The sequence below is a fragment of the Myotis yumanensis genome, unplaced genomic scaffold (genome assembly GCF_028538775.1).
Source record: "Myotis yumanensis isolate MYYU_CA2020_CCGP unplaced genomic scaffold, mMyoYum1.0.hap1 SCAF_99, whole genome shotgun sequence".
NCBI lineage: Eukaryota > Metazoa > Chordata > Mammalia > Chiroptera > Vespertilionidae > Myotis > Myotis yumanensis.
This window is the reverse complement of record NW_027223850.1, coordinates 45,874-115,000: the sequence shown is the minus strand read 5'-3', so window position 1 is coordinate 115,000 and position 69,127 is coordinate 45,874. Positions and strand designations below refer to the sequence as shown.

At 50.8% G+C, this 69,127-nt stretch overlaps 1 protein-coding gene, 1 non-coding gene and 4 pseudogenes across 2 annotated transcripts; 3 read left to right on the top strand and 3 right to left on the bottom strand.

Moving 5' to 3' along the window:
• Positions 1-6,506: 6,506 nt before the first annotated feature.
• LOC139001104 (THO complex subunit 4 pseudogene) lies at positions 6,507-7,633 on the bottom strand (annotated as a pseudogene).
• Positions 7,634-14,421: 6,788 nt separating this feature from the next.
• On the bottom strand, positions 14,422-17,192 carry LOC139001103 (mRNA export factor GLE1 pseudogene; annotated as a pseudogene).
• A 3,178-nt stretch (positions 17,193-20,370) lies between these two features.
• LOC139001101 (tetra-peptide repeat homeobox-like protein) lies at positions 20,371-21,113 on the top strand. Its single transcript, XM_070402908.1, has 2 exons — positions 20,371-20,798; positions 20,987-21,113. The coding sequence occupies exons 1-2, from the start codon at positions 20,371-20,373 to the stop codon at positions 21,111-21,113; spliced, it is 555 nt and encodes a 184-aa protein (XP_070259009.1).
• Positions 21,114-23,106: 1,993 nt separating this feature from the next.
• LOC139001100 (THO complex subunit 2-like) lies at positions 23,107-42,435 on the top strand (annotated as a pseudogene).
• Positions 34,322-34,474, bottom strand: LOC139001106 (5.8S ribosomal RNA). The gene has a single exon (XR_011469848.1). It is a non-coding gene; the product is annotated as a 5.8S ribosomal RNA (ribosomal RNA).
• A 10,483-nt stretch (positions 42,436-52,918) lies between the features above and the next one.
• Positions 52,919-54,997, top strand: LOC139001105 (mRNA export factor GLE1 pseudogene; annotated as a pseudogene).
• The last annotated feature ends 14,130 nt before the right edge of the window (positions 54,998-69,127 follow it).

Sequence of the window (69,127 nt, the reverse complement as noted above, 5' to 3'; positions counted from 1 at the left end):
AACCCTACCCTAACCCTAACCCTAACCCTAACCCTAGCCCTAGCCCTAGCCCTAACCCCTAACCCTAACCCACCCACACCTGCACCATTCTCCGACATGAGGGGAAAGAGGCCCACTGAGCTTAGCCTTGAAGTTGAGGGCTGGGGCCTGGGTGGTGCTTCCACAGGTGCAGATCTTGGTGGTAGTAGCAGAAATTCAAATGACAACTTTGATGGCCGAGGTGGAGATGGTTTCCATGTGAATAGCAGTTGAAAATGGTTCAGTAGGTCCTGAGAGATGGTCCCTCACACTTCTGAAGGGAGGGTTCATGGCCTCCGTTGCCCTTAGCCAATCAAAGAGAGTCGGGTTCAGATACTGGAATCCAGAGTGGTGAAGGCAGGTGCTGCTGGCGTCTATTGCTGTAACACAACTGGTCCCGGAGAAGCTGGCAGGAGCCTCGGGGAGAGTTCTCATTTCTTTGTGAAGGGCAGGGAGCCCTGGAATGGTTTCGCCCTGAGGAGGGGCCGTGCCTTGGAAAAGTTCGCAGCTCTGGCGATGTTCGGTGAGCTCTTGCTGGCCCTTGAAAATCCAGGGGAGAGGGTGTAAATCGAGCACCAGACCCTACTGATATCTGCAGCAGGTCTCCAAGGTGAACAGCCTCTGGCGTGTTGGAACATTGAAAGGAAGTTGCCACCCAGATCCATAACTTCGGGATAAGGATTGGCCCTAAGGGCTGGGTTGGTTAGCTGGGTTGTGAAGCGGGGCTGGATGAGTCGTCACCCCACCCCCACCCCCAGGCCTGGCCCTCCCCCGAGACTCTCCCCTCCAGCGCCCTGACCTCCGGCTTTTTTTCCCCACGTAGCTCTTTTTTCTCCATCTTCTTCTGGTTAGGGAGGGTGACTGGGTGGTTCGGGGCTGGGGGAGGGCAGCCAGGCCCCTGGAGGTGTCGGGCCCAAGGGAAGGTCCCACAGGGGGCCCGCGGCCCAGACAACCAGGGTACCAGCGGCAGCGGCGACTCCGGACTCGAGCAAGGCCCTTCCCGTGGATAGCCCCAGCTGCAGCAGCAGGTGGTGCAACCACCCTCAGGTAGCCCGGCAGGGGGGCATGTAGAGCCCAGTTTTCCAGCCACAGCCATCCGAGCTGGTCTTTCCCCGAGGGTCCGCCCCCGGGTCCGCAGTTCCCCACGGTGCCTCACTTCGGCTGGGGCGAAGCAGCTGATTTTAGAACTGGTGCAGACAGGGGAATCCAAATGTTTAATTAAAAAAAAGGCATCGTGAAGGCCTGCAGTGGGTGTTGATACGATGTGATTTCTGCCCAGTCCTCTGAATGTCAAAGTGAAGAAATTCAATGAAGCGTGGGTAAACAGCGGGAGTACCTATGACTCTCTTAAAGTAGCCAAATGCCTCCTCATCTAATTAGTGACACGCATGCATGAATGACTGAGATTCCCACTGTCCCTACCTACTATCCAGGGAAACCACAACCAAGGGAATGGGCTTGGCGGAATCAGTGGGGAAAGAAGACCCTGTTGAGCTTGAATCTACTCTGGCATGGTGAACAGACATGAGAGGTGTAGAATAAGTGGGAGGTCCCTAGTGCCCCTTCCCTGAGAGCCGGGATGGACCAGACGGCACAACTCAGACTTAGTCTCTGGCTGTCAATTAGAGTGACGTGCAGCGTGACTACTTTTTTATTTAATTATTTTATTTAATTATTTTAATTTATCATTTTATTTCATTTTATTTTATTTATTTAATTTATTTTATTTTATTGTAGTTATATTTTATTTTATTTATTTTCTTATTCTATTTATTTTATTTTATTTATTTACTTTATTTATTTTATTTATTTATTTTATTTACTTTGTTCATTTTATTTTATTTATTTTATTTTATTTCATTTCATTTCATTTTATTTCATTTTATTTTTTTTTATTTTATTTTATTATGGCATCTCAACTCTCAGGGAGTTCCTCTCTGTTCTTGTAACCCACCTCTTTGGTGGCAGGGGGACATGGCGACTCTAGGAGATGAATAGGATGCCGTCCTTCAGATGTGCCCTATGACGTCTGTTTTTCAAAGCCATTGAAGCAAATGAGGTTAGTTGTACTGTAGGGTGATCAGAATCTCAGCTGAGCATCAGATATGATCCACAGGACTGAGCCATCCTGCAAAAAGCCACAGTGAATCTCCTAGAGGCGGGTCACACAGCAGAAACTCGGTGCCCAACATTGTGCTCCTTGTGTGTGTGTGAGTGTGTGTGTGTGTGTGTGTGTGTGTGTGTGTGTATCTGCAGTCACTCAGGCAAACTGGTGGATTTCCATTGTGGCATGGCATCTGTGAGCACCACTCTTCTCCCCCGCCCCATCCCCCCTCCTGCACCACACACACTCACACACAAACACACACACACACACACACACAAACACACACACACACACACACACACCTACCTTCTCCCAGACAACGCCCAGAACTGGAACTTCCCCCAGCCCTGGGGTCTACAAACACCTGGGAGATCAAGACACCTGGCTCTGCCTTCTCCAGAGGAGGCTGAGGAAGGACATGGGGATGGGGGGGGGGGGGGAGGCTTGCATTGGCGCTCCAGCACCAGTAGATGGCGCCACTGGCCCGCTGAAGCAATTCCGGGGCTTGGGTAGGGCTTGGGAGATGGGGCAGATGCCCAAGAAGACCACAGAGCTCCATCTCCAGGCCTTGCGGGGAGGCATCGAGATTTTCTGGGTTGAAGAGGGGACAATACCTATTTAGACAGGCTCCTGTGGGCCCAGGACAATCCACAAGGAAAAAAGCCACAGTAAATCTCCTAGGCGTGCGTCACTCAGCAGATATCTTGTTAGCGGGCCTTGTGTTCCCGTGTGCATGTCGGGGGGAGGGGGACTAGGTGCGAAGGTGTGATTGGTAGATTCCCGGGCAAAAGAGCCTTTCCGTGGCTCCGTCCCCGCCTGCCAGTGCCAAACAATCTCCGCCAGGCGCTCGCTGGAAGGAGCAAAACTGCTCCCAAGTAGCTCTCATCTCCTTCCCTCTTGCCCATTCCATTGTCAGGGGTCGGGAAGGAGGGGTCGGGGTGGCGCCAAGACAGGGGCGGGGGGCTGAGGGACGGGGAGGACTGCTCCCAGTGGGCCCAGGCGAAGTCGTGCAGTTGGGCCTGGGGGGCTTTTCCAGGCGCCACTCTGCGGAGTGAAGCGAGCGAAGGGGTCGGCGCCGAGGTCGGCCACCCATCCCACCCATCTGGAAACACGGTCCAAAAAGTCTAACACGTGCGGGAGTCCGGGGCTCGCACGAAAGCTGCCATGGCGCAATGAAGGTTAAGGCCAGCCAGGGCCGAGGTGGGATCCCGAGGCTTCTCCAGTCCACCGAGGGCACACCACCCGCCAGTCTCGCCCGCCTTGCCGGGGAGGTGGAGCATAAGTGCACTTGTTAGAACCCGAAAGATGGTGAACTATGTCTGGGCAGGGTGAAGCCACAGGAAACTCTGGTGGAGGTCCATAGCGATCCTGATGGACAAATCAGTCGTCCGACCTGGGTATAGGGGTGAAAGACTAATCGAACCAACTAGTAGCTGGCTCCATCCGAATTTCCCTCAGGATAGCTGGTGCTCTTTTATTTTACTCTATTTACTCTATTATTTACTCTATTTACTCTCTTCTATTCTATTCAATTCTATTCTATTTTATTTTATTTTACTATGGCATCTGGACTCTCAGGGAGTTCCTCTCTGTTTTTGTATCCCACCTCTTTGGTGGCAGAGGGACATGGCGACTCTAGGAGATGAATAGGATGCCATCTTTCAGATGTGCCCTATGACATCTGTTTTTCAAAGCCATTGAAGCCAATGAGGTCAGTTGTACTATAGGGGTGATCAGAATCTCAGCTGAGCATCAGATATGATCCACAGGACTGAGCCACCCTGTAAAAAGCCACAGTGAATCTCCTTGAGGCGGGTCACTTGGCAGAAATCTCAGTGCCCAACATTGGGCTGTGTGTGTGTGTGTGTGTGTATCTACGGTCACTCAGGTGAACTGGTGAATTTCCATTCTGGGATGGCATCTGTGAGCACCCCCCTTCTTCCCCGCCCCATCTCACCTCCTGCACCACAAACACACACACACACACACACACACACACACACACACACACACACACACCTGCCTTCTCGCAGACAACACCCAGGGCTGGAACTTCCCCCAGCCCTGGGTCTACAGACACCTGGGAGATCCAGACACCTGGCTCTGCCTTCTCCAGAGGAGGCTGAGGAAGGACGTGGCGGTGGGATGTGGAGAGTAGGCTTGCATTGGCGCTCTATGTGCAGTAGAAGGCGCCACAGGCCTGATGAAGTGTTTCCAGAGTTTAGGGAGGGCTTGGGAGATGGGGTAGGTGCCCAAGAAGGCCACAGAGCTCCATCTCCAGACCTTGGGAAGAGGCGTCGTGATTTTCTGGGTTGAAAGGGAGACAATGCATATTTAGATAGGCTCAGGTGGGCCCAGGACAATCCACAAGGAAAAAAGCCACAGTAAATCTCCTAGGCGTGCGTCACTCAGCAGATATCTTGTTAGCGGATCTTGTGCTCCCATGTGTGTGGGGGGTGGTAGGGACTAGGTGTGTGGGTGTGAGTGTTCATTTGGGATTGTGTGTGTGTGCCCGCGGAGACAGGCGCCAAGAGGTGTCCAGTGCTGTAAGGCGACGACCAAGAAGAAGCCCGCCGAGGCCCCAGGGAGAGTTCTTTTTTTTTTTTTTTTTTTTGTGAAGGGCAGGGTGCAAAGTAATGGGTTCGCCCCGAGAGAGGGTCCCATGCCTTGGAAAGCATCGCGGTTCCGGCGACATCCAGTGAGCGCCCGCTGGCCCTTGGACAAAAATCCCAGGGAGAGTGTGTAAATCTCGCGCTGGACCATACCCATATCCTCCGGCGGTGGAGTGGGGTGGGGAGCTGTGGGATGGGGGATAGGGGCGGAGCCAGGTGGGGGCGGCGAGGCCTTAATGGCACAGCATTCCCCCAGGAAAGGGGGGAGGTCTCCCGCGGGGCCCTAGGACAAGGACACTGGGGTGGGGGGGTTGAGGATAGTGGGAGGAGTGGGTGGGTGGCTGAGGGCGGGGGGGAGAGTGGCCCAGATGGCCAAAGAGCCCGTCCCACCTTCTGCTGGTTGAGATGCACCAATGCAAGCCACCCTCCTGCAGCCAGAGCCAAGTGCCTCAACTTGACCAGACCAGGGAAGGACAATCAGGGACCACGCTGTCTGCAAGAAGGCAGGGGCTGAAGGGTGCACATGGATGCCGACGGACCATTCAGATCAAGAAGTGTCAGCGGGTGACTCCGGATTTACACACACAGACCAGCACACCCACAACCACACACCTCCCCCCCTATACAACCACACACACACACACACACACACACACACAAACACCAACAACAACACAAAGGTATTAATTCACCTTTGTGTAGTAAAGAGTATACTTGTACAAATGTTTTGGACTTGCATTTTGTGCTATCCAAACGGGGAAGTTAAAATGCCGGATTTGGGGCGGCGGGGAGAGGATAAAAGAGAGGGATTGACCTTTGCCATTTCAAAATGGCGGCTGCCGCCCTAGCTGGTTGGGCTCAGTGGACAGAGCATCGGCCTGTGGAATAAAGGGTCCCAGGTTTGATTCCGGTCAAGGGCATATACCTTGGTTGTGGGCACATCCCCAGTAGGAGGTGTGTGGGAGGCAGCTGATTGAGGTTTCTCTATCTTTGAGGTTTCTAAATCTCTATCCCTCTCCCTTCCACTCTGTTAAAAAATCAATGAAATATATTTTAAAAACAAAATGGCGGCTGCCAAGTGACTGGAGCCAAAATGGCGGGAAGTATGCCAGGGTCACCCACATCACGGGACAGTGCATGAACACTAAGTTAGAGATCCACCTCGTGCGCGCTGCTTCCACCTGCCAGATGGGAGATCTTCCACAACTTCAAAGAGCTCTCCCGTGTGGTCCAGGAGATTGACAAGCAAGTGATGCGGGAGCAGCAGCAGCACCAAGAACATGGGACTGAGGAAAGCCAGGGCCATGGCTGGCAGATATTGGGTTGACTGGGGCAGGGGCCTGGGCCAAAGGGCTAAAATGCAAAGCCATACACATTTTATTCACATCCACCTCAGCCTCTGCCTCCCATGACCTCCAAGGGCTGCTAGGTTCGGTGTGTTTGCATCTCCGGTCTCCCCCTCCCCCCTCCCTCACACCACACCCCCTCCCTTCCAATGCAAATGGGACCGAGGTTTGCAAGATTTCATTGGCGAGAGATAGAATCAATTGCAATGAATGAGAGAAATGAGCACAGAAAAAAGAAAAAACCAAACCAAACCAAACAAAACAAAACAAATAAACAAACAAACAAAAAAACAAGAAATAGCATAAAGTAAAATAAACCCCCCTAGCACACTTTACGGGTCCCAGGGCAGAGGAGCCTGCCCAATAGGCAGTGCACTGGTCAAGCACCCCAGGCATCGATTGCAGCCACATTCAGGAGAACCTTTACTTGAGATTCGCCATCGCGTTGTAAGTGTCCAGTAGGGCGTCCAACTCGGCAGTGTCCCTCATTGCGCTGTCAGCTTCCAGCTGGGAGTCCAACTCCTTGGTGTCCCTCATGGAGCTGTAAGTGTCCTTCTGGGCGTACAACGTTTTGGTGTCCCTCATTGCATTGTAAGCGCCCAGAGGGGCGTTCATGCTTTTGGTTGCCCTCATCGAGTTGTTAGTGCCCTTTTCGGCGTCCAACTGCTTGGGGCCCCTCATCGCTTTGTAATTGTCCAAATGGGCGTCCAACTGCTCAGTGCCCCTTATCGAGTTTTCAGCGTCCTTCTGGGTGTCCCACTTTTTGGTGCCCCTCATCGAGTTGTAAGCGTCCAGCTGGGTGTCCAACTCCTCCGCCGAGATCTGTCGCTTTGAATGGCGGCCAGTGCTCCTGCCTGTACGCAGGTTGCCTCCATGGGCACGGCCCTGAGTGCCACCGCCAAAGCCTCCAGATCCTCGGTTTGTAGTCACCCAGCCTCTGTTGACACTCTATACTGGCCTGGGCTGCTTGTCTATCTTTGAGGTGAGGATCTGGATGTGGAGGGGACGGCCATCCAAAGGGATGCCGTTGTACTGTTTCCAGGCTTCCAGGATGTATGCCTTCCACTCAACGTGCATGTGTGCTGTTCCCAGGCTGCGGCCAGAGCGGTCGTAATGGACAGCGGCCTTCTTCAGAGGCCCGAACTCCGCAAACAGCTGCTGGATGTCTGCGTCGGACACTCCAAAGTTCAGGTTGGACAACAGCAGCTTCCCCCAGGTCATCAGGCCGGCGCCCCTGCCAAAGGCCCTGCGGAAGCGGTCATGTTGCCCCTCGTCAGGAAGCTGTCTCGGCCTGCTGTAGGGCGCCGGCCGGTTCCTGCCTCAGCCAAGGGCCGCCCTGTTCCGGAACGGCTTGCCGCCCCAGCTCTATGGAATGGCGGCCTGCGCTCCGCCACCGCGGCCTCCCTGGGAGCCAGCCCGGCCTAGGTCCCAGCCTCGGTCCCTACCCGCCCCCCGCAGCTGCGGCCCTGGCCATGGCAGTCCCGCTGGCTCCGGTCCAGCCTAATGATGTCGTCTAGTGACATGTGGATTTTGTCGGCCATGGCAGGCCTGGAATCAGCCTCAGATTGAGCCTGTGTGGAGGCACGCCGGTCCTTCACTTCAAGGGCGGCTCCGGAGCTGTTCATGTGTGGGCACCAGATGTTGGGGTCCAGGTCCAGGGGTTCCCAAGGGTGTGGATGAGTCGGTGAAGAAGAAATGACACCGAGACAGCGTTCAGTGGATCAGCAGCCCAGCCAGGCTCTAGCCAGGTGCTGTAGCGGCTTCTATGTCCCGGGACCGGGTCTTGGCGAGACCTCGCTCCTGAAAGCTCCCTTGGAGAACGAGGATGACGACCACAACCACAAGCCGAGGGCTGAGAAGTTCTGCAAAGAAGGCCCTGCTTTCTTTTATAGTCCCAGAGCAGGTGGGAGGCGCCAAATCAGCCGCCGGCTCGACCAATCAGCCGCCCCCAGGACTGATGTCACAGGTTGGGCCTCAAGTTTAGGGTAGGAAGCTTGCATTGGCGATCCAGGACCAGTATAGGGCGCCACTGGCTCGCCCAAATGATTCACAGGGCTTGGGGAGGACTTGGAGGACTGGGCGGGTGCCCAAGGAGTCCCGCAGGGCTCCGTCTCCACAAGTTGCGGGATGGCATCGCCATTTTTTCTCGGTTGAAGATGGGACAATACATATTTAGACAGGCTCAGGACGTCTAAATACATATTTAGGTGGGCCCAGGATGGGCCAAAAGGAAACAAATCCACGGAAAATCCCCTAGGCGTGCCTCACTCGGCAAATATCTTGTTAGCGGACCTTGTGCTCCCGTGTGTGTAGCAGGGGAAAGCAGGGCGGGGGGGGGGGGGTGGGGAGGCGGGTGGGATAGGTGTGTGGGTGTGGGTTTAGGAGTGTTTGTGCGCTTGAGCGCGTGCATCTGTGCTTGTACATCCGCAGTCACGCACGGACACTCCTTGCTTTGAACAGTCCGTCGCCATCCATGAACACCCTTCAGCCCCTGCCTTCTCAAAGACAACGTCCCCTGCATGTCCTTCCTGCCTCGGGTCTAGCCAAAAATGGGGAAGAACAGTCACCTCTCTGTGCTTTCCCCACAGGAGGTTGCAGGAAGGGGGCTGGCATTGATGCTTCTTGACCAGCAGAGGGCGGGATGGGCACTTCGGCCCCTGCCCCAGTCCACCCAAATTCTGTAATCCACAGCCAAAGATTACATCCTGGCCTGTCCATCTGATCGACACCCGCGCAAACCCACCCCCTCACCCCAACCCCCCAAGACTCCCCCCACCCCGCTCGTTCTCTGGATGGATGGTCAGGCCCCTGCCCAGAGACCAAGTCTAAGCCTGGACATCTGGGCTTGCCAAAGCCTCAGAAATTTGAAATGCTGGATCAACCTTTTTTCTGAGGAGAGTTTTTGTTGTTTAATCCTAGGGAACGAGTTATTTTGTCTCTTTGTTTGTTTGTTTGTTTGTTTTTCCTACACGTTTTTGGTTGATTATGGCCAAGGTGAAAACAGCAACCGGTAAAATAAATCCCCAAAATGACTCGGTACAAAACAGGTCTTTTTGAGAGTTCTTTAATAAAATAGAAGTTAATGAAAAATCCCTATAGGAGTTTTATATCCTATTTCAAAACAGAAGTAACAACTCCATCATTGGCCACAGCTCTCTGGCCATCCTCGCACACACTGACTTGCTGGTGCTTTAGCTGGTGTCCATCATCGCATTGTAATCGTCCAGCAGGGCGTCCATCTCCTCAGCGTCCATCTGGCCGTCCAAGTCCTCGGTGTCCCTCAATGCGTTGTAAGTGTCCAGGAGGGCGTCCAACTCCGCGGTGTCCCTCAGGGAGCTGTAAGCGTCCTTCTGGGCGTCCAACTTTTTGGTGTCCCCCATCGCATTGTAAGCGCACAGATGGGAGTTCACCTTTTTGGTGTCTCCCATCGAGTTGTAAGCGCCCTTTTGGGTGTCCAACTGCTTGGGTCCCCTCTTCCCTTTGTAATTGTCCAGCTGGGTGTCCAAATGCTCAGTGGCCCACATCGGGTTGTAAGCGTCCTTCTGGGCGTCCAACATGTTGGTACACCTCATCGAGTTGTAATCGTCCACATGGGGGTCCAAATCCTCTGCCAAGATCTGTCGCTTTGAATGGCGGTAAGTGTGCCTGCCTGTATGCCGGTTGCATCCACGGGCGCGGCCCTGAGGGCAGCTGCCAAAGGCTCCAGATCCTCGGCGTCTGGGCGGGAGTGCCTGCCTGCTTTTTTGCGCACTGGTGCATAAAGGTGTGGTGGGGTGGTGGTGGGGCGGGCGAGGCCCTCGGTGAGGCGCCATCATTGATTAGTCCTTTGACCCAGCAGCTTCCCCCGCCTGTCCTAGGGCCTGGCAGACATAGGTGGCCAGACAGCTGTGGCCCTGCCCTCAAGAGGACTCGGTAGTGTGCTGTTCCCCAGGGGGCTTTTATGAGAATCCATGTGAGAAACAATGACCTGCGTGATGGAATGCCAAGGGAAACCACACTGAGATCTTCTTGCTAGATTCAACTCGCCATCTGAACTGCCTCTTCCCATGTCAGGGTGGCTTCTCCCCTAACTGGACATGATTTCGCCTTACTGGTAGCACATTGGTCTCCACGACAGTTAACGGCCTTGACATCCACAAGGGATAACCCAACCGATTCCTTGGTTTGTAAATTGGGACTGGAGGCCCCCTGCTCCATGATGTCTAAAAGAAAAACAGGGTGTGTAAAGAACCAAAAAAAAAAAAAGAAGTGTTTAGAACTCTGTCTCCTGGCCCCACTTAGCAGAGACAGAGAATGATGTCCCACCAAGGTTTTTCCGTGAGAGCCCTTGATATGTCCGAATGAAATTTCCTGAGCAGGGTCGTGTCATGCAGAGGCACCTAGCACCTGAGGCAGAAGATCTTGGCTGTGTCTTTAGCAGATCGTGTTGAAGAAAACATAGACGAAGAGAGATGCCGTGTTTCCAATCAGCCATTGGGGAAAGGCTGTGTGAACCTGAATGTATGTGTTCAAAACTGCATAAGGAAAACTAACACACCAACACTTTGATTCTTTAGCAACAGATTATATTGTTCAAATATGGGCAAGCATTGCTGACCTGAAAGATGAATGTCTTACAAAATTCTACATTCAAAGTTGCCAGATCACCCTAGCTTGCCGCAATGGATGTCACAGTTCTATAAACAACTTTCATTTCTACAGACATTTCATTGCTTTCTCATCTGTGTGTTCAAGGACTCTTTATAAGTGTTCACACAGGCAGATGCACACACACACACACACACACACACACACAACAAACATGCCCTCATATTTTCTAATATAAAAACAACTAAGTAGTTTTGTTTCCATTTGGGATTGCTGTATCCTTGGTGTGGGATATTTTAGGTTGAGTAAGAAGTAAGTGATCAGCGAATGCCTGGCCTTTCATACACAGTGGTTTGTTCTCTGTGAATGGTCACGTACATGACCAGTGTTGCTTGATGAATGAAAAGTACACCTGATTTACCCTGCATCATTTCACTCGAGTGAATAATGTGTAAACAGTGTTGGTCTTTCACAATTCCCTCTCCTTTGTTGAGCTCCATCATGTTTTCTCGGTGAAGGACCATGACTGGAGGATTTTCCACATAGGTGACATGCCTAGGCTCTTCTCCCGTGTAGGGACTCTGGTGTCTGATGAGATTCGCATGTTTACTGAGTGCATTCCCACACTGACCCCATTCACATGTACTGTCTCTGGTGTGTGTTATGTGGGAATGTGTCATCAGCTCAGACTTTTGACGGAAAGCCTTCCCACGCATGGGACATACATGTGGTTTCTGCTCCGTGTGCATTCTCCGGTGCTGGTTCAGGCCAGAGCTTTGAATAATGACATTCATAGCACTGCTTGCCCAGATGGACTCAATCATGCTTTTCTGTGCTAGGATATTTGATTGAGAGCTCTGTCACATAGGGGACATTCATGTGGTTACTCTCCTGTGTGGATGGCCTCATGCTGTCTAAAGAAAGTACTCTGACGGAAGGCTTTCCCACACTCACCGCACTCATAAGGCTTCTCTCTGTTGTGCATTTCATTGTGGTTTCTAAGCCCAGATTGTTGCAGAAACCCTTTCCCTCGTAGGTGACATTCACATGGTTTCTCTCTAGGGTGCGTCATGTTCTGCCCTCTGAGGTTGAAAACATTCCTGAGGGGAATGCCACAGTCACACTGTGGTGTGCATGTCATTGTGTCTACTAAGGCATTCCTCTAGTCCACGTGATTTTCCGCACTGTTGGCTGACATCTGGTTTCTTTCTTATGAGAACTGAGGAATGTGGAGACACGGCTGATCTATGAGTAAATTCATCACTTCTATCAGCCCTTGGCACCCTTCTTCTAGAAGCTGTAGAGAGCTCTCATTCTCACGGCATGGTGGGGGCAGGGGTAGGGTTCTGGACATGTTCTGAAGTCGTCCAGGTCAAGGAGGGCTCCTCGGATGGGGGTGGGGTGGGCATGGACTGAGGGATTCTGAGAGGGGCACTGAGGCTGCCGAAGGACCACAAGGGATGGGCACCTTTGGAAGGTGAATCCCTAAGAGTTTTTAGTGCCCCTTAGGGTGGGGATGACCTTGACTGTGAGAGGGGGGTTAGGCAGGGACCTAGAGGTGGAGCCCAAACTACAGTCATTTCCGCCACCCACCCACACCCACACCCCACCGTCTCCCGGCCCATTCCCTTCGAGGAATGAATGCCAGGCACAGCCACGTTCAGCAGAACCTTTCTTTTCGGTCCCTTGGGTGAAAAAAAACCTCCAAAAAAAAAAACATCAAAAACCTATTTAGAAAACACTTTGTTCCAGACTTTCAACAAGCTGACGCTTCCGCAAGTCAAGATGGCCCGGCCCAGACTTGGTCCCTGGGCGTGGTCCTGACCATCACTCCTGAGGGGGAGGGGGAGTTGTGGTGGGAGGGGAGGGATGGGATGGGGGGGTTAACCAGATATCCCAGCCAAGACTTCTTTTTTGGCTGTGGATTACAGAGATTGGGTTGACTGAGGCCGGAACTCTCTGCTGGTCAAGAAGCGCCAATGCAAGCACCACTCCTGAAGCCTCCTCTGGGGAGGGCAGAGCCAGGTGAATGGACTTCCCCAGGTCTGGCTAGACAAGAGGGGGGAAGGACAAACAGGGGCCCTGTCTGCGAGAAGGCAGGGGCTGAAGGGTACTCATGGATGCCGATGGACCATTCAAATGAACAAGTCCGTGCCTGACTGTGGATGTACACACAAACACACACACACACACACACACACACACACACACACGGGAGACCAAGTTCCAATATCCCCAGGCTGCTAAGTCCTCGCCGCCCACCCTCCCCCATACCCGCCAACCCCCGACCCTCGACCCTCGGATGGGCTAGAAGGAAGGAGTGGAGAGCGACTTGGGAGCGGTTTTGCTCCTTGGAGCAGGCGCGGGGGGCGAAGATTGTTTGCTGCTGGCAGGCAGGGGCAGAGCCATGGACAGGCTTTTCCAAGGGTTCTTGAGCTGCTGGAGGAAATCTGGATTCCAGGACTTGCTCCCGCCTGGCAGCTTCCCGGCCAGCTGGGCGACTTCCAGCTCCGGCTGGCCCTGCTGCCTCTTCTGAAGGGTGCTCCAGATGGCGCCGCGGGCCACATGGTCCCTTTAATAGCGCGCCTGGGCAGCTCCCTGTAGCCTTGGTGGAGGCTTCATGCTGGCGACAGCAGAGTTGGTGCACCAGCCCTGCCCCTGGGGGCGGGGTTACGGAGGCTGCTGGGGCCTGCAAAGCACTAAAGTTGCTTTGTTTGGGATATTTAAAAATCAAGTTTTATTGTTTTTTGGCACCATCGTAAATAATTCATAGAGCGGGTCACTTCAACAGTACCAGGGAACCTCCTCAAAACACCCCGTTCCCCACACATGACATTCAAGGAGGAAGAGACCATCGCCGCTGTCTCTGCAGTACAAAAGGTAGTAAATCTTTCAAATCTCCACTCTTATCTGAAAAGCCAGGCTTTGGATTTCTGTAGTGGGTTAATCAGGTAAATTTGTCATCATCCATTAGTCAGAACAAGCCATAACAACAACAACAACAACAATAATGCAGTTCTCAATTCCTAACATCTCTGTTTCACCCCGCCATTGCTTGTGGATGCTCAGCTCATGCATACTGTAGCCAGCTCCATCTCGGTCCATCTTCATTCAAACTGAAAACCAGACACACACAGAAGTCACCTGCCCTGGCTCATGCATCCAGTGTCACCCAGGCACTGGATTCCAATCGAGAGGGCAAACAGTGCTTCTTGGTTCAATACAACACATGGCAGGGCCTAATCCTAGACACTAGGCTGTCCGAAATGCCATTTAGGACAAAGTCCATCCCTACATCAGGCATTGCCTCTGAATTTCTAATGACTTCACAAGCCAAGAAAGCCAAAGCAGCCACAGCTCAGAGTCATATGTGAGGATTCGGGCCTCAACTACTACAGGATTCTTGGAAGTGGTGGGCTCACTTCAGCTCAGAGCAACACGCTTAGATATTACCTACTTTCTGAAAGATTCGAGACAGAAAGGTCATAGAAACAGTGGCACCAAGTGCTAAACACCTCAAAACGTCTGCAAAAGTGAGAAGGCCGAATCCATTCCTTCTGTCCTGTGGATCCCTTAAGGAGTCATCAGTGGTCCATGAAAACCTTTCCTAGCCACAAGGCATAAATAGATATATAAAAATACATATTGGTAGGTTTCTAAATCTGACAGTGCTCTCTCAAACACTTCTCTGCTCAGTGGCTTTATTACTGTGCCTCTGCAACAAAATGGTGCTGGTGGGTGACCAGTGATGTCAGGAATGCCAGAAGGAGGAAGTCAGAAAGCGCTTGGGGACAGGAACCTCCTTGCGCTGCAAACATTCCTCCAAGAATCGCTTAAGGCATCTGAAGGATTCCAACTGTACCGAGCTTGTAATGGCTTCAATCCTGGGGCAGTAGTCCTCTTTGATGAGAAGCATCATCTTCCAGAACTGGGCCTGATACTGCTTCATGAGGGCATTCCCACACACCTCTAAGAAGTCCAAGAGGAGGGTGGCCGTCACATCCGGCAGGGGCTCTATGTTTAGTATCTGTGCCAACCAGCGCCAGCCATGGTTTAAGCCATGAGGGTGAACCTCTTGTCGAGTTCCATATGGCCACTGGAGCCGTATGATGGCAGCATAGAGACGCATCATCCCAGACGTGCGTTTCAGAAAGCGGTCCTGCTGCTCCACCTTGGAATCCTTTACTTGGTAGCCAAGCATTCTTTGATAGTCTTCCAAAGCCATTCCCTCCCTGAAAGCCGGGTAGAGAGGGATAGAGTACGGACAATTCTTGTGCAGCTAAGCCAAGATGAGGTCCTCCACCCTCGGGTGCAGCTCCCAGATCCCCGACGCTATGGCGGCGATGGGGAAAGCAGCTTCATGATGAGAGGCCACCTCCTCCTCTCCTTGTTTCACAAACTTCTCTGCCAGTTTGTACTGGACAAAGTCCAGACCCTGTGGATTCAGTGTGATGGACACAGAGCGCCCACCTGATTGAACAGGTTTCCCAGAGAGCAGGTTGTGGATCTTGTCAAAGATCTCCTTCAGCTTGAAGCCTGTGATGGTGGAGATCTGGCTCACTGGGATAGTGGCTGCCTTCTGGAGGTCCATTTTTATCTTTTTGACCTGGCTGTCTTTGCTGCCGGTCAGTCCCTCAAAGGCCAGCACACACTGACGGGAGGCCTCCTGCAGCTGCTGGTGCCACTGCATTGTACTGTCTTGGACCTTCACCTGGAGGCCTTCACTCCGTGTCCCTCCCGGACCCTGGCTGGGAGCGGGGCACTCGTTGTGGACCTCTGGCCTTTCCTGCACCTGTGCCTCTTGCCGCTTCACCCGGGCCTCCTCTTCATCCTGCCTCCTCCTCTTGTCTTCACACGCCCTGGCGTCCGTCAGGAGGTCCAGAATTTCTTGCAGCGCGCTCTCGGCCATGGCTTGGTCCTCTGCCATGGGAACGCCGTTCTCCGAAGTGGTCCAAATGATCTCCGAGATGAGGCCACACAGCTGGTTGCCTCAGCTCCGCAAGGCCAGCAGTTCCACCTTCGGGTCTCTGTGCTGGCCGACGTAGTCCAGCTGCTGGTTGAGGTGCAGTAGCTCCTCCTGCAGGGCATAGAGGCTCCGCAGGTGGAGCTGGCCTTCCTCCCTCTGCAGCCGTTGCTGCTCTGCCTCCCACAGCTTCAGGTTGAGAATCTCAGCTCTGTGGCGATCCTCAGCTTTCAGCTTTTCTTGCTGCCCCCGTGCTTCTCTGGAGCTCTTGTCCAGCACTTCCCTCAAGTCCTGGAATTCTTTGCGATGCATCCGTTCCTTGCGTTCATCAAAATGCTTCAGCTGTTCAGATACCATCTCAGAGAGTGCTTGCACCTTCCTCTCCTGCTCCTCCTGCTCCTCCTGCCATGGCCTCAGGCCCTCTGTTCCTTGCATTCTGTGCACTAGATCATACATTCGTATGCAGCCTTCCACCTCGATATCCCTGGAGGACTGAAGTAACATGGGTTCCGTGTGCTGGGACTCACGTGTGCCCTTGGTCCCACCTGGTGTTGCTGGTGTTCTTGGGGATGCTGTTGAAAAGGCAAGGCTTCTTATGGGAAGTTAGTCCAGGCCTGAAGTGGAGCTAGAGGATGTCGAAGACTCTGAGGCAGACAGGTTCTCTTGTGTGTGGGGTAGGACATGATCTACCACCCATCCGGCGTAAGAAGATAGCTGGGGAGTGGACGCACGTTCTTCTAAAACATCTTCGCCCCGCAGGAGCCAATGGCAGCGGTAGCAGAGGCGACCTTTGCCGGAGCTGCGCAGCGCCTACAGGGTCTCCCAGCGGCGGCGGAGGTCTCAGACGGCATGGCCAGTGCTGCAGCTGCTCTTCCAAGGTGCCGAGGGTGGAAAAAACAAACCCCTCATATCAGCAGCCCCGGAAGCGGAAGAGAGCGCTCATTCACTCTAAAGTTGCTTCCTAATTGCTCTAGCCAAGTTCTGGCCAGGATCTCCAGCCAAGTTCTGTCTCGGATCTCCAGCCAAGTTCTGGTTTGGATCTCCAGCCAAGTTCTGGTTAGGTTCCCCAGCCAGGTTCTATGTCTCTTTGCCTTGGGACGTCTGTATTTATACCAGGTGATTTGAATCCTGTCGGTTTCTATTCCAAAGGTTAGAGCTGGTTGGGCGGTGGCAGGCGGGGGCGGAGCCACGGACAGGCTCTTCCACCGGGAATCCACCAATCACACTGCTGCAATGGGCGGAGGCCCCCCCCCCCCCCCCCCCCCCCGCTCTAGCGTGGATTCTGATTGGCTCAGCCCTCCCGCCTCAGTGGATATAAGTCTCCCTCCCTGCAACCCAGTGACTTGTTGGTCAGACAGCCAGCGACTCCACAGTGGGAGGGATGAGAGCAACTTTTTTAAGTACGATATCTGTGGACTGTGGTGGCCGTTACAGGTGGAGGCATGGAGGAGTGGGCTTGCCTCTGCGGCTTGGGCTTTCGCGGGGATGTCGGCGTCCTCATGAGTGCCAGGGCCCAGCTGAGACAGCAGCGCCAACACCCTTTGGTGGCCACTGCGCATGCGCGTGATGGCAGGCCTGGGCTGCCTTGTTGGTGGTCCAGGCTGAGCTCATTAGGGTGCACGTGACCTCGCTGCAGATTCACAGCACTGGGAGCCCAATAGCTGCTGCTGGTGCGGGACCCACTGGAGAGCTGCTGCCCACAACCTTCCCAAGGACCCAGCCCAGCCTCCACGCTCCTCCTGGCAGCGTGCTCTGGCACCTGTAGGACTGGGCGAACTTTCGGAGTGTGCACATCTGCGACTCGTGGCTTCCTGCTGCTTTTCCCATTGCATTCCCTGGACTCAGAGGATTCACCCCCTTCTCGGGGAATCATTGAACACCGGGAACACTCATCACGTCATGTTGGGGGGGGGTATTTTAAGTATTTTATTGTATGTATTATGCTGTATGAAATGATTTATTAAGTTCTGCTGCATCTACTTTTTATCTGACACAAAAAAATTATGCACAATATGTCGTGCTTGTGATTGGGTTTCATTTCTGATCATGTCAGATCATGCTTGGCATCATGGTTTTGCCACAAAGCTCAGATCCCTGACACGAGAGTGGAGTCTGATGTTCCTTGTAATGACTGTAGTTTGGGCTCCACCTCTAGGTCCCTGCCTAATCCCCCTCTCACAGTCAGGGTCATCCCCACACTCAGGGGCACTAAAAGCCCTTAGGAATTCACCCTCCAAAGGTGCTCCTCCCTTGTGGTCCTTTGGCAGCCTCAGTGCCTCTATCAGAATCCCTCAGTCCATGCCCACCCCAACCCCATCCTAGGAGCCTTCTTGACCTGGACGACTTCAGAACATGTACAGAATCCTACCTCTGCCCCCACCATGCTGTAAAAATTCGAGCTCTCCACAGCTTCTAGAAGAAGGGTGCCAAGGCCTGATAGGAGTGATGAATTTACTCATAGATCAGCCGTGTCTCCACATTCCTCAGTTCATGTAAGAAAGAAACCAGATGTCAGCCAACAGTGCGGAAAGTCACCTGGACTAGAGGAATGCCATAGTAGACACAATGACATGCACACCACAGTGTGACCCTGGGAAGCCCTTCAGACATGTTTTCAACCTCAGAGGGCAGAACATGACGCACCCTAGAGAGAAACCATGTGAATGTCATAGAAGAGGGAAAGGCTTTCTGCAATGACCTGGGCTTAGAAACCACAATGCCATGCACGACGGAGAGAAACCTTATAAGTGCAGTGAGTGTGGGAAAGCCTGCAGTCAGAGTTCTTTCCTTAGACAGCATGAGGCCATCCACACAGGAGATTAACCACATGAATGTCCCCTATGTGACAGACCTCTCAATCAAAGATCTTACCACAGAAAAGCAGGATTGAGTCCATCCAGGCAAACCATGCTGTGAATGTCATTATTCAAAGCTCTGGCCTGAACCAGCACCGGAGAATGCACACGGGGCAGAAACCACATGTATGTCCCATGTGTGGGAAGGTTTTCCGTCAAAAGTCTGAGCTGACGACACGTTACCACATAACACACCACAGAGAATCCATGTGAATGCGGTCAGTGTGGGAACGCCAACAAGCGACTCTAATCAGACACCAGAGTCCCTACACGGGAGAAGAGCCCTAAGCATGTCACCTATGTGGAAAATCCTCCAGTCATGTCCTTCCCTTAGAAAACATGAAATAACTCAACAAAGGAGAGGGAATCATGGAAGACCAATGCAGTTTTACACATTATTCACTCGAGTGAAATGATGCAGGGTAAAATCAGGTGAAACCTTTTATTCATCAAACAACACTGGTCATGTACATGACCATTCAAAGTGTACAAACCACTGTGTCTCAAAGGCGAGGCATTCGCTGATCACTTATTTCTTACTCAACCTAAAATATCCCACACCAAGGATACAGCAATCCCAAACGTAAACCCACATACTTAGTTGTTTCTATATTAGAAAATGTGAGGGCATGTGTGCTGTGTGTGTGGGTATGTGTGTGTGTGTGTACGTGTGCCCGCACGGATCTGCCTGTGCAAACACTTGTAAAGAGCCCTTCAACACACAGCTCAGCAAGTAATGAAATGTCTGTGGAAATGAACGTTGTTTATAGAACTGTGACATCCATTGCGGGAAGCTAGGGTGATCTGGCAACTTTGAATGTAGAATTTTGTAAGAAATTCATCTTTCAGGACAGCAATGCTTGCCCATATTGGAACAAGAAAATGTGTTGTGCAAGAAGCAAAGTGTCGGTGTGTTGGTTTTCCTTATGCAGTTTTGAACACATACATTCAGGTTTACAAAGCACTTTCCCCAATTGCTGCTTGTTAACATGGCAGCTCCCTCCGTCTATGGTTTCTTCAACACGATCTGCTAAAGACACAGCCAAGGTCTTCTGCCTCAGGTGATAGATGCCTCTGTATGACGCAACCCTGCTCAGGCAAGTTCTTTCGGGCATAACGAGGGCTCTCACGGAAAAATCTTGGTGGGACATCATTCTCTGTCTCTGCTAAGTGGGGCCAGGAGACAGAGTTCTAAACACTTCTTTTTTTTTTTTTTTTTGGTTCGTTACACACCCTGTTTTTCTTTTAAACACCATGGAGCAGGGGGCCTCCAGTCCCAATTTACAAACCAAGGAATCGGTTGGGTTATCCCTTGTGGACGTCAGGGCCTTCAACTGTCGTGGAGACCAACATGCTCCCAGGAAGCAGAAATCATGTCCAGTTAGGGGAGACGCCACCCTGACACGGGAAGAGGCAGTTCAGATGGATAGCTGAATCTAGCAAGGAGATCTCACAGTGTGGTTTCCTTTGGCATTCCACCATGCAGGTCATTATCTCTCACGTGGATTCTCATAAAAGCCCCCTCGGGAACAGCACACTACGGAGTCCTCTTGAGGGCAAGGCCAGGGCTGTCTGGCCACCTATGTCTGCCAGGCCCTAGGACGGGGGGGGGCAGCTGCTGGGTCAAAGGACTAATCAATGATTGGGCCTCCCCGAGGGCCCCGCCCGCCCCACTCCCACCCCACCCCACCCCTAAGCACCTGAGCATGAAAAAGCAGGCAGGCATGCACACACTGGCACAAGGGGCGGGGCCTGAGGGCAATGCTGCCTGGAGCCCCATTGGTTGGGACCACTGGGTCGCAAGTGCCTACTAGGTATTTTAGGTGGCACTCGCAGGGCGGTTGCCAGAGCTCCAAGTGCAGAGGGCCAAGGAGCATCCAGGATGCAAGACCCTGGTTTTCACACTGGCTCCCGGTTGTCCCCAAGCCCCCCGAGGAAGAAGACGCGGCTGTGCCGGAGGCAGAGGCCTCGCATGGTGTTCAGCGCACAACAGCTACGGGTCCTGGAGGAATTCTTTGATGGGAAACCCTATGGGACCTATGAAGAACGTGAGACCCTGGCAGCTAGGCTGAATCTGCAGGAGGACCAAGTAAAGGTGTGGCTCAAGAACCGCAGGGCCAAAGAGCAAAGGTTGCAACGACTGCGCAAGCAGCAAGGCCAGGGAGCCCAGGCTGCGCCCCAGGAACTGGCAGTCTGTGCCCCTCAGCCCGTGCCTGCTCCCTCCTATGCAGACCCTGCGTCCCAGGAGAGACCTTTGCTCCCTGCCAGCCCTGTGCTGCCCGCCATTCCTGTGCGCCCTAAGGAGCCAGTGTTTCCCTCTCGCCCTGTGTTCCAAGCAGGCTCAGTGCTCCCCAAAGGCCCTGGGCTCCCCGCTGGCCCTGTGTTCCCGACCGGTCCTGTGCTCCTGGCAGGTCCTGTGCTCCCTGCAGGATTTGTGTTCCTTGCTGGCCCTGTGCTCCCCACCAGCCCTGTGCTCAGTGACGCCCCTTACACCACAGGGGCCTTGTTTACGGCAGCTTCCCTCCGCACAGACACTTGCAAGTCTTCCCAGCAACAGATCCCAATGCCTCCAGCTACAGCCAGACCTGCTGCGACCCCTTTCCATCTGGGGGCTCTTTGGAGTAACTCGCCTGCTTCCACCAGCTGCTGGTGGCCTCTGGCATCCTGTTCTCAGAGCTAATATACAAAAGCATACACATTTTATTCACCTCAACTTCAACCTCTGCCTCCCATGACCTCCAAGGCCCGCTTAGTTTGGTGTTTTTGCATCTCTAGTCTCCCCCTTCCGGCACCCCTCCCCCAGCCCTCCTTTGGAGGAATAAACACCAGGCATTGCAGCCATGTTCAGCAGAAGGAGAGACAAAGAGAGAGCAAGAGAGAGAGAGAGAGAGAGAGAGAGAAACATTGATGTGAGAGAAACATGGGTTGGTTGCCTCCCACAAAATCACCCTGCCCAGAGCCAGGATAGAACCTGGTAAGTGCAACCATGTGTGTGCCCTTGACCAGGACTCCCTTGTGACCCCAAATGGAACCCTTACCTTTCCATTGCATGATAGGACCTCTCACCTACTGAGCCACACCTGCAGGGATCCGTTTTGTCTTTAAATTGGATCTTGTCATCTGTTTATACTGGAAGAGCTTATCGCCAGTTAAGGGTGCTTGCGATGTTATGGTTTACTGAGTGTTTTGGAATACTCTGTTTCTCTTTTGTTTTCCTGCTCTCTTGTCCTGTATGTTGAGGATTTTCTGTAGCGCTATGTTTGAATTCCTTTCATTTCTCGTGTGCCTCCCATAGACTTTTGTTCTGTGGTTACCTGGACTTTTGACTTAGGACAAATGAACAGCCTCTCCTTACATTGGAGGTTGAAAAACCAAGAGAAACACACACACACACACACACACACACACACACACACCCCAAACCACCCCCAAGGTAAAGCCCTACCTCACACCACACTCCATCACTGCTAGATGTATTCAAGGACAGTTGACAACTTGGATAGCAGAGACAGTGAACAGGGCTTCTATAGAGTTATATGTCAATTTTCAAATGAAGCACGTGGTTAAGGTCATTTTTAAGGGTCTTTTTTAGTAAATTCACTAGGTTTAAGGGCATCCGTTTGCCACGGATGGAAAGGACAGACAGATATGTGACAGGCAACAATAAGCATTGAAATAGTCCTTAAAATCCAGAAATTCTACTGATTAAAAAAATACAAATGGTTACGATGTTTGTAACCATTCATGGCCAAGAAATAGAATCAATTGCAATGAATGACGAGAAATGAGCAAAGAAATAATAAAATACCCCCCCCAACACTGTTCACGGGTCCTGGGTCCGAGGAGTCCGCACAAGAGGCGACAGTGAAGCACGCCAGGCATCACAGCCAGGTTCAGGAGAACGTTTCCTTGAGATGCTTTTGGTGAATGCCACCTGAAGGGTGGGCCGTGCGGGGGGCCTAGCCTGGGGCATGAGCGTCCCCACACTAAACCTGACCTCCAATGGGTGACGGCGATTCAGTCCTGGGGCCGATTGATTGGTGGGTCTCTGGCTCCTCCCACAAAGCTCTCGGGCTATAAAATTGAGCAAGGTGAGCGGCCAGGGCCTTCTGTTCGCAGAGCTTCTCAGCCCTGGGAGCTTTGTCACCTTCGTTGCTCTCCAAGGCAGCTTTCAGAGGAGAGATCTCCCAAAGACCCTGTCTCGGGTCATAGAGGCCACTGAAGCGCCTGGCTAGAACCTGGCTAGGCTGCTGACAAACTGAAGGCTGTTTCCGGGTCATTCCTTCTTCGCTGACTCCGTGCAAACCTTTGGGAACCCCTGGACCTCTGGTGAGTATGGAATTTAAGTGTCTATGTTTTTATTTTTTTGAGTAAATATCTCCAAAAAAATGCATACTTTTGGAGCACTTTAATAGAGTGATCTTTGGTATAATATGTTCTTTCCTTATTTATTTTATTTTATTTTATTTTATTTTATTTTATTTTATTTTAGAAATTGTTGGGGCCTGAAAATTGAAAAGCGAAGGCCCAGTTCTCAGCATTCCTCATGGGCGGTAATTCCCGTTGACCCCACTCTGAGGTGCGGCACTTCCGGGCCTCTGTCACTAAGGCGGGGAAGATGGAGGCAGCGTCGGTGTTGGTCCGGGTCGAGTGGATAAAGAACTGGGAGAAATCAGGGAGAGGCGACCTGTTGGTCTTATGTTGGCTTCTCAGGGAAAACAAGAGCCACGGCAGTTCGACTTACAGAGATTTCCAGCGAGCTCTCTATGAGTTATCACACCATGTCATTCAAGGAAATCTGAAGCCCGAACAAGCAGAGCAAGAGAGACTGTTTTATGCAATTGGTGTCAGCATGTTTGTATTTCGTTTCAGACACGATTCTGAAGGAATGCCTGGATCCAGAAACATTGAAATCATTAGGACTTATCAAACAATCATGGCAATTCCATCAAAGATCAGTGAAAATCAAGACAAAACTCTTTTATAGCAGCAAAAGTTCAACTTGTTAAGAGAAGAGAATGAAGGCTATGCTAAGCTGATTGTTGAATTGGGGCAAGATTTATCGGAAAAAAATTACTGGTGATTTAATCTTAGAAAATATCAAATCCTTAATAGGATGCTTTCATCTAGATCCCAATAGAGTTTTGGGTGTCCTTTTAGAAGTGTTTGAATGCAGACCATAATGTGATGACTTCTTTATATCTTTATTAGAATCTTGTGTGAATATGTGTGAGCCACAAACACTTTGTCATATACTTGGGTTCAAATTCAAGTGTTACCAGGAGCCGAATGGAGAGACTCCTTCATCTTTATACAGAGTTGCAGCAGTGCTCCTACAAGGTAATCTTATTGATTTAAATGATCTCTATGTACATCTTCTTCCAGCTGATAATTGCATGATGGATGAATATCAATGAGAAATGGTGGAAGCTAAGGCCATTCTTAGAAAACTTACGGTGGCTGTATTGTCTTCTGAAAAAATGGATAAGCAAGAGAAGGCAAAGGAAGAGGAGGAGGAGAAAGTAGAAAAGCCACCTGACAACCAAAAACTTGGTTTGTTAGAAGCATTATCAAAGATTGGTGATTGGCAGCATGCGCAGAACATGATGGATCGGATGCCTCCATACTATGTTGCTTCCCACAAGCTGATAGCTCTTGCTATTTGCAAGCTTATTCACATAACTGATGAGCCTCTCTACCGAAGAGTTGGCGTTCCTAAAGGTGCTGAAGGCTCACCTGTTCATGCTTTGCAAAATGAGAGAGCGCTAAAACAAGCAGGGAGCTTTGAGGATTTGAGGACAGATGCCTTCAATATGTTTTATTACGTCGGTCACCACCTTTCTTAGGATCCCATTTTATTTGCAAAAGTGGTGCACATAAGCCAATCCTTTATGAAGGAGCTTCAGTCTGATGGAAGGAAACAAGAGGATCAAGAGAAAGTGGACGTTATTCTTAGCTGTTTACTTGGCATTACTGACCAGGCCTTACTGCCATCTCTTTCTCAAATGGACTGCAATGTTTGTATGACTGAGGAACTATGGGGAATGTTAAAAACATTTTCATATCAGCATAGATATCATCTGTATGGCCAGTGGAAGGACGAAACTTACAACAGGTCCCTACTTTTAGTAGAGGTTAAAGCTCCAGTGATAGACAAAGCTAGAGATATCATGAACCATCTCACCAAGGAAAATGTGAGGCCTTCTGGAAGACAAATTGGGAAATTGAGCCACAGCAATCCAACTATTTTGTTTGATTATATCTTGGCAAAAATACAGACATGTGATGAGTTGATGGCACCTGTAGTAGATTCACTGGGATGCCTCACCTCATTGAATTACGATGTCTTGGCCTATTGTATCATTGAGGCTTCAGCAAATCCAGAAAAGGGAAGGATGAAACACGACGATACAACCAGTTCAAGCTGGCTTCGGCCTCTTGGTAGTTTCTGTGGTGCAGTCTTTCCTAAATATCCAATGGATCTGGCTGGTCTTCTGAAATATGTGGCTAATCAGCTAAAGGCAGGCAGAAGTATTGGCCTGCTTATATTGCAAGAAGTGGTACATAAAATGGCAGGAATAGAAATCACCGGGGAAGAGATGATGACAACGGAGCAACTAGAGGCCATGACTGGTGGAGAGCAACTAAGAGCTGAGGGAGGTTCTTGTGGCCAGACCAGAAACACTAAAAAATCCTCCCAGAGATTAAAGGATGCCCTATTGGACTATGACCTTACTCTTCCCCTTGTTTTGATGATAGCTCAGCAGGGGGATAGGGTGATCTTACAGGAGGGTGGAGAGAAAGATGTGGGACTGGTGGGAAAGCTCTATGACCAGTCCTATGATACCCTGGTACAGTTTGGTGGATTTTTAGCACTGAATCTAAGCACAGAAGAGTACACAAAGAGAGTGCTTTCGATTGATGTGCTCTATCACGAATTTCATATACCCCATGATGCAGCATTTTTCTTGTCTAGGCCAACATATGCACGCCACATCTCATCCAAATATGATGAACTTAAAAAATCAGACAAGGGAAGTAAACAGCAACATAAAGTCCACAAGTACATAGCATCATGTGAAATGGTGATGGCGCCTGTCCATGAAGCGGTAGTCTCATTTCACATTTTCAATGTCTGGGATGACATCAGCCCTCGATTGTATGCCCCATTCTGGTCACTGACAACGTATGACCTTGCAGTTCCACACACCAGCTATGAATGGGAAGTCAGAAAATTTAAAGTCCAGGTGAGAGGCACTTGATGACAATCAAGAAATGCCTCCAGAGAAAAAGAAAAAAAGAAAAGGAGTGCTGTAGTGCTCTTTGGGACAAGCTGCTTGAAGAAGAAAAGAAACAGATGGAACATGTACAGCGAGTTCTACAGAGACTGAAACTGGAAAAGGACAACTGGCTTTTAGCCAAATCTAGACCAAAGTAGACCATCACAAAATTTTTACAGCTGTGTATATTTCCTCGATGTATTTTTTTCAGCAGTCGATGCTGTTTACTGTGCTCGTTTTGTTGAATTGGTACATCAACAGAAAACTCCAAATTTTTCCACACTTCTTTGCTATGATCGAGTTTTCTCTGACATCATTTTCACAGTGGCAAGCTGTACTGAAAATGAAGCACGTCTATATGGGAGCTTTCGTTGCTGTATGTTAGAGACTGTGACTAGGTGGCACGGTGATAGAGCCACATATGAAAAGGAATGTGGAAACCACCCAGGATTCTTTACTGTACTACGGGCAACTGGATTTGATCGGGGAAATCAAGCTGATCAACTAGACTATGAAACTTTCCGACATGTGGTACATAAATGGCACTACAAACTAACCAAGGCATCATTACATTGCCTTGAAACAGGTGAATATATTCAGATGAGGAATATCTTGATTGTGCTAACAAAAATACTTCCTTGCTACCCAAAAGTTTTAAATCTGGGTCAGGCTTTGGAAAAAAAGTGCATAAAATCTGCCAAGAAGAAAAAGGGAAAAGGCGTCGTCTACAAGCATTAGCTACCGGCTACTCTGGGCAGTTGAAATATAGGAAGTCATACATGATACCTGAAAATGAGTTCCATCACAAAGACCCCACTCCGAAGGACGCAGTACACAATGGGCCTGTTGGTGGGTCTTCTTCATCTTCCAGAGGAAGTGCATCTAAATCCCATGAAAGCAGTGCTGATGACAATGATAACTCAATGGAGATGACTCCTTCACCACTAATCAAGAGTAAGGAGAGAGAAACAGGCAGGAAAGGATTGGACACGTCAAGGGAAAGAAGATCCAGAGAAAGAGAAAAAAAGATGAAAAGGACAGAAAAGGTCGGAAACGGCATCACTCAAACAATGACTGGGAGGTGCTACCAGACCTAAGGAAGAGACGAAGGAAAGGAGAAAATGGAATGATGGCAGTTTAAAAACACAAAAGTGAAAATCCATGTGATAATCCTTATCCAAATGAGAAAAACAAGGGGGGGGTGGAGGGGGGAAAGACAAAATTCCTCAGGCAATGAAAAAGGCAGCGATTCATTTAACTAAAACGATGGATAAAAATCTCCCCCAGTGGCAAAAAAGGGTATATACAGACCCCTAAGTTGAAGGTCCCCTGGAGGAGGATGTCAACGCTCCATGCATCACTCTCGGAACAGTATCTCCCATAATTAAGAGTGTCTGGTGTTGCCCATTTCAGGGGAATCTGCTTGAAGTCAAAAGATGACTGCAACCCACCATCCTCTAGACAAGTCATTTCAAAGTCACCAGTTGTCAGAATATTCTTTTCACCTCTAGTCAGTTCCTTGCAGCACGGTTCTTGTGTATACAATTTTCATTTGAAATGCGACACCCAGAAGCAGCATCTGATGAAAATTTCATACCTTTTTTTCTCAGAAAAGAGAGGAAACCGCCTCTGGGGACTCGTTCCTTAATGATGTGAATAGACTGCGGTGATGTGCAAACTCCTATACCTGTGATGAACACAGATGCAAAATTCTGAACAAAATATCAGCAAACCAGATTCAATGATACATTTAAAAAAGTATACATCATGATCAAGTGAGATTTATCCTAGGAACACAAGGCTGACTCAACACCCATAAATCGATCATCATGATACATCACATTGACAAAATAAAGGGTTAAAACCATATGATCATCTCAATAGATGCAGCAAAAGCATTTGACAAAATTCAACAAAAAGCTCTCAACAAAGTGAGTATACAAGAAACAGGCTATATATGATCAAACCTATAGGTAATATAATTCTCATTGGTGAAAAGCTTAAAGCTTTTCCTCTAAGATCAGGAACAGGACAAGGATGCTCACTATCACTAGTTCTATACAACATAGTATTGGAACTCCCATCTATAGCAAACAGACAAGAAATATAAATAAAAGACATCTAAATAGAAAAGGAAGTAAAGCTCTCATTATTTCCAGATGGCATAACCATAAGGACTGAAAGACAAAAAAAAAAAATTAGAATTAATAAATGAATTCAATAAAGTCACAGCATAGAATTAATACACAGAAATCAGTTGGGTTTCTCTACACCAATAACCAATGATCAAGAGGAGAAATTAAGAAAACAATTCCATTTACAATTGCATCAAAAGCATAAAATACCTAGAAATAAATTTAACCAAAACCTGTATTATGAAAACTATAAGACAATGGAGGAAAAAAAATTGAAGAGCAAATAAATGGAAGAATACACCTTGCTCATGTAATGGAAGGATTAATATTGTTAAAATGTCCTTATTAAAGGAAGATACAGATTCAATGTAACCAATATTAAAATATTAATGGCATTCTTTCAGAATTAAAACAAATCCTAAAATTTATATGGAACCAAAAAAGACTGAAAACAGCCAAAGAAATTTTGAGAAAGAACAAAGTGAGTGGTATCACACTACCTGATATCAAACTATTATTATTATGCTACAATACTTAAAACAGTATGGTACTGGCATAAAAACAGATGTATACATCAATGGAATATAATAGAGCAACCAGTAATAAATCCTTGCTTATATGATCACTTAATCTACAATAAAAGAGGCAAGAATATACAATGGGGTGAAGACATTCTCTTCACTAAGAGGTATCAGTAAAACTGAACACATTAAAAAAAAGAGAGAGAACTAAACTACTTTTTTATACCACATACAAAAATAACTCAAAATAGATTAAAGACTTAGATATCAGACCTGAAACAATGAAACTCTAGAAGAAAACATAGGCAGTAAACTCTTTGACATTTCTTTAGTAATTTCTTTTTGGATATGTTTCCTCAGGCAAGGAAAACAAAAGAAACAATAAACAAATGTGACTACATCAAACTAAAAATGTTTGCACGGCAAAGGAGACAATCCACAAAACAAAAAGGCAACCTACTGAATGGAAGAAGATATTTGCAAATGATACATCCTATAGGGAATTAATATCCAAAATACTGTACATAAGGAACTCATACAACATAGCACCAAAACAAAACAAAAAAACTAATCCAATTTAAAAATGGGCAGAGGACCTGAATAGACATTTCTTTAGAAGACATTCACATGGCCAACAGATATATGGAAAGATGCTCAAAATCACTAATCAGGAAAATTGCAAATTAAAACGGCAATGAGATATCACCTAACACCTGTTAGAATGGCTATCATCAACAAATCAGCAAATAAGTACTAGTGATGATGTGAAGATGCACTGCTGGTAGGATTATAAATTACTGCAAACACTAAGAAAAATGGTATGGCAATTCCTCAAGAGATGAAAAATAGAATTGCCATAAGACCTATAGATTGTTTTTTTTGGGGGGGAGGTATTTATCCAAAGAAAACAATGTCACTAATTTGAAAGACATATGCACCTCAATGTTCACTGCAGCATTATTAATAACAGCCAATATAGAAGCAACATAGATGCCCATCAATAGATGAATGGGAAAAAAAAATGTAGTGAACATATACAATGATATATTAGTCAGCAATAAAAAATAATAAAATCTTGCCATTTGCAACAACATTGAGGAACCTAGAAGGTACTATGCTAAGTGAAATAAGAGAAAGACAAATACTGTATTTCACTTCTGTGTGAAATCTAAAAACAAACCACACCAAAAGAATGAACAAAACAATACAAACAGACCTATAAATATAGAGAACAAGCTGATGGTTGCCAAATAAGGTTGGGGGAGGTGGTGAGAAGGGGATGTAAATATTTTTTTAATTAAATTTTTAAAAAAGCAACAAGCTATTGAATAACTATTGGGTCAAAGAAAAAAAAAAGAAGAGATCAGAAGATGCATAGAGACAAATTAAAATGAAAATTCAACATACCAAAAATTTTTGGATGCAGCAAAAGTGATATTAAGAGAGAAGTTTAGCTTATTAAAGGCCTATCTACATTAATAAAAGAGAAACATGCAAATTGGTGTCACTCCACTACCCTTCCGATTGGCTAATCAGGGAGACATGCAAATTAACTGCCAGCCAAGATGGCGGCTGGCAGCCAAGCAGCTGATGCGAACAGGGAGGGTTGCTTGCTTCAGTTATGGAGGACTCCAACGTTCCCCACCTGACTTGCCGGCCTCTCAGCTGCAACTCTAAGCAACTATGTTGCAAATATAGAAACTAAACAAAACCCCAGAAACCTGCTTTACTTAGCCAGCTGGACCGCAACATTGTATCAAATACAGAATGTAAAGAAAGGCCAGAAAGCTCCTTTCAGCAGCCGAGGCCTCAGAGCTAAAGCTGGCCCAGAATAAAAAAAAAAAAAAAAAAAAAAAAGAAAGCAAGGGGCAGCTGGGAGCTTCAGTCACCCGCCAGCCTGAAAACGGGCCTCAGCCCCTCACCCAGGCTGGCCAGGCACCCCAGTGGGGACTCCCACCCTGATCCAGGACATCCTTCAGGGCAACCCAGTCAGCCCCCACCCATGTACCAGGCCCCTATTCTATATAGTAAAAGGGTAATGTGCCTCCTGGCACTGGTGTCAGCGGAGCCACGAGGCCTCCCAGCACCAGGATCAGCATGACAGGGGGCAGCACCCAAACCCTCTGATCGGCCCTGCTCTGTGCATGACAGGGGGTGGCACCACAACTTCCCTATCGACCCTGCCTTGAGTGTGACAGGGGGCGGTGCCCCAACGACCCAATTGGAACTACCCTGAGCGTGACTAGGGTTGGCATCACAAACTCCCGATCTGCCCTGCTCTGTACATGACAGGGGGTGGCGCCCCAATGCCCCAATCGGCCGGGCTCTGAGCCTACCAGGGGCTGCACCTAGGGATTGGGCCTGACCTCTGCCACCCAGGAGCGGGCCTAAGCCAGCAGGTCATTATCTCCTGAGGGGTCCCAGACTGTGCAATTTAGGAGTTGATGTGCAAACTCCTAAAGTTTCGGCGATACTGGGATGACTGATTGTATTATGTGAGGATTTTGGCTTCTTGTAAAACAAAAAATTAACTTTAGTCCCTACCAGGAGCCAATCCACCTTGGCTGCTTGCCGCAGTCACTGCATGGAAGAAACATCTGCACAACTTACGTTTTTCAAGGCACCTGGCATGTAGGACATATGTCTGCTCCCCCTCTTAAGCGCTATGTGTTTTAACCAGGACCACTTCCCCGAGAAATGGCCATTTCCCCAGCTTAGGGGTTAACAGGACGACGGAAGGAAATCAATCAGTCAATCCCCCTAGTGTTACAGAAATACCATGTACTACTTATGAAGAACTTGGACGAAGACTGTTGGCAATAAATGTGGGACTTGTTGGGCCCACATCCTCAGGGGTCTGCCCACCAGCGAAAGCACCAGAACCTATGCCCCTGGAGACCCACTGATGCAGGGAAGTCCCAGGGAAGGCAAGCAGCAAGGCTGGGAGGACATGACCTTGTCTGGGTAGGATAAACTCCTTCAGTCCCTTCAGTCACTTCTTTGTAGCTTATCAGTAGAGCAGTAGAAGAGTGCTCTTGGAATAGCCCTTATAATGGGACACAAGAGGTTAACCTAGACAAGATCAAAATCAACAGAACTAGATAGAGACTAGAGACAGGATGATGGACATGAAACTAGGAACATTGGAAGGTTTCCTGAAACATATCATGATATAATGGAACAATAAAAAGAGAACCCAACCATGATGATCAACTGAACACTGCCTCTGTGTCATTCATTCTTCGCTGGCTCCGTCCACACCTCCATGGGAACCCCTGGACCTGCTGGGGCTGGACCCCAGCAACTTCCTGGGAAAGATCATTTGTACATGTGGTAACAGCCATAGCAGCTTGATCCTTTCATATGCCCTTAAATATGTCACCAGATTTTCCCTCGCTCAGTCATCCTCCTGTTGTCACATCTTCATGATTGAGAACACATTTCTTATTCCAGTTATGGAAATACTGACCATGATATATCCTACCCGTAACCCTCACCCTCACCTTCACCCTAAATCTACCCTAACAGCCCCAACCATCACCCTCACCCTCACCCTCACCTTAACACCCTAAACATAAACTTAACCCCATCCCTAACCCTAACAACCCTAACTCTCACTCTAACTCTGACCCAAACCTGACCCTGACCCTGACAATCAACCTAACACTAACCCTGAAACTGACCCTTACCTGACACTTACGCTGACCCTGAATCTAACCCTGACCCTGACCCTGACTCTGACCCTGATCCTGATCCCCACACTAACCCTGACACTAACCCTAAACCTAACCCTGATGGTGACCCTAAGCTGACCCTGACAATAAACCTAACACTAACCCTGACCCTGACCCTGACTCTAAACCTGACCTGACCCTGACCCTAGATCTGATCTCCTGGCGTCCAACACCTGGGTTTTCCAGGAAGACCCAGAGGGCGGCCTGGGAGTTGAAGGGGGACTGGAACTATTTTTCTTGGGGGGGGGGGGGGGTGTGACTGAGGACCGACCGAGTGGACATACCCAGAATACCTTTTGTGGACCAGGGCCCTTGAAACCCCAGGGACTCTAAAAGCCTCCCTCTCCCTTCCTCTCTGAAATCAATAAAGATATATTTTAAAACACGCACACACACACACCAACAACCACAACACAAAGGTATTGATCCACCTCCATATAGTAAAAAGTGTACTTGTACAATGTTTTGGACTTGCATTTTGTGCTATCCAAACGGGGAAGTTAACTTGCAGGATTTGGGGCGGCGGGGAGAGGACAAAAGAGAGGGATTGACCTTTGTCATTTCAAAATGGCGGCTGCCGCCCTAACTGGTTTGGCTCAGTGGACAGAGCATCCGCCTTCGGACTAAAGGGTCCCTGGTGTGATTCCGGTCAAGGGCATATACCTTGGTTGTGGGCACATCCCCAGGAGGAGGTGTGCGTGAGGCAGCTAATTGAGGTTTCTCTATCTTTGAGGTTTCTAATTCTCTATCCCTCTCCCTTCCACTCTGTTAAAAAATCAATGAAATATATTTAAAAAACAAAATGGTGGCTGCCAAGTTACTGGAGCCAAAAGAGCGGGAAGTATGCCACGGTCACCCACATCACGGGACAGTGCATGAACACTAAGGTAGAGATCCACCTCATGTGCCGAATCCACCTGCCAGATGGTGAGATCATCTGCAACTTCAACGAGCTCTCCAGCGTGGTCCAATTGATTGACGAGCAGATGATCTGGGAGCAGCAGCAGCAGCAGCAGCAAGAACACGGGACTGAGGAGAGCCAGGGCCATGGCTGTCAGGGCCCTGCCCAGCCCAGCTTCAGGGTGTCCAGGGCTGCAGCTTCGGAGGAGTAGGCTGTTCCATTTGTTCTGCGTGTGGGCATGGGCTCAAGAAACCAGTTAAAAAAAAAAAAAAAAAAAAAAAAACTTCTTAGAAATGACATTGATACAGCAGTGCAGGGGAGTGGGCTTTCTGTATGCCACATTTCCCGCGCCCCACTGCTGGGCAGGGATTCTGTGCTGTGCTCTTCCCTGTTCACTCACTGTTACTGAGGGAATCCTGGTTAGTTTTTTTTGTTTGTTTTTTTTTTCCCTCCGCTAATATGCTTAAATTCAGCATGATGCCACGTCTGATCTGAGGTCGTGTCTAGGAAGGGGCACAGGCACACACACACCATGGAGAGAGTGGCTTCCCCAGGCGAGGACGGTGAGAGGAGCCCTTACCTGCACACATGGGGGACACCATGCATGATATGTCCAGCCTCTCTCTCTGCCTTGCCTTACCCTGAGGACTGGTTGAGGCGAGGGGAGGGGGCGTCTTATGGACAAGAGCTCAAGCTGGTGGGAGAAAGGGTAGCCTTTTGCCAGCAGAGGGGGTGTGAGTTTGGTGGTGGTCTCCGGGTGGGGGGGCGGGGGACGCATGGGCCACAGTGTCGCCGCCGCCCCACAAGGCACACGAACCCACCCCAGACATACACATACACACACACACACCCAATGGGCCCGACAACACGTGACGCGGCGCAGCCACAGCCCAAGTTGTGGAGCACTTGGCTGGGGAGGACACCATGGAGTCCTGAGTGCCACCACCTGGGCACGTGTCACCATGGCGCGGCTTCGCCCATGACTCAGCCTTGGCTTGAGCCACAACCCAGGCAGGGCCCGAGCAGGGAAGGAGACACTGTCACCACAATGGGCCCCACGACCACAACTCTCTTTTACAGTTGGCCGTGTGCAGCACGAGAAAGCTCCCGAGAGGGAAAACCATGGCATCGGGCCTCTCCCTTCTCTCATGGGGCGCACAGACACCGTCATCTACACTTCCGGGGATGGAGTGCCCAAGGAACAGCCCTTCGAGGAAACCCCAGCTGCGCACGACACCCCGGGGACTCATTTGATCGGCAAGCGATGCTCACACAGGCGTAGCCCTGGTAGGAACCCTGGCCGGCAAGTGCATGTGAAGTGTTGATGATCAATGTGTCCTGCAATTCACATTAATTCTCACAGCTAGCTGCGTTCTTCATCGACGCATGAGCCGAGTGATCCACCACTAGAAGTTGTAACGTTTTGGTTTTTGGTTTTCGCTCCCTGGCATGGTAACATTCTCTTCCTGCGCCCCCAAATCCCACTGGTGGTGGGGGGGGCGCCTCAGGCAGCCGTCTAAAAACAAGACAAACAAGACCAGACTCTGCAGGTCAGGAAGGTATGACCTTGGGGTGGTCCGAAGCAACGGCCCCTAATGGGCATGCTCGGACGCCCCACAGGCACCTGGGGGTAGGGGAGTGAAAGGGCGCCGAAAGGGAGCGGGGACCTTTCCCCCTGACCCTCCCCAAGGGCCGGAATGCCCCAACCCAAGACAGATGGGCGACCCCCAGGGGTCTTTAAACCTCCACGCCGGGAAGGGCTAGGTACCTGGAAAGGGGGTCGCAAAAGGTCAGAGTGGACCAGGTGGGGAACCAAGTTCCAAAGGGCGCCTCCGCCCCCGAGGTCTCGACCCCTCAACCCAACGGTTCCTGCAACCTGCACACGCGTAGGGCACAAAGCCCCCCGGCGCTGCCTGCCCATGATGGGGCCTCCCGCTGACCCGACAATGGGCACCCCCCCATGCCCCTTCAGCGCAGACCAACCACTGTCATTTCCACCACCTGGCAGAATCCAAGCTGGGAAACCCCGCGCGACACACGTCAACACACGTCCTGGGGCTGTGCCCCCCTTCTCTCCCTCCACCACCGCATCTCGTCCCCACACCCGTGGCCCAGGCCCCTCGCCACGTTGGGACTAGGGGCTGTGATGGGAAGCAGGGAGCAGGCTGGGGCATGGCGCGCGGCCTGTGGGGAGGGGGGAGGCAGGACACCCGGAACGCAAGGGGCGGCGGACAGTGGAGGAGAGGCTCGGGGCAGATGGTTGTGCTCCTGACGGGAAGGACAGAATGACCCGCCCCCAGGGCAGGCGTGGGAAGGGGCCACCGCGTCCCCGTTCCCGAGCCTTGCGGTTTGGGGGGGGGGCACCCACAACGCATGCCCTTGTCTTCTTGCGGTCGCTGGTGAGGGCAACAATGAACCACAAGGTGGCAGGCATGGGCAATAGGGGCACCCAGAGGCCCACTCCAAGGCCCACTCCCGGTGAGCCCCGCGGCCGTGGAGACCTTTCCGCAGGGCTCACAGTGACCTGAGGCAACCCCCCCCCCCCCGCTTGCTCTTTCCCTCGCAAACTGTGGGGGGAAGTCGGCAGCCGTCGCTGCCCCAACTGGCCCGAGCCGCAAAAACCATGGGGGTTAAGCCAGAGGAATCCGAACCGACCAACTAAATGAGGAAGGACTTGGGCTCAATCGCCCCTTTCCCGTTAATGATCCTTCCACAGGTTCACCTATGGAAACCTTGTTTGACTTTTACTTCCTCTAGATAGTCAAGTTCGACCGCCTTCTCAGTGCTCCACCAGGGCAGTGGGCCCACCCTGGCGGGGCCCATCCGAGGGCCTCACTAAACCATTCAATCGGTAGTAGCGACAGGTGGAGTGTACAAAGGGCAGGGACTTAATCAACGAAAGCTTATGACCCACACTTATTGGGAATTCCTCATTCATGGGGAATAATTGCAATCCCCAATCCCCATCACAAATGGGGTTCAACAGGTTAACCCCGCCTGCTGGCATAGGGTAGGCACACACTGAGCCAGTCAGTGTAGCGCCATGCAGCCCTGGACATCTAAGGGCATCACAGACCTCTTATTGCTCAATCTCGGGTGGCTGAATGCCACTTGTCCCTCTAAGTTGGGGGATGCCTCTAAGTTGGGGTTGCATAACTAGTTAGCTAGCATGCCAGATTCTCGTTCATTACCAGAATTAACCAGACAAATCGCTCCACCAACTAAGAACAGTCATGGAATCCAGAAAGAGCTCTCAATCTGTCAATCCTGTCCGTGTCCGGGCCTGGTGAGGTTTCCCGTGTTCAGTCAAATTAAGCCGCAGGCTCCACTCCTGGTGGTGCCCTTCCATCAATTCCTTTAAGTTTAAGCATTGCAACCATATTCCCCCGGAACCCAAAGACTTTGGTTTCCCGGAAGCTGCCTGGCGGGTCATGGGAATAACCCAGTCAGCATCCTTTATGGTCGGAACTATGATGGTATCTGATCGTCTTCAAACATCCATCTTTCGTTCTTGATTAATGAAAACATTCTTGGCAAATGCTTTTGCTCTGGTCCGTCTTACACCAGTCCAAGAATTTCACCTCCAACGGCGCAATATGAATGCCCCTGGCCATCCCTCTTAATCATGGCCTCAGTTCCGAAAACCAACAAAATAGAACTATTGATGTTCTTGGTGAATGGAGGCGCAGAGATGAGTCGGACGACAGGATACGGAGAAACAGAAGGCTACCGCTCGCTCAGGCGAATAGCCAAGATCCTCTGATCCCTCATGGCTTTTATTGGGGGTGAGCACAGCAAATAACAATGGAGTATAGCAAGTGACAATGATTAACAATGGGGTACAGCAAGTGACAATGATTAATAAACATGCTTTAAGAAATCATCAAAGCTAAGTTATACATTACACTATTAATTTCCTATATTATATAAAGATTCTTTCCACCTGCAGCAGTGCACCCTCCCCTGAACTTTCTATGCCTTCATGGACTATTCATCACGTCAAGGAAAGTTCTTCCTCGGAACAATAGTCTCAAGTGCAAGACTTTGTTCTGACATGGCCTGCTTGCAGGCTCACGCCTTCTCCTGGCAGAGCGTCCTCTTCTAGTTAACTTCTTTCCACTTTACCGCTACAAGAACCGCGGTCTTATTCCATTATTCCTAGTTGTGTATCCAGGCAGCTCGGGCCTGCATTGAACACTCTTTTTCAAAGTAAACACTTCAGGCCCTGCGGGACACTCAGCTAAGAGCATCGAGGGGGTGCCGAGAGACAAAGGGGGGGACGGGTGGTGGCTCGCCTCGCGGCAGACCGCCCCACCGCTCCCAAGATCCAACTACGAACTTTTTAACTGCAGCAACTCTAATATACGCTATTGGAGCTGGAATTACCGTGGCTGCTGACACCAGACTTGCCCTCCAATGGATCCTCACTAAAGGGTTTAAAGTGGACTCATTCCAATTACAGGGCCTCGAAAGACTCCTGTATGGCTATTTTTCGTTACTATCTCCCCAGGTCGGGAGTGGGTAATTTGCACGCCTGCTGCCTTCCTTGGATGTGGTAGCTGTTTCTCAGGCTCCCTCTCTAGAATCAAACCCTGATTACCCATCACCTGTGGTCACCATGGTAGGCATGGCAACTACCATCGAAAGTTGATAAGGCAGACTTTCGAATGGGTCGTCGCCGCCACGGCGGGGCATGCGATCGGCCAGAGGTTATCTAGAGTCACCAAAGCCGCCAGCACCCACCCCCTCGGCCGGCGAGGGATTGAGGGGAGGCTGTTCAGGTTGTTTTTGATCTGATAAATGCACGCATTCCCCCCAGGGGGATCAGCCCCCGTCGCCATGTATTAGTTCTAGAATTACCACAGTAGGCCAAGTAGGAGAGGAGCGAGTGACCAAAGGAACCATAACTGATTTAATGAGCCATTCGTAGTTTCACTGGACCGGTGTGCGTACTTAGACATGCATGGCTTAATCTTTGAGACAAGCACATGCTACTGGCAGGGTCAACCAGGTAGGAGAGCACCGGGAGCCAGAAGACCTCGCTCCCGCGGTGCATTCTCCAGGTGCAGGCTAGACGTGCTGAGTGCTGAAGGAAACGAGCAAGGGTGAGAGTGAGCGCGCAAGGGCGTTCAGAGTGGCGGGCAACAAGGGAAGAGGCAGGTCTCGCTCGGCATGGCACCAAACCTGGCCCGGTGGCAGACCGCTTCCCAGTATCGGCGAGGTGGATGGACTGCCTGCACCCATGGACCAGAGCACAGCACACGCGGATGCGCCATGGAGGGGCACCCAAGGGGCATCCTCCACAGGGGCGGACCCGATGGCAAGCGAGAGCAGCCCTCGACGTGTCACCCTGGCAGACATGCCGAGAGCCAGGACACGCACACTTACAGAAGTGGGACTTCCCGAGCCAGAGCCTGGGGACACATCCCGGGGTGGTGTGTGGACGGAGATCATAATGGCTTGCCAGCACCTGGTCAGCACTCAGGCGCGCCCATCTGAACTGGGCCACGGCGAGAGATGGACCCTCCCGCGCCCAAACGCAACGAAGACGCCACAATGGTGGGAGGCGGCGGGCACAGAGCAGGGCAGCGGCTGGCCCTGGAGGCGACACGTGACTGCGGGTGCACCCCGTAATGGCGTCGGCTAGGCGGATGGGACAGACAGACACAGAGGAGACAAGGCGACGGCTCCCGGCAGTGAGGTGTGGAGGGGGGGAGGGAAGGTGCGGCAGTGATGGCAGGGGTGGGCGGAGTGGGACTCCGGGGCCACCCTGCGAGGTGAGTTGAGGACACGTTTCACTTGGGGAGAAAGAACGAAAGGAGAAAAAGGACAAGGCTGGGAAGTGAGTCGGTTAGCCGCACCAGGACAACCGCAGGGTCTCACCGCCGGGGGCCCCTCCAGGCCCAAGGGATGGTCCCACAGAGACCCAGGAAATGCCGACTGGCTTCCACCAGAAACAATCTTCAACCAACCTCACGGATGGTTCCAGGCCCCGCCGCCCACCGGCCAAGGCCACCACCGCCTCTGACCCTCAGCCAAGAGGACCTAGAGTTCCCTCTTTCTCCCGGGCGCACATGGCAGAGGGTTGACATGAAGGCAAGGCACTGGACCTGGACACCGGGTAAACGAACCCGGGGATCACACCGCCACAGACACACAGGGCGGCCCCACGACACCCGGGATGCCAGGCCGATCCTTCCAAGCACACAACTTCGAAGCCTCCTCCCACCGTGGCCAAGGCCCATGCCAAGGCGGAAAGGACATACAAGCAACCGTCAGCAACCACAGGGGAGCCACTGCGGCTTTTCTCTAGCCAACCATCCGTTCATCTGCCCGGTCCGACTGGGACCGGGGCTCACATCAAGGCGCGGGAGCAGGAATGCGGGGGTACCGGAAAGGTCTCCACGGCCCCCCAACCCCTTCCGCACGCAACTGGAGAAAAATCGCCCCCGAGCATGAGATGCGCAGGCAGCAACGCGTGCGCGCATGCTCACGTAACAGCACTTCCCGAGACCTATGCCAGCCCCGCCCAGCAGGACCCTCCCCAGACTCAAAGGGGGAAGGCGTGGGCCATGCTAAGGTAAAGCTGCATTGCCACTAGGCCCCTCAAAGCCAGTGCAAGAAGGGCCCGAGAGCCCAAACACAGAGGCTGCTAACTCAACACACTTCCAGATTAGGGGCGGCAGCTGGGGGGGTCTGGTACCCCAAGGCACCCTCTGGGCTTTCTCACTGAGGACTCATTGTCCCCCAACCCCATCAGAAACACCCCATCAGGCCAGTGGAGACACTTCAAGGGAACACAGGGGGCCGGGGAAGAACCCGACTGGGACAGGGTCAAGCACAGGGTGGACACACGAGTGCTCGCAAGAGGGGCCGTGAAGAGAGAGAGCGCAGGAGGGCTTCGTCCTCTTGCCTCAGGGGGGGCCTCGTCCACAGTTAACTTAATGAGAGCCCATGGTGTTGCGTTGGGAACATGGGCATGTCACAAGACAGAGAAAAAAAAAAAAAACACTACAGTAACGGAAGACCAGGTGGCAGGAAAAAAAACAACTCTCACGGTCAGCCAGTGGCGGCACCCCTGACTCGACCCCATTGCAGTTGCCAGCGCAGCACACATTGCAAGGGCACAGTCCCCCTCCCAAGAAGGGGACAGGCGTGCCTTCCCCTTATCCGGCCAGACTCCCCCGGGGCTCCCCTCCAGCACACCGCCTACAGCAGTAGCCCAGCGTGGGGCTCGCGGGGAGCAAAAAAAGACACCACCAGCTCAGTGTTGGGCACCTGCAGGACATCACGGAGTGCTCCAGGGGCACCCACCATGGGCCAAGGCGAAACAATGCCCACAAGCCCAACAGGGAGGCGCGTGTGGTGAGATGACAGAACGCCCCCTCCCCACCGCGGGGAGGGGCACCTGCGACAACGCAAGCCCGGAAAGGCGAGCAGAGGGTGTCCACTGCATCAGAGAGACCACGGGCATGACACCAAGGTCGGGCCAGGTTCCCGCACCCCTTCCCTTCCACGCACCGCTGTTGGTCAGGGAGGAGAGGAGAGGGGCCAGCGGGCAGAGCGAGAAGAGTGGTCCCATTCACCAAGGAATGTCTGTCCCTCGGCTGGCGCGGCTTAGGCCTGCTCAGGAGAGTGAGACGTCACCACATCGATCGATTGGCTACAAAAACGGGGCGGGGAGCCGCCAGCTAGACGAAGGGAAACGTGGCGGGGACAACCATCCGGAACACGAGCCTGAGCTTCAGTCTCGTCACATAAAGCCCTTCATTCTCTTCTCATGCAGAGGGGGAGAGCACGGTCCTCGGGGATGGGGTCCGAGACGTACAGCAGCCTGTGCGCGCAGACCCGAGGCATACGGCTTTCGCTCGTGTGGCAGGGACAGGTAGTCAGGCCTTGGGTTGTGGCCGAGAAGCTCCCGGGGACACTCCCCGTCATCCAATCACCCGAGGACAGCATGTCCACAGTCATATCGTGGTACAAAATTCCAACTTTAGGCAAAACATGGACGGTGCTGGTGATTGGGGCCTCTGTCTACAGATCATGCCGGACTCCCGGAAGCGAGTCGCGGCCACCAGAGACCCCATGGGACCTCATCACCACCAAAGAAGGGCGGGGGGAGGGGGGGCAAAAGAAAGAGACGGAACTATCTGGTCACCCCCCAAAGCACGTAAAGAGCATGGCATGGACAGGTGGCAGCAAGAGGAGAGGGTCGGGCTGTCCACGGCCTTCCTCACCACTTCGCACCATGGGCAACAGCAGGTCAAACGTGTTTCTGAATCGGGACTTTGAAAAAATTCCGGGGCACCTAGAACCACTGTGTCGCCAGAAGGCCCGGCCATGGCGTCGGCCCAAGCCCTCTCGCAGAAAAATGAAGAAGCGTATCTGACGACTGGGACCACGCGTGCTCGTACCAACCTGCCTTGTCCTCCATGCACCGCCCGAACCGGCCCCCACCTATGGAGCTCCGCGACTTGGATAACGGCCACAAAGTCGAGCCCCGTGACCTAGGCACACTCGGGCACACGCCCGCCCGCGCAGCCTGGTCGACCACTGAACGCGCACTCTCCCGCCTCCAGATCGGGACTTGGAAAATTTTCTCGGAAGGTGCCTTTGATGGACAGAGGGACAAACCCGCAGGAGCGATGAGGACACTTGGGTAAGCCGGCACCTTGCGCAGGCATGCGCCCGCACCAAAATCAATAGAAGCGGGAGGTGGGGGGGGCGCCTCGGGCAGAACGTGTTCCGATGCAAGCCACCCTCTCCGGCTATGCCCGCAGTGGCCCCCGCCCTTCCCTGCGGAGGGGCAACAGTGAGTGCCGGGCCACCCAACCCAACCGGCAGCTGGCACTCACTCCTTCAATGGCCCCGCCGCAGGTACAACCTCCGGAGAACCATACAGGCACTGACGGAGCAGCATAAGCCAACCTCTGTGACTAAGCCCACAGGGGAAAAGGTGGCGGCTGCGGGCCCTGGTCAGTCCCAGCAGAGAGGTAACAGAGAGTGCTGGTCGACCCGTCCTAGTGGCCCACCTCCGCAATGGCAGCAGCTGCTCACTCCTTCAGCATTGCTGCAGGTCCAATCTCTGGAGAACGGCCAGGCACCTAATAACCAGTGCTGCCAGGACAATCCCGACAGCGCTGCTGGCACCCTGGAAGTTAGCCTCGGGCACTGCAGCTGCTTCCCCCCCCAGATGCTTGTAAGGAAGAAACTCTATACAAGCGGCCGCCAGGTGGCTCCCAACAAGCAGTGTGAACCTCAGCTGGATGGATATGGATCTCTGGAAGGCAAGGGTGTTCCGCAGCCTGCCCAGAGGGCCGATCGGGTCCTGGGCCCCCAACCCCAACCCCGTCAAGGAAAGCACGGCGCCACCTAACGCGGGGGTGGGGGGGTGGTGCCTAGGATAATCTTTTTTTGGAGAATGGCCGGAACAAACATGAGGGCAGGCCGGGCCATTCGAAAGTGAAAGACTTCCTCAGAGTCACACACCACCACCACCACCACCCACCCACCCCACACTCACACACCCCGCAGGCCCAAGATGTCCCAGCTCCTGCCTCCCTCTCTCCCTCCCCAAAAGACATAACAAAAAATTTTATTAAATATTTTATTGATGTTTTACAGAGAGGAAAGGAGAGGGATAGAGAGAAACATCCTCGAGAGAAACATCGATCAGCTAGCTGCCTCCTGCACACCTCCTACTGGGGATGTGCCGGAAATCAAGGTACATGCACTTGACTGGAATCAAACCTGGGACACACACACACACACACACACACCCGCCACTCTCCCCAGAGTCCGAAGGCCAACGCTCCATCCACTGACCCAAACCAGTTAGGGCACAAAAAAATGTTTGCTGCCTGGGAGCTGAAACCTAAACGAGGCAGTACTCAAGGATCGGATCGTCACATCTTCTCTCTCTCTCTCTCTCTCTCTCTCTCTCTCTCTCTCCTCTTTTGTTGAAATTATTGGGGAGACACCAGTTCATAAAACCATACAGGTTTTAAAATAAAATAAATGAATAAATCAGATATGAATAAATAGGAATTTTTGTATGGAACTAAACAAAAAACAACAACAACAAAAACATTCTGGTTATTCAAGTGTACAACTCAAGAAAATATCTGAATACATACATACAGACAAACATGCCACATTCAGTGTCAAGCGGGAAGCATCATCGGAGAGCATTCAGTCCATGGAGCCCAGTGCATCAAGTCCCTCCGTCCTCATGGATTTCTTCTTCACATGCTCGCCCTCCTCTTTTCTTTCTTCTCTTTTGCGGCCCACAACCTCCACACCCCATCCAACATCCATGACTTTCAGCACAGGTAGGAGTGAAAGGGTGAGGGCTATGCCCTCCATCTTACCCAATATCCTCCATGTTGGGGCAGTAGCCATGTGCTCAGATGCTCTTCTTCCCAGAAGCCCAGGCCTCTGCTGGCCATGCCGGGGATTTATTTAAACTAACCAATGACAGTTGAGGGATGTGTGGGCCATAAAAATTACCACATCCTATGTAACAAGACCCAGCTTGTGCCTGGCCAATTGGCAGGGCCCACAGTCCCCTCACTCCACCCCCTATTAAAACCCTGTTTTTTCTCACAGAGGCCTCTCCCCCTTCTTGCTATTGTGTAGGAAGAAGCTGGGAGCCAGACCCGGGTCTGTAATAATAATAAAGTACTCTCTGCTTTTGCATCAGACTTGGCTGGCTCCTTGTTCGTCTGTTGGGGATCTTGAAATTTGGGCATAATATGTGGGGTCTTTCTGGGATCCCCAACACCATTGAGGGACCCCCAGTCCGAAGGGCCTGACTGACTGCGGGAGGTGTCTGTATCATTGTGTGTTTTGTATCTGTCCTGTGTGAGCTCACTTCTGAAATCTGTAATCGCCTGCAATGATATAAGTGGACGCACAGGGGGATCAAGAGCAGGAGGATTTGGGGGATGCCTCGACCCTCCATCTGGAGGGGTGTAGTTTTGCTTCTGTGGAGTTGGAAGGTTTGTAGGAACCCCCTCAATCTGAGAGAGGTTGATAGCTCCCGGTGGTTGGTGTGCAGCCACTGGTTGGTGCGCAGCCATCATTTTCGGTTTTTGCTTCCATGGAGTTGGAAGGTTGTTTTGGTTTCACTTCCATGGAGTTGGAAGGCTGTATTTTCGGGCCCTCTTAGTTTTCTGTGTTTGTATGTTTTTTTTTTCCTGTGGGTTTACTGGACGGATGTTATAGGATGGACTTGGACTGCTCCTTTGGGTATTGTGATTGATCATTTCAAGGAGATTGGGGGAGGCTGTAGAGCTCCCTCAGGAGTTGGGAAGTTGTTATTGTTTAAACTCTGAATGAATGTCTGATGAAAGTATGTGAGTGTGGAGGGAGGGGGCCTGCCTTCTCCCTTCCTTTGTGTGGCTCCAGGATTTAGGTAAGGTGGGCATCTGAGTAATGATCTGTGAAAACAGGTCACTCCCTTCCCAAGTAAATGCTTCTGGAATTTCTGTGCACATGTAAGGAGAAAAGCTGGCTTAAACCTAATGTGCGCACCATTCGATTTTGGATAAAGTTTTGAGCTGGAATCTCCTTGAAGATGTGGAGGATATATCCCAATACTAATCATTTACCCTTGGAAAAAATATATGCTAGCTAGATTCTAGCAGCCGGATTTGCATTTCCATAATAAAGAACAGTTTTTACAAGGGAAAAATGGTCCTTTGTTAATTAAGAAAATTTTTCTTAATGGAGGGAGGCGATAATAGCCTCCTGTCTGTAGCATCTGTAAAAACCAGGTAGGACATAACCTGCTTTGCAAGGCTCAAATGTAGTTTTCCAGATCCGCTTGACAGTAATATTGAAAAATGCTGAATATTTCACTTGCCAGCTAAAAGTTTAAGGTTCGGATTGAATCAGGAAAAATTTTGTAATTGTGGTAACTAAATGCCTTTGCTTATTGGTACAGCCACGATTTTGGTCTGCATGACTTGGCAGCTGCCAGGTCAGCCACATGAATTGCCGCTCTGCTGGGGGCCACCATCTTGAAACAGCAAAGGCCCCTCTCTCTAATTTAGTCAGGGCTGGAGATTTAAGGCAGAGTTTTTCTGCAGAAATGTGGATGGGGCAGGAAGTGTGCTTGCCTCACAGATTTGTTTTTAAGATAATCTCTTAAATCTAGAACACCCTGCTTTCCTTGAACTAAAAACAATTAAAGGTTATGTCAAAGACTTTAAAAGGGATTGATAGCAGTAATCCAATCTCTAAAGTCAGATAGAAACTGTGTTTTCAAACTGATCTTAAAGGGCATATTTTTCCTTTGCCTGGGAGGGACAGTGCAGCTGTCCCAGGGTTGGGAGGACTCCAGCTAACTTGAAATTCAGTGTTCAGGAGACCCTGGATATGCCTAAGTTTAACCTAGGTTCTAGATTATGTGTTTACCCACAGCTGTGGTTTGGATTGCATGCTGTCTATGCTTCTGTAAACTGATCTGTCCTTATTGCTTAAATATGTATCTTTGTTGTTTAAAATTGTTTAGTGAAATTTCTGTGTCTATTAAAAAAACTTTGAATATATTGTTAATCTGAGGAATGTTATTTACATGTAACCTAGAAATTAAGGCTAAAAGTTCTAACTAACTGGAAAGCGTGGCTTTGGTGTGATGGAAGGAAAAAGAAATGTTGAATAAATAATAGGCCATTAATCTGGAACTGGTTACTGGTGGTTGATTGTGAGAAGGCCTGGACACTGCCTAACTTCGCCTTTCTTGGTACCCCTGAAACATCAGAGGGTACTTCTGGCCTTGATTTTCTTGGTTTTTGGTTTTGGATTTGTTTGTTTGTTTGTGATGAAAACCGTTTCTATCTGAATGAGACATAGGTCAAGAATCCTGTCCTGGGATGTGGGAAAAAAAGGCCCCCACATCTGTTCCTGTCAGGCCCCCATCAGGAGACTTGGGGGCGGTGTACCTGTTATCTGCTCAAGAGCCCAAGACTGTAAAGATAATTTTTCAGTCAAAAGATATAATTATAAATGTTTATTTGATGTTTGTAAACATCTCTGTCTGTTTGTTTGCTAGGAACTTTGATTTGCTATGTGATATTCTGTGCTGGGTTGGAATTTTAGAATTCTGGGGTAATATTAAAAGGTATTTGTGGCTTTTCTAGTCTGATTGGGACATTTAAGGGTGGGGCTCACAGTTCCTCAAGGCAAAGATTTAATGGGCCTTTCCCCCTGCCTGTGCTGAATTAGATAATACAGGCCAGTGTCATTTGGCTTGCTGATTAAAGGAACACAATGGACCCTGGAATCTGTAAAGATGTGTGGGAATGAAGCTGGTCGAATGTACTGAAAGGGTTTGGTACCTGTTGCTGCTAGCAAAGGAGGGGCTGATATCTCCTTCTAGCGAACTGCCTTGAAAGAGGCCTGGTTGCTCCTCTGCCAAAAAGGGCACAAGTAATGCAGGTAGTAACCAGAGCTATTGGGGCAAATAGGAAATTACATCGTGCTTATAGACCTCAGAGTTCAGGGCAGGTAAAAAGGGACCATGGAAACTGGCGGGGACTTGGTGGCTATGCTATCAAGTTTGGCAGTCCAGTCCCTATCATTCCTAACCTTAAAGCTGACATTCTTGCTGCAAGAACTATCTCTTTCTTTGAGAGGGCTCCAGAAGGCACACGAGGACACTCCGAAGTCCAGGTTGGACAACAGCAGCTTCCCCCAGATCATCAGGCCAGTGTCCGTGCAGAAGGCCCTGCGGAAGCGGTCATGTTGCCACTTGTCAGGAAGCTGAATTGGCCTCTGTAGGGTGCCGGCCGGTTCCTGACACGACCAAGGGCGGCCCTGTTCTGGAATGGCCCACCGTCCGGGCTCTCTGGAGCGGAGGCCTGCGCTCTGCCACCTCGGCCTCCCTGGGAGTCAGCCCTGCCTCGTCCTGGCCTAGATCACTGCACCCGCTGCAGCCGTGGCCCGGCCTCAGTCCCAGCCATGGCCGTCCCGCTGGCTCCGGTCCAGCGGAATGATGTCGTCCAGTGACATGTGGATTTTGTCGGCCATGGCGGGCCCCGAATCAGCCTCGGATCGAGCCCGTGCGGAGGCACGCCGGTCCTTCACTTCCTGCGCGGCGTCGGGACTGTCCCTGATGTTGGTGTCCAGGCCCGGGGGTTCCCAAGGGTGTGGACGAGTCGGTGAAGAAGAAATGACACCGAGACAGCGTTCAGTGGATCAGCAGCCCAGCCAGGCTCTAGCCAGGTGCTCTAGCGGCTTCTATGTCCCGGGACCGGGACTTGGCGAGACCTCTCTCCTGAAAACTCCCTTGGAGAACAAGGACGACGACCACGATCACAAGCCTAGGGCTGAGAAGCTCTGCAAAGAAGGCCCTGCTTTCTTTTATAGCCCCAGAGCTGGTGGGAGGAACCAAATCTGCCGGCCGCTCGACCAATCAGCCGCCCCCAGGACTGAAAACTTCACCAGTTGGGTGTCAGGTTTAGTGGAGGAGGCTTGCTTTGGCTATCCAAGACCAGTAGAGGGTGCCACTGGCCCGCCCTAGCGATTCACCGGGCTTGGGAAGGACTTGGGAGACGGGGCAGGTGCCCAAGGAGGCCCGCAGGGCTCTGTCTCCACGCCTTGCGGGACGGCATCGCCGTTTTTTCTCGGTGGAAGAGGGGACAATACATACTTAGACAGGCTCTGGTGGGCCCAGGACGTGCCAAAAGGAAACAAAGCCATGGAAAATCTCCTAGGCGTGACTCACTCGGCTGATGTCTTGTTAGTGGACCTTGTGCTCCCGTGTGTGTGGCGGGAAGACGCGGTGGGGGGGGAGGGAGGCGGACAGGATAGGTTTTTGGGTGTGAGTGTGGGTGTGGGTGTGGGTGTGGCTGTGGGTGTGGGAGTGTGTGTGTGCGCAAGCGTGTACATCCGAAGTCACGCACGGACACTCCTTGCTTTGAACAGTCCGTCGCCATCCATGAACACCCTTCGGCCCCTGCCTTCTCAAAAACAGCGCCCCCTGCATATCCTTCCAGTCTGGAGCCTAGCCACAAATGGGGAAGTCCAGTCACCTGTCTGTGCTTTCCCCACAGGAGGTTGCAGGAAGGGGGCTTGCATTGACGCTTCTCGACCAGCAGAGGGCGGGATGGCCTCTTTTGGCCCCTGCCCCAGTCCACCCAAATTCTGTAATCCACAGCCAAAGATGTCCTCCTGGCGTGTCCATCTGATCGACACCCGCCCACACCCACCCACCCCCCCACTCCCACGTCACAACACTCCCCCCACCCCGCTCACTCTCTGGATGGATGGTCAGGCCCCCCGCCCAGAGACCAAGTCTAGGCCTGGACATCTGGGCTTACCGAAGCCTCAGAAATTTGAAAGGCTGGATCAACCTTTTTTCTGAGGAGGGTTTTTGTTGTTGTTTTGTCGGAGGGAACGACTTTTTGTTTGTTTGTTTGTTTGTTTTTCCTACACGTTTTTGGTTGATTATGGCCAAGGTGAAAACAGCAACCGGTAAAATGAATCCCCAAAATGCCTCTGTACAAAACAGGTTTTTTTCAGGGTTATTTAATGAAATAAAAGTTAACTAAAAATCCCTATAGGAGTTTCAAATCCTATTTCAAAACAGAAGAAACAATTCCATCATTGGCCACAGGTCTCTGGCCATCCTCGCACACACTGACTTGCTGAAGCTTTAGCTGGTATCCATCATCACATCGTAATCGTCCAGCAAGGCGTCCATCTCCTTGCAGTCTATCTGGCCATCCAATTACTCGGTACCCATCATCGCATTGTAAGTGTCCAGGATGGCGTCCAACTCCGAGGTGTCCCTCAGGGACCTGTAAGCGTCCTTCTGGCGTTCATCTTTTTGGTGTCCCTCATCGAGTTGTAAGCGCCCTTTTGGGCGTCCAACTGCTTAGGACCCCTCATCGCTTTTTTATTGTCCAGGTGGGCGTCCAACTGCTCAGTGCCCCCCATCGGGTTGTAAGCGTCCTTCTGGGCGTCCAACATTTAGGTGCACCTCATCGAGTTGTAAGGGTCCACCTGGGGGTCGAACTCCTCTGCCAAGATCTGTCGCTTTGAATGGCGGTAAGTCCGCCTGCCTGTATGCCGGTTGCCTCCGAGGGCGCGGCCCTGAGTGCAGCTGCTGAAGGCTCCAAGAACCTCGGAGTGTGTGCATGTGTGCCTGAGTGCTTTTTCACGTTGATGCGTAGGGGAGGGGTGGGGTGGTGGGGGGGCGGGCGGGGCCCTCGGTGAGGCGCCATCATTGATTAGTCCTTTGACCCAGCAGCTGCCCCCGCCTGTCCTAGGGCCTGGCAGAAAAGAGTGGCCAGACAGCCATGGCCCTGCCATCAAGAGGACTCGGTAGTGTGCTGTTGCCCAGGGGGCATTTATGAGAATTCATGTGAGAGACGATGACCTGCGTGATGGAATGCCAAAGGAAACCACACTGTGAGATCGCCTTGCTAGATTCAGCTCGCCATCTGAACTGCCTCTTCCCGTGTCAAGTGTCTTCTCCCCTAAATGGACATGATTTCGGCTTCCTGGGAGCACATTGGGTTCCACGACAGTTGACGGCCCTGACATCCACAAGGGATAACCAAACCGATTTCTTGGTTTGTAAATTGAGACTGGACGACCCCCGCTGCATGATGTCTGAAAGAAAAACAGCGTGTGTAATGAGCCAAAAAAAAAGTGTCTAGAACTCTGTCTCCTGGCCCCACTTAGCAGAGCCATAGAATGATGTCCCACGATGATTTTTCCGTGAGAGCCCTTGTCATGCCCGAATGAACTTGCCTGAGCAAGGTCGAGTCATGCAGAGGCATCTAGCACCTGAGGCAGAAGATCTTGGCTGTGTCTTTAGCAGATCGTGTTGAAGAAACCATAGAAGGAGGGAGCTGCCATGTTTCCAAACAGCCATTGGGGAAAGGGCTGTGTGAACCTGAATATATGTGTTCGAAAGTGCATAAGGATAACCAACACACCAACACTTTGCTTCTTTCACAAAAGATTTTCTTGGTCAAATATGGGCAAGCATTGTTGTCCTGAAAGATGAATTTCTTAAAAAATTCTACATTCAAAGTTGCCAGATCACTGTAGCTCCCCGCAATTGTGGTCACAGTTCTATAAACAACTTTCATTTCCACAGACATTTCATTACTTTCTCAGCTGTGTGTTCAGGGGCTCTTTACAAGTGTTCACACAGGCAGATGCAAACACACACACAAACACACACACACACACACACACACACACAGTACACAGCACACATGCCCTCATATTTTCTAATAGAAGTAAAACTAACTATGTGTATTTCCATTTGGAATTGCTGTATCCTTGGTGTGGGATATTTTAGATTGAGTAAGAAATAATTGGTCAGCGAATGCCTCGCCTTTGAGACACAGTGGTTTGTACACTGTGAATGGTCGCCTACATGACCAGTGTTGTTTGATGAATAAAAGGTTTCACCTGATTTTACCCTGCATCATTTCACTCGAGTGAATAATGTGTAAAGCTGCATTGGTCTTCCATGATTCCCTCTCCTTTGTTGAGTTCCGTCATGTTTTCTAAGGGAAGGACCATGACTGGAGGATTTTCCACATAGGTGACATGCCTAGGGCTCTTCTCCCATGTAGGAACTCTGGTGTCTGATGAGATTCACATGTTTGCTAAAGGCGTTCCCACACTGAACGCATTCACATGGATTCTCTGTGGTGTGCGTTATGTGCTAACATGTCGTCAGCTCAGACTTTTGATGGAAAGCCTTCCCACACATGGGACATTCATGTGGTTTCTGACCCCTGTGCATTCTCTGGTGCTGGTTAAGGCCAGAGATTTGACTAGTGACATTCATAGCATTGCTTGCCTGGATGGACTTAATTCTGCTTTTCTGTGGTAAGATCTTTGATTGAGAGCTTTGTCACAGAGGAGGCATTCATGTGGTTACTCACCAGTGTGGATGGCCTCATGCTGTCTAAGGAAAAAACTCTGACTGCAGGCTTTCCCACACTCACCGCACTCATAAGGATTCTCTCTGTTGTGCATGGCATTGTGATTTCTAAGCCCAGGTCCTTGCAGAAAGCTTTTCCCTCGTCGATGACATTCACATGGTTTCTCTCTAGGGTGCATCATGTTCTGCCCTCTGATGTTGAAAACACTCCTGAGGGGCATCCCAGGGTCACACTGTGGTGTGCATGTCATTGTGTCTACTAAGGCATTCCTCTAGTCCTGGTGACTTTCCGCACTGTTGGCTGACATCTGGTTTCTTTTTTACGAGAACTGAGTAATGCGGAGACACAGCTTATCTATGAGTAAATTCATCACTTCTATCACCCCTTGCACCCTTCTTCTATAAGCTGCGGAGAGCTCCCATTTTCTCGGCATGGTTGGGGGAGAGGTAGGATTCTGGACATGTTCTAAAGTCATCCAGGAGAGGGAGGGCTCCTCGGATGGGTTTGGGGTGGGCATGGACAGAGGAATTCTAAGAGGGGCACTGTGGCTGCAGAAGGACCACAACAGAGGGGCACCTTTGGGGGGTGAATTCCTAAGGGCTTTTAGTGCCCCGGAGGGTGGGGATGACCTTGATTGTGAAAGAGGATTAGGCAGGGACTTAGAGGTGGTGCCCAAACTACTGTCATTTCAAGGAACATCAGACTCCGCTCTCCTCTCAGGTACCTGAGCTTTGTGGCACAACCATGATGCCAAACATGATCTGACATGATCAGAAATGAAACCCAATCAAAAGCCACGACATATTGTGCAGACTTTTATTAGTTTGGGATAAAAGGTAGATGCAGCGGAACTTAATAAATCATTTCATACAGCACAATACGTACAATAAAACAAGTAAAATCCCCCCCCCAACAAGACGTGATGCGTCTTCCTGGTGTTCAATGTTGCCAAGAGAAGGGGTTGAATCCTCCGAGTCCAGGGAATGCGATGGGAAAAGCCCCAGGAAGCCGCGAGTCGCAGATGTGCACACTCTGAAAGTTCGCCCAGTCCTACGGGCACCAGAGCAAGCTGCCAGGAGGAGCATGGAGGCTGGGCTGGGTCCTTGGGAAGGTTTTGGGCAGCAGCTCTCCAGTGGGTCCCACACCAGCAGAAGCTATTGCACTCCCAGCGCTTTGAATCGGCAATGACGTCACGTTCGCCCCAATGGGCTCATCCTGGAGCACCGACAAAGCAGCCCAGGCCGGCCATCATGCTCATGCACAGTGGCCACCAAAGGGTGTTGTCGCTGATGTCTCAGCTGGGCCCTGGAACTCCGGAGGACGCCGACATCCCTGGGAAGAGCCCAAGCCGCAGAGGCAAGCGCACTCCTCCATGCCTCTACCTGTAATGGCCACCACTGTCCACCGATATTGTATGTAAAAAAGTTTCTCTCACCCCTCCCACTGTGGAGTCGCTGGCTGTCTGACCAACAAGTCGCTGGGCTGCAGGGAGGGAGACTTATATACACCAAGGCGGGAGGGCTGAGCCAATCAGAAGCCATGCTAGAGTGGCCCCGCCCATTGCAGCGCTGTGATTGTTGGATTCCCAGTGGAAGAGCCTGTCCGAGGCTCCGCCCCCGCCTGCCAGCGCCCAACCAGCTCTTACGTTTGGAATACAAACCGAAAGGATTCAAATCACCTGGTATAAATACAGACGTCCCAAGGCAAGGAGACACAGAACCTGGCTGGGGAACCTAACCAGAACTTGGCAGGAGATCCAAACCAGAACTTGGCTGGAGATCCGAGACAAAACTTGGCTGGAGATCCTGGCCAGAACTTGGCTAGAGCAATTAGGAAGCAACTTTAGAGTGAAGGAGCTCTCGCTTCGGCTTCCGGGGCGGCTGATTCAAAGGGTTTGCTTTTTCTGCCCGGCATCTGGGAAGAGCGGCTGCAGTACCGGCCATGCTGTCCGAGAGCCGCCAGCGCCGCCACTGCAGGGAGACCCTGCAGGTGCTGCGCAGCTCCCGCAAAGGTCGCCTCTGCTACAATTTCGACTAGCTCCTGCGGGGCGACGATGTTTTAGAAGAACGTGCGTCCACTCCCCAGCTATCTTCTTACGCCGGATGGGTGGTAGATTATGTCCTACTCCACACACAAGAGAACCTGTCTGACTCAGAGACTTCGACATCCTCTAGCTCCACTTCAGGCCTGGACCAACCTTCATTTTTTCCCAGGTCTCCCATAAGAAGCCTTGCCTTCTCACCAGCATCCCCAAGAACACCAGAAACACCAGGTAGGACCAAGGGCACACGTGAGTCCCTGCACACGGAACCCATGTTACTTCGGTCCTCCAGGGTCATCGAGGTGAAAGGCTGCATCTGAATGTATGAGCTAGTGCACAGAATGCAAGGAACAGAGGGCCCGAGGCTGTGGCAGGAGGAGCAGGAGAGGAAGGTGCGAGCACTCTCTGAGATGGCATCTGAACAGCTGAAGCGTTTTGATGAACGGAAGGAATGGGAGCATCGCAAAGAATTCCAGGACTTGAGGGAAGTGCTGGAAAAAGAGCTCCAGAGAAGCCCTGGGGCAGCAATAAAAGCTGAAAGCTGAGGATCGCCACAGAGCTGAGATTCTCAACCTGAAGCTGTGGGAGGCAGAGCAGCAGCAGCTGTGGAGGGAGGAAGGCCAGCTCTGCCTGCGGAGCCTCTATGCCCTGCAGGAGGAGCTGCTGCACCTCAACCAGCAGCTGGACTCCGTGGGCCAGCACAGAGACCCGAAGGTGGACCTGCTGGCCTCGCGGAGCTGAGGCAACCAGCTGCGCGTCTTCAACTCAGGGATCATTCGGACCTCCTCGGGAACAGCGTTCCCACGGCAGAGGACCAAGCCATGGCCGAGAGCGGGCTGCAAGAAATGCGGGACCTCCTGATGGATGCCATGGCATGTGAAGACAAGAGGAGGAGGCAGGATGAAGAGGAGGCCCGGGTGAAGCGGCAAGAGGCACAGGTGTAGCAGAGGCCAGAGGTCCACAATGAGTGCCCTGCTAACAGCCAGGGCCCGGGAGGGACATGGAGTGAAGGCATCCAGGTGAAGGTCCAAGACAGAACAATGCAGTGGCACCAGCAGCTGCAGGAGGCCTCCCGTCAGTGTGTGCTGGCCTTTGAGGGACTGACCGGCAGCAAAGACAGCCAGGTCAAAAAGATAAAAATGGACCTCCAGAAGGCAGCCACTATCCCAGTGAGCCAGATCTCCACCATCGCAGGCTCCAAGTTGAAGGAGATCTTTGACAAAATCCACAACCTGCTCTCTGGGAAACCTGTTCAATCTGGTGGGTGCTCTGTGTCCATCACACTGAATCCACAGGGCCTGGACTTTGTCCAGTACAAACTGGCAGAGAAGTTTGTGAAACAAGGAGAGGAGGAGGTGGCCTCTCATCATGAAGCTGCGTTCCCCATCGCCGCCATAGCGTCCGGGATGTGGGAACTGCACCTGAGAGTGGGGGACCTCATCTTGGCTCATCTGCACAAGAATTGTCCATATTATGTCCCTCTTTACCCGGCTTTCAGGGAGGGAATGGCTTTGGAAGACTATCAAAGAATGCTTGGCTACCAAGTGAAGGATTCCAAGGTGGAGCAGCAGGACCGCTTTCTGAAACGCACGTCCGGGATGATGCGTCTCTATGCTGCCATCATACGGCTCCAGTGGCCATATGGAACTCGACAAGAGGTTCACCCTCATGGCTTAAACCATGGCTGGCGCTGGTTGGCACAGATACTAAACATAGAGCCCCTGCCGGACGTGATGGCCACCCTCCTCTTGCACTTCTTAGAGGTGTGTGGGAATGCCCTCAGGAAGCAGTATCAGGCCCAGTTCTGGAAGATGATGCTTCTCATCAAAGAGGACTACTGCCCCAGGATTGAAGCCATTACAAGCTCAGGAGAGAAGGGATCCTTCAGAGGCCTCATGCGGTTCTTGGAGGAATGTTTGCAGCGCAAGGAGGTTCCTGTCCCCAAGGGCTTTCTGACTTCCTCCTTCTGGCGTTCCTGACGTCACTTGTCACCCACCAGCACCATTTTGTTGCAGAGGCACAGTAATAAAGTCACTGAGCATTGCTGTGTATGATAGAGCACTGTCATATTTAGAAACCTATCAATATGTAAAATTTTTTGTATATTTATTTATGCCTTGTGGCTAGGAAAGGTTTTCATGGACCACTGATGACTCCTCAAGGGATCCACAGGACAGAAAAAAATGGACTCAGCCTTCTCACTTTTGCAAACGTTTTGGGGTGTTTAGCACTTGATGCCACTGTTTCTATGACCTTTCTCTCTCGAATCTTTCAGAAAGAAGTGAGCCCACCACTTCCAAGAATCCTGTAGTAGTTGAGGCCCGAATCCTCACATATGACTCTGAGCTGTGGCTGATTTGCCTTTCTTGGCTTGTGAAGTCATTAGAAATTCAGAGGCAATGCCTGATGTAGGGATGGACTTTGTCCTCAATGGCATTTTGGACAGCCTAGTGTCTAGGATTAGGCCCTGCCATGTGTTGTATTGAACCAAGAAGCACTGTTTGCCCTCTCGATTGGAATCCAGTGCCTGGTTGACAAGGGATGCAGGAGCCAGGGCAGGTGCCCTCTGTGTGTGTCGGGTTTTCAGTTTGAATGAAGATGGACCGAGATGGAGCTGGCCACAGTATGCATGAGCTGAGCATCCACAAGCAATGGCGGGGTGAAACAGAGATGTTAGGAATTGAGAACTGCATTGTTGTTGTTGTTGTTGTTATGGCTTGTTCTGACTAATGAATGATGATAAATTTGCCTGATTAAACCCACTACAGAAATCGAGAGCCTGGCTTTTCAGATAAGAGTGGAGATTTGAAAGATTTCCTACCTTTGGTATTGCAGAGACAGCAGCCACGGTCTCTTCCTCCTTGAATGTCATGTGTGGGGAACGGGGTGTTGTGAGGAGGTTCCCTGGTACTGTTGAAGTGACCCCGCTCTATGAATTATTTACTATGGTGCCAACAAATAATAAAACTTGAATTTTAAAAATCCAAAACAAAGCAACTTTAGTGCTTTGCGGGCCCCAGTGGCCTCCGTAACCCCGCCCCCAGGGGCGGGGCCGGCGCACCAATTCTGCTGTCGCCAGCATGAAGCCTCCACCAAGGTGACAGGCTGCTCCTGCGCGCTATTAAAGGGGCGACGTGGCCCGCGGTGCCATCTGGAGCGCCCTCCAGAAGAGGCAGCTGCCCTGACTACTGCAGACACAGCGGGGCCAGCCAGAGCCGGACATCGCCAAGCTGGCCGGGAAGCTACCAGGCGGGAGCAAGGCCGGATTCCGGATTTCTCCCAGCAGCTCAAGAACCCTTGAAAGAGCCTGTCCTTGGCTCCGCCCCTGCTTGTCAGCACCAAATAATCTTCGCCCCCGCGCCTGCTCCAAGGAGCAAAACCACTCACAAGTCGCTCTCCTCTCCTTCCTTCTCTCCCATCCGAGGGTCGGAGGGGTGGCAGGCTGGGGGGGGGGGGGGGGCGGCGAGGACTTGGCAGCTCAGGGATAGCGGAACTTGGTCTCCCGTGTGTGTGTGTGTGTGTGTGTGTGTGTGTGTGTGTGTGTTTGTGTGTACATCCGCAGTCAGGCACGGACACTTGTTCATTTGAATGGTCCGTCGGCATCCATGAGTACCCTTCAGCCCCTGCCTTCTCGCAGACAGGGCCCCTGCTTGTCCTTCACCCCTCGGGTCTAGCCAGACCTGGGGAAGTCCAGTCACCTGGCTCTGCCCTCCCCAGAGGAGGCCGCAGAAGTGGTGCTTGCATTGGCGCTTCTTGACCAGCAGAGGGCTCCGGCCTCAGTCAACCCAATCTCTGTAATCCAAAGAAGTCTTGGCTGGGATATCTGGTCAACCCTCCTACCCCAACCCTCCCCCCACCACCACCACCACTCCCCCTCACTCTCTGGACGAATGGTCAGGCCCCCGCTTAGAGACCAAGTCTGGGCCGGGCCATCTTGACTTGCGGATGCGTCAGCATGTTGAAAGGCTGGAACAAAGTGTTTTCTAAGGAGGTTTTTGTGTTTTTGGTTTTTTTTTTGGAGGGTTTTTTTTTGGAGGGTTTTTTGTATTTTTTGTGACTTTTTATTTTTTAATTTTAATTTTATTTTTTTAACTACGATGTCTTTATGTTTTGTGTGAGATTAATCACTATGCTTTAATTATTATGTTCAATTTGTAACAATGAAATTTGGGGTCCCCACAACATGAGGAACTGTATTAAAGGGTCACGGCACTAGGAAAGTTGAGACCACTGGGCTAAGTTTTATTTCTACCTCACTTGCTGGCTCCTACCCAGCCTGGCCCTGGTCTGGGCTTGGGCAGGAGGCAAAAACTGATGTTTTTCTCTCACATTGATTATTTTTGTCTTTCCCTCACTCCCCCACTCTCTGTAAGCATCAAGGGGAAAATATCCTCGAGTGAGGATTAAAAAAACAAAACAAAACAAAACAAAACAAAAACAAAAAACAAACAAAGGTGGGCACCCTGGTCAGAAGATCAAATCTTCAAAGTGTGTGCCAGCTGCTCCTCCCAGAGGGTCCGGACTGAATGTTGGAGAGCATCTCCAGGAAGGCCTGCGGGGATGGTGCCTCTGCATGCTGGAAGGTGTTCTGGACTCTGCCAAACAGGATGAAGTATTTCATGTCCTGCCCGATGAACCCCAAGTTGTTCTCATCGAACAGGATGTTGACTCCAGGGAAGCGCCTGGGGTAGGTGAAGGGATCGAAGGTACCAATGTGCACGCCATAGAAACACATCCTGCAGGTTCAGGGGTAGCTGCGGAGTCTTGTGCGCACGCCCACAGGCAGAACAAAGGGAACAGGCTGCTCCTCCGGAGCTGCAGCCCCGGACTCCCCCACGCTGGGCTGGGCAGGGCTCTGCCCGCCACGGCCCTCACTTTCCTCAGTCCCGTTTTCTTGCTGCTGCTGCTGCTGCTGCTGCTGCTGCTGCTCCCAGATCACCTCCCTGTCAATCTCCTGGACCACGTGGGAGAGTTCGTAGAATTTGTGGAAGATCTCGCCATCTGGCAGATGGATGCGGTGCATGAGGTGGATCTCTAAGGTCCAGATGAAGTCTCCCGTGATCTTCGTGACCCTGGCATACTTGCCATGGAAGCTGAGCATGATAATCATAGGGCCGAAGCCATCGGATTTGCCGTGGAAGAGTCCCGGCCGGATGAGGTGGTCCAGGTGGCTCGGCGGATGGTAGACACGGCTGTAGGTCAGGCAGTAGTCATCATCCAGGAGAGCTCCCGGTTCCAGGCCGACGGGTGAGTGCGACTCCTGTCCCGAGCCCAAGCGAGCCTCAGGGACCAGAGACACTGGTGGGACTGAAGTGGGCTCAGGCTCGGGTTGGGGCTCTAGCACCGGGTTGACACTAGGCAGGGCACAGCCTTCAGCCATGACCAGCACTGAGGTGAGCACATCTTTGGCCCAGGGTACCGGTGGGCCTTGCAGGGTGGGCGCCATCCCATGTTCAGGGCCGGTGGGCTCCTCAATTCGGCAGCCCTTGGCGGGCTGGGGTCCTCCGGAGGCCGGTTCACACTGGGGCGCAGCATGGAAGCTGGGGCTGAGGAGGCGGCTGCCTAACATCCCAGTGGCACTGCTGGTGGTGCTTCTGGAGAACAGCAGAGGGCGAGTGTCACTCACTGTCTGCAACTGTGGGGGCGGGCTTGGTGAAGCGTCGCGCCCACACCCGTCGGGCGCAGGGGGCAAGTCCACCTGATCAGCGGCCTAGGCAGGTTCTACCTAGGTACTCCAGCGGCCTCTATGTCCCGGGACTGGGTCTTGGCGAGATCTCTCCCCTGAAAGCTTGTTTGGTGAACACGGTTGATGACCAAGACAACAAGCCTAGGGCTGAGAAGCTCGGCAGAGTAGACCTTGCTTTCTTTTATAGCTCCAGAGAGTGGTGGAAGGAGCCAAACCAGCTGCCCGCCCGCTCCACCAATCAGCCACCCCCAGGAGTGAAAGCATCACCGGTTGGGCGTCAAGTTTCAGGTGGAGGTGCACATGCCCCAAGCTAGGCGCTGTACTGCACTCCCCTTCAGGTGGCATTCACCCAAAAGACCCAAAGGAAAGGTTCTGCTGAACGTGGATGTGCCTGCCATTCATTCCTCCAAGGGAATGGGCCGGGACAGGGTGGGGTGTGGTTGTGGGTGGGTGGCGGAAGGGGGTAGACCGGAGACGCAGACACACCGAATGAAGCTGGCCTTGGAGGTCATGGGAGGCAGAGGCTGAAGTTGATGTGTATAAAATGTGTATGGTTTTGTATGTTAGCGAGCCCCTTGCTTGTCCTTCCCCGCTCAGGTCAAGTCCAGGCACAGGACTCTGGCTGCAGGAGGGCGGCTTGCATTGGCACTTCTCGACCAGCACAGGGCAGGACGGCTCTGCCTGCGCTGGGTCATCTGGTAGACACCCGCCCCGCCACGCTCCCTCTCTGGATGGCTGGTCAAGCCCCCACCTAGAGACCAAGTCTGGGCCAGGCCACTTGGGCTTGCCTAAGCTTCTGGGCATTGAAAGGCTGGATTGATGTCATTTCTAAGGAGGTTTTTTTTTTTTTTTTTTAAGAGTTTATTTTTTTTTTAAAGAAGGTTTTTATAAAGAGGGTTATTTTTAAGATTTTTGTTTGTTTGTTTGTTTTTTTCAACTCCCTCATTGGACACAGGACCCTGCCAGGACGTGGAGACCTTTCCCCTGTCCCTCCCCATGGGCCGGACCGCCCCCCTGCCGAGGCGGACAGGCGACTCCCAGGGGTCTTTAAACCTCCGCCAGGACGCGCTAGGTACCTGGAAAGGGGGGAGCGAGTTGTCAGAGCAGACTGGGTGGGGAGCCACCTCCCAACGGGCGCCTCCTCCTCTGCGGGCCTCGACACCTCAACCCTCCAATGGTTGCCACAACCTGCACACGCGTGGGGTGCAGAGCCCCCTGGGTGCGGCCTGCCCGTGAGGGGGCAGCCCACACACCCGGCGATGGGCACCTACCCCCACAAGACCCTTCCGCAAAGACCAACCACCGTAGTTTCACAACTGCTCTTAGTAACAGTCTCCCTTCAGACCATCCTTGCAGTCGCTTTAAGTCTTTCAGTTTGCAAGACCACCACACAGCCCTTCCATGAGCTCGTGGGGTTAGCATGTGGCCCCTTTCGTCGTCCACAATTGTGTGGGAATAAAGGAGTAGGGTGTTTACCCTTAGCTGATTTATCTCAGCGGATAGAGATTCGTCCTGGGGACGGAAGGGTCCCGGGTTCGAGTCCAGAGAAGGGCACCTGCCTGGGGTGTGGGCTTCATCCCCAGTGGGGGGGTGGGGGGTGGCAGGGCATGTAAGGATGCAGCCACCATTTTGGCTCCAGTGACTTGGCAGCCGCCATTTTTTAAAAAAAACTATATTTAATTGATTTTTTTACAGAATGGAAGGAAGAGAAATAGAGAATTGGAAACATCAAAGAGAGAGAAACCTCAATCAGCTGCCTCCTGCACACCCCCTACTGGGGTTGTGCCCACAACCAAGGTATATGCCCTTGACCGAAATCGACCCCAGGACCCTTCAGTCTGCAGGCTGATGCTCTATCCACTGAGCCAAACCAGTTAGGGCGGCAGCTGCAATTTTGAAATGGAACAGGTCAATCCCTCCCTTTTATCCTCTCACCGCCGCTCCAAATCCCCCGTTTTAACATCCGTGTTTTAATAGCACGAAATAGAAGTACAAAACATTGTACAAGTATCCTTTTTACTTCACGGAGGTGGAATAATACCTTTGTGTTATTGTTGTGTGTGTGTTTTTTTTAATATATCTTCATAGATTTCAGAGAGGAAGGGAGAGGGAGTGAGGTAGAGAGAGAGAGAGAGAAACACTCACGATGAGAGAGAGAATCACCGGGTTAGCTGCCCCCTGCACACCTCCTACTGGGAATTGAACCCCCAACCCGGGCCTGCCATCTTGACTGTAATCGAACCCAGGCCGATGCTCTACGCACTGACAAAAACCGGCCAGGGAGTGACTTTGTTTTATACGTGACAATCCAAGGAGGAGATGTAAGCCGGTTACAGAAAATCCACTGGTGATAGATGAGGGAGGGAGGGAGGGAGGGAGGGAGGGAGGGAGGGAGGGAGGGAGGAAGGGAGGGAGGGAGGGAGGGAGGGAGGGAGGCAAAGGTGGGGTGGAGTGGGGTGGGCAGTGTCGGGGGGGGAGGGAAACTCTGGGATTGAATAAAAAGTGAAATGATAGCCGTAGCTTGTAGGCTCAGTGGATCAAGCGTCAGCCTGCAGACTGAAGCTTCCCAGGTTTGATTCCGGTCAAGGGCAGGTGCATGGGTGGAGGGCTCGAACCCCAGTGGAGAACATGTCGGAGGCGGCCAATCCACGATTCTCTCTCATCATTGATGTTTCTATCTCTCTTTCTCTCTCCCTTCCTCTCTGAAATCAATAAAAATATTTTTTTAAAAAAAGTAAAATGATAGACACATACTTCTTTTTTTAAAAAAGATGTATTTTTGTTGATTTCAGAGAGGAAGGGAGAGGGAGGGAGAGAGATAGAAACATCATCCATGAGAGAGAATTATGGATTGGTCAGCTCCTGCATGCCCCCTAGTGGGGCTCGAGCCTGTGACCTGGGCAGGCATGAGTCCTTGACAAGAATTGAGCTCTCCTGTTCGCCTTGCCTTTTCAATGACAGCACCCACCCCATACCCACCCCCTTACTGTCATGGATGCTATTCATGATCCCTGAGAGGAATAATATATCCCCTGTTGCTGAACCCTGGCTTTTCACACTGCAGATGACCCTCTTGGACAGATGCAGGAACTCTCTCCCTCCCAGTCCCAGAGGGGGTGTTTTGACCCTTGATCTCCTTCTTGGTTTGTTTTCTTTCAATGGTGGTAAACACAGACCTCCTTTGAACCTTTCATAAGCCTACAGTTTACATTCACACTCATTCAGCTTGATTTTTAATACAACTCCCGGGGTCAGGATCTCGACTTTAGAGTCACGGTTGGTTCACCCAATGAGAGGACTCAGTGTGTGTGTGTGGTGGTGGTGGGGTGGTGGTGGTGGTGCTGGTGAAAAGGAACCACTAAACTTCACATGCTCAGGGGAGGCCATGCATTGTGGCCTTACAAGGCTAACGTCAGTTTGGGGTGGGTGATCCTGTCCTAGGTCGGCATCTTCCCTGACAGAGGTCCATCTTTACCTGGACTGTACCTGTCTGTTGCTTTCTTTCTTTCTTTCTTGCATCCACAATCACACATCTTTGAAATGTCAAGGGGATTTTCCATTTTTTCTGGAGCCCTGGAATCACTGACATGGCTCTGTGAATATCACAAACCCCATCACGATGACCAAGTTCATGATTGACTATAAGAGCTACCCTACACCCACCCACCTAGGTAAAAGAAGTCTGTGTCTATCATTTTACTTTGCATCCAATCCCAGAGGTTTGCCCACTTTGCTTTCTCCCATGTTCCTCAAATGTCACCAGTGGATTTCATGTAACCCACTCCTCTTTGGATTGGAGTGTATAAAATAAGCGGGGGGGGGGCGACATTGCCATTCTTGGGAACATCCTCTCCAACCATTCATTGAGATAGTGCTTCCCAGCGTGCCTGTGACATTTGTGGATAGTTTGGCTCAAAGACACTCACAGAAATTCTGCACAGGTTGGAGGATTTCTTACGTTGTTGACAAATGCCACACACACACACACGTGTGCGTGCACTTGGTCCACAGTTGCCACCTGTGGGGCTCTTTCAGGTTTGTCCATTTTCCTTCCTCTTTCTCACGGGGAGCAAGGAGGCAGCGAGTAAAGTCACCAGAGAGTGGGTTATATGAGACTGACGATTTCCCGTGGAAAGCGGGTGAGCGGGTGGGTGGGTGGGTGGGGGAGGGAGGAAAGAAGGAAGGAAGGGAGGGAAGGAGGGAGGGAGGGAGGGAGGGACGGAGGACACATCCATCCATCCATCCATCCATGGATGGAAATTAAAAGTTTAACAAAAAAACAGTGATGGTGAGTAGTCACGTCCTAGGCCACTCCCTTCCCTGACAAAGTTCAATCATTCTTTTTTAAAATTTTTTTTATTATTTTTTTTAAAATATATTTTATTGATTTTTTACAGACAGGAAGGGAGAGGGATAGAGAGTTAGAAACATCGATGAGAGAGAAACATCAATCAGCTGCCTCCTGCATACCCCCCACTGGGGATGTGCCTGCAACCAAGGTACATGCCCTTGACTGGAATCAAACCCGTGACCCTTGAGTCTGCAGGCTGATGCTCTATCCACTGAGCCAAACTGGTCAGAGCTTTTTTTGTGCTTTTATTGATTTCAAAGAGGAAGAGAGAGAGCGAGAGAGATCAATGATGACAGAGAATCATGGATCAACTGCCTCCTGCACACCCCCTACTGGGGGTGGGGGTGCTCTGGGGATCCATCCCACAACCCGAGCATGTGCCCTTGGCCTGAATCAAACCTGGGACCCTTTAGTACTCAGGCCGACATTCTATCTTCGCTGAGCCAAACCACCTAGGGTGTGATTTTCCTTTTTAAATCCCCTCATTGTCATTAAGTAAATTGCTGGCCATTAACTATCCTACGCCATACTTCTCTAAGTAAGAGAAGTATGAAGAAGTATGTGTCTATCATTTTACTTTAATTTTTATCCAATCCCAGAGGTTTCCCTCCCCTCCCCACCCCACTTTGCTTTCTCTCGCCTCCCTCATCTATCACCAATGGAGTTCATGTAACCCACTTACATCTCCTCTTTTGCTTGTCATGTATGCAACAAGGTTAAAACACACACACACACACACACACACACCCTCCATTCTACGGAGCGTTATCCCAATATGTAGAGAATCTGCTTCCCGGCAGTGGACCCAAGGGTCCAGGTTGTGGGCTCGATCCCCAGAAGGGGGCATGCAAGAGACAGCCGAGCCATGATTCTCTCTCATCGTGGAAGTTTCTAGCTCTCTCTCCCCCTCTCCCTTCCTCTCTGAAATCAATAAAAATATATTTTTTAAAAGGAAGTTTAGGCAGCCGCCATTTTAGCTCCAGTGACTTGGCAACCACCATTTTGAAACGGCTAAGGTCAACCCTGCCCTTTTATCCTCCTCCCCATCTCCCCCCCCCCCTTTTAAGTTCACTGTTTTAATAACAGGAAATGCAAAACATCGTCCAAGCACAGTTTTTACTACATAAAGGTGGAATAATACATTTGTGGTTGTGTTTTTTTTTTAAATATATCTTTATTGATTTCAGAGAGAAAGAGAGAGGGAGAGATTGAAACATCCACGATAAGAGAGAATCATGGATCAGCTGCTTCCTGCACACCCCGTACTGGGGATCAAGCCTGAATCCTGGGCATGTGCCCTTGACCAGAATCAAAACTGGGACCTTTTGGCTCTATCCACTGAGCCAATCCAGGTAGGGCCAGCTTTTTTTTTTTTTTTAAAGAGAGAGTAGAAGGGAGGAGAAGAGGTAGGGAGGGGGAGGGAGAGAGAGAGAGAGATTGTTTATTCATTCATCGGTAGCTTTTAAATATATATATTCATAAAAATGCAAATGTTCATTTGTTCAAAATCTTAAATCTCCGAAAGCTCTTCACCGATTGCTTTGAATTTTTCAAAAACATATTTTATTGATTTTTTCACAGAGAGGAAGGGAGAGAGATCGAGAGTTAGAAACATCGATAAGAGAGAAACATTGATCAGCTGCCTCCTGCACATCTCCTACTGGGGATGTGCCCGCAACCCAAGTACATGCCCTTGACCGGAATCAAACCTGGGACCTTTCAGTCCGCAGACCAACACTCTATCCACTGAACCAAACCGGTTTTGGCGGATTGCTTACAAATTTTGACACAACCTTGCATTTGAACATGAGCGTGTTTTCATATATCTATATACCTACTATTATATAGATGTCACACCTGTGACAGGTAAAAACAAGTATTTTTAAAATTTCTTTTAAAATATATTTTATTGATTTTTTACAGAGAGGAAGGGAGAGAGACAGAGAGTCAGAAACATTGATGAGAGAGAAACATCGATCAGCTGCTTCCTGCACATCTCCCACTGGGGATTGTTATGCCTAGATTTCAAGATCCCCACAGACCAACAGGGAGCCAGCCAAGTCCAATGCAAAAGTAGAGAGTCCTTTATTATTAGTAGTACAGACCCGGGTCTGGCTTCCAGCCCCCTCTGACACAACAGCAAGAAGGGGGGAGAGAGAGCACCATGAGAAAAACCAGGGTTTTAATAGGGGGTTGAGTGAGGGGACTGTGGGGCCTGCCGATTGGCAGGCACAAGCCGGGTCTTGTTCCTGGGTGTGGCAAGCAGAGGCTTAGACTTCCGGGAAGAAGCTCCTTGCCAAGCACGTGGCTGCCCCCAAATGGAGGACACAGGATAAGATGGAGGGCATAGTCCTCGCCCTTTCAGGGATGTGCCCGCAACCCAGGTACATGTCCCTGACCAGAATTGAACCCAGGACGCACCAGTCTGCAAGCCGATGCTCCATCCAGTGAGCCAAACCAGTTTTGGCAGCATGCTTTTTTGGAAAAGCAGGGCCATCTGTAGGATGTAAAAGCAACCCACACTATACTAAATATTTTACTATTCCATTTCAATGTTTCTGCTTACAATTATAAAGTGTAGATAAAATTAACCAGAAATATGCGTGTCCAGCTGCAAAACAATCAATCAGCTGAGATATTCTTGCATCAATTGCTGGCAATTGGGGATGGAAAGGTGCCGGTTGATCTGACCTCAGGATGAATTTCATTGCCTCATAACTTCTGCAATTTAGTGACGTCAAAAGAAGAATTGGTTGAAAAAGTATTTCTCAATATTCAAACCGATTATAAGAATCAAAATTGGCTGAGTGAACGAGCTATTCTTGCAGCCAAGAACAAAGACGTCCACATACTTAACAATATCATTCATTCTAACATTCAAAGCAAGGCAGTCACATACAAGTCCATCGACACTGTTGTGGAAGCAGATGAAGCAGTTAATTATCCAACAAATTTTTTGAATTCACTCGATCTGCCAGGGATGCCACCACACACATTGCAATTGAAAATCAGCGTGCCAATTACCGATTGCAAAATGTCAACCAGCCAAAACTTTGACAGGCACGCGGCTTGCAGTAAAAAAAAATTAATGAGCAATGTCGTAGAAGCAACAATCTTGATAGGACCTTTCAAAGATGAAGATGTCCTCATTTCTCACATTCCTATGATTCCAACGGATATGCCATTTCAATTTCAGAGATTGCAATTCCCAATTCGATTGGCGTTTGCAATCACCATCAACAAAGCTCAGGGATAATTTTTAGAATTCTGAGGTTTAGATCTAGATGCGGATTGCTTCTCACATGGACAATTAGATGTTGTGTGTTCAATAGTTGGCAAACCAGACAATCTCTATATCTGCACAGACAATGGAACAACACAAAATGTTGCATACCCACAGGAATTATGAAATTAAGCATATTAGAAACGTGTGCTTTCTCTTTTGTTTCTTTAACATTTAACCAGACTGAGCCACAGAAATACGTGGCTGGGTACAGCATATATATATATATATATATATATATATATATATATATATATATTTCCGTAGCCTGTTTGGTTCAGTGCATTGAGCATTGACCAGCCTGTGGACCAAAGTGTCCCGGGTCCGATTCCAGCCAAGATCATGGACCTTGGTGGCAGGTTCTTTGGGCCCTTGCCCTGGTCGCAGGCAACAAGTTTTTGTGTTTCTTTCGCATCGATGGTTCCCTCTGTCTTGCCCTGTATCTTCCACTCTAAAAATCAATGGAAAAATATCCTCCGGTGAGAATTAACAGGAACAAATGTGTGTGTGTGTGTGTGTGTGTGTGTGTGTATTATTGATTTTAGGAAAGAAGGAAGAAAGGGAAGGGGGGAGAGAGAGAGAGAGAGAGAGAGAGAGAGAGAGAGACCTATGGGTTGCCTCCAATACATAATCCAGCTGGGAAATGAACCTGAAATCTGGGCATGTGCCCAAACCTAGAAGGGAATGGGTGACCTTTCAATGAGCAAGATGATGCTCAACCAACTGAGCCACACCAGCCAGGGCTCTGTTGCTTCCTGTCTGTGCCCTGATTGGGGATTGAACCCACAAACAGTGGCATAAGGGAAGATGCTCTAGCAACTGAGCCATCAGTCCAGGGACAAATTGATTGATTTTGTACATTTCAATGTCAAGGCCTAATCCAGATTTACCTCATTTTAAACACACATACTTCAGGGCACTCCCGTTACGCCCAAACAATTTCTTGTCATTCATAAGGTGAGTAAGGCTAAAATCCATAACCACATGAAATTGCAGGAATGTACCCCACACCCACCTGCTTGTTGTCTTTGGGCTTTCTTGTGAATATATATATATATATATACATTCCCTTTGGGCTTATTGGCATAAACAGAGGGATTATGGGAAGCCTTTCGCAATTGCTTTAGATTTCACTGGGATTAACATGCGTCCGGAGATATTGGCTCCTCATATCACTTAAGATATATGAAACCTTGATGATATTTTTAAAAGCTAATTTGTCAAGTCGTGTAAGTAGGTATTTTTCTTGATAAGGCAAAGTGAGTCAATTGAGCATTGAGTCAACTTCTGATTCACAAGGAGCAAATGCTGCCCCACCTCCAGCCTCATTTCTAATGCAGGCTGCTAGGGCTTTTGTCTTTAGAATTACATCTTAAATTTTCACGGCTGTATTTTAAGAAATATTCAACCTTTTATAATTATCCAGAGAGTTCAGTTCCATTTAAACTGGTTTTTTGTGTTGAACATGTCCGTTGGGATCACAGAATTCATCCTCGTTATTCATCAGGCCAATGAGCACTATATTTCAAATTCCCCATAATTTTCAGAGGAAACACAAGTTTTTCAGGAAAATTAAATGTCGACACTGTAGGCGTTTAGTGGCCACAATTACCATTTCTTCTAAAAGCTTTTCGAATAGGCAAGTCACATATTTAGCATTTCCCCAGACTAATAACTCCTTATATTCTTAAGAGTGAACTTCAAACATACAAGACACGCCCCGTACTGGGATCCAAGCCCACAAGCAGGGCATGTGGCCTGACCTGGAATCAAACTGTGACCTCCTGGTTCATAGGTCGATGCTCAACCAGTGAGTCTCACGGGCCAGCCGGACTCAATTCTTATTTATAAATTCATTGCAAGGACATCGGGCGGGGAGTGACGGGGCGGGGCGTCGGGGGGGGGGGGGGGGTACGCGAGGCAGTTTGTGGTGATTAGGCTGGTGCGGGGTTGGGGGGGGGTGGTATTTGTGGGCAAGCAGCCAAGGAAACGGGGGCGGCAAGGGGCGTGTGGGGGGGTGGCAGTTGGGGGAGAGCAGGCCGGCTGGCAGAGTGGTTCAGGGCAATGCGTCTGGCAGGCAGGCCGGTGAGCGGTTAGGAGCCAGCAGTCCCCGGATTGCCAGAGGGACGTCCCACTGCCGGTTTAGGCCCGATCCCAGTATACCAGCAGTGGGACATCCTTCGAGGGGTCCCAGATTGGAGAGGATGCAGGCCGGGCTGAGGAACACCTCCTCCCCCGTGCAAATTTGGTGTTCCAGGTCTGAGTGGTACCTGGGGAATATTGGTTAGGATCTTGGGACTCTTGGGCATTTGGCGGCTCTTGGCATGTCCAGGAGATTTCTTTTCTTGGGGTACTGTCTTTGGTGACCTCATAGGACTTCCCCCCATTGCTGGTGACTGAGTCATTTTAGGTGATTTAGTCTTTTGTCCTGGAGAACTAGTGTTAGTCTTTGTTTTGGGTGTGTACATATGACTTTGTTTCTAAGGGTTTTGTGGTTGGCATTTGTGATTTTGCAACTGGAGCTCACGTTGGCGGCTCCCGCCATGGAGGAGCGAGGCCTGCGCTGTCCGGGACAGGGACTGGGGAAAGCACCGGTGGAATTGTTTTGGGTATAGATTGAGCTGAGTGGTTCTCGAGCTTCCGATAACCCTCCATGCAGGGTGTCTACTTGAGCCCTTATTAGTCGTGGTCACTTCGTGGCAGGCACTTCTTCAACTTCGGGGCCATCTAAGGGTCTCTTACCCAAGAAATTCTCGTCATTAATAGTTTCCTGTCTTAAACAGGAGTCT

Bases quoted from the DNA above. Each gene is read 5' to 3' on its own strand.
- LOC139001101 (XM_070402908.1), top strand. From the start codon at position 20,371: ATGCAAGACCCTGGTTTTCACACTGGCTCCCGGTTGTCCCCAAGCCCC. The intron at 20,799-20,986 runs GTTTCCCTCTCG...CTTACACCACAG, and splicing joins GTGCGCCCTAAGGAGCCAGT to GGGCCTTGTTTACGGCAGCT.